Source organism: Poeciliopsis prolifica, unplaced genomic scaffold (assembly GCF_027474105.1).
Source record: "Poeciliopsis prolifica strain line A6 unplaced genomic scaffold, Auburn_PproV2 SCAFFOLD018, whole genome shotgun sequence".
Taxonomy (NCBI): Eukaryota; Metazoa; Chordata; class Actinopteri; order Cyprinodontiformes; family Poeciliidae; genus Poeciliopsis; species Poeciliopsis prolifica.
The window spans coordinates 470,291-542,379 of record NW_026562393.1 but is presented as its reverse complement, the minus strand read 5'-3'; the positions used below and the strand labels follow the sequence as shown (position 1 = coordinate 542,379).

At 40.1% G+C, this 72,089-nt stretch overlaps 1 protein-coding gene across 1 annotated transcript; it reads right to left on the bottom strand.

The window, feature by feature from the left end:
* Positions 1-67,196: 67,196 nt before the first annotated feature.
* Positions 67,197-70,456, bottom strand: LOC129368093 (uncharacterized). Its single transcript, XM_055042934.1, has 5 exons — positions 70,104-70,456; positions 68,730-68,871; positions 68,448-68,664; positions 68,073-68,360; positions 67,197-67,742 (listed from the first exon to the last, which is right to left on the bottom strand). The coding sequence occupies exons 1-4, from the start codon at positions 70,371-70,373 to the stop codon at positions 68,138-68,140; spliced, it is 852 nt and encodes a 283-aa protein (XP_054898909.1). The 5' UTR covers positions 70,374-70,456; the 3' UTR covers positions 67,197-67,742; positions 68,073-68,137.
* Between the last annotated feature and the right edge of the window lie 1,633 nt (positions 70,457-72,089).

Sequence of the window (72,089 nt, the reverse complement as noted above, 5' to 3'; positions counted from 1 at the left end):
GAGGATTCCAACCCCGACCAGCTACGATAGAGCAGGTGGGCATGGCGGCGTGGCGAAGTTACCTGTAACGCCATCGCCATAACGTTTGGCTCTCAATACCACATTTTCGGGCTCAGCTGCTGCAAACTCACAAGGATGAATATTTATCCACTCCCGACTGGAATCCATCACAATATTTGTAGGGCGTGGCCTAATTTCTCTATAGCGCCCCCTAGAAAACAGCAGCCCATAGGTTATGTTGTTATTAAATATTTAAATATACATTATTATAACTTTTATATATATATAGTTTATTTTGTGGGTTTAAAGTACAAACATTCATTCATTTTTGCTAGAAATAATACAAACAAAGTCATTCAGCAAAACTTATGACACAGCGAAGTAAAACACACTGGGGTCAGTGTTGATGGAGTACCACTGGCACCTTGTGGAGAAATACTGGTACTGCTAGTGCAATACCAGTATTGCGACAGCAGGAGGCAGTGGTACTCCATCAATGAAAAACAGATCGACGCTACGTAATAACAGTCAGCCGGCGACAGCTGGAGCTGCAAAGTTTTCCTGAACATTTTGCTTGCTTTTTGGAGCCACAGAACTGAATTACGCTCAAACATTTTGCTTGGATTTTGGAGTTGCAAATACGAACCACGCTTTGGAGCAAGAAGGCTCTGTTGGACCGGAGTTGGAGAAGTTTAATGGGCTCTTTGCACCTCAGCTTACACGTTCGGGAAACACGGCTGAAATGTTTTTCCAAGGTAACAATTAATAATTTACATCGATCCGAAACCCCAACAAGTAAGGCAAAGAAAGGTTTTTAAGATGTTCGCCTCGTTATACATTCACAGATATGAAGGTGAGTTTATTTTCTTAAACTGCTAGCACAAGCCTGCTAGCTTTCTAGTAAAAATCTGCTAATTATCTAAAGATTTCTCAGCCATTCTAACGGACACTGTTTGTGCCTTATTTTCAAGCATATATGTGTGTTTATTGTTAACTGGAGAGGGGGTGGGGGCAGATTACAGTTCAGACTTTTTGCTTGAAGTATGACGAAGAAAAACGAGCACAGAGCTTACTCTGGTATCGGAGTTCTAGTTCAGCTGACTGTTCAGATTCAGAGTTATTACTTTTAGAAAAATATGGCCGTGTTGCTTAAGATTTCTGTGTTATTTCGTTTTATTACTTTTGCATGCTTGTTGTGAATGGCTCATTAAGACAGTGTTTAGAGCGGTGTGTACGGCGTTAGCTTCAAGTGGTAGCTTTAACTTGTAGCAACGAATATTTACAAGCTGTCTTAATTGAGGATGGCTTGGAAATCCATGAAAACTTAAACAAAGTACATAGTATTGTTTTATTTGTGTCTTAAGTACGACTTTGTCTATTATAGCAGTCATAGTTTCTGAAAGTGGAAAAAAGAGCCGCATCGGGTATACAGTTGTGACGTCAGCGCGGCAGGTGCAAAGAGCCCATTGCTGTTCGTTTAAACAGTCGTAACTCGCGGTGCGGTGAGTAATTTATTCCTTCCTGCTGGTTCTGGAAGCCGTCATGTTTGGAACAGTTATTCTGAGGAGGATGCTAACCCAATGCCTGAGGCCTGCAACGTTTTTAATGCTAACGAAGCGCTTGACTAATTCAATAAACTGAATAGTGTGTTTGATACATCCAGTTTCATACATTCAGAGTTGTTTGTTATTATGTATAGAAGATGTTTAAAATGTCGTTTGAAAGAGCTCTGAGAAAATGCTAAGTATCTTTTTTACAGATCCATTGGGGTTGTAATATTTAGTTGCAGCACTTCCTGTGATTAATACCTAATTAATGGGTGGGATTGAGCCTGTGCTATTGTTCTAAAGTGCTGAAAGTTAACTGTGCTCTGTTATTGTGCATTGCCCTTGGTTTATTACTGAACAGTGCGGTTTATTAAACTGATACATCTTAACCTTCACCATTTTCCTGACTCATTTCACGATAACGTTAAAGTTGCACTGCATTTACATCTCAGTTGTAGTTAACATCAAGCATGTGGGTGTGGCTTAGTGTAAAACTTTCACTATTACCATGAAACATCAACATTAAATGACTTCCAAATGCAAGATCACAGCTGCATCATCACACTTCCTCTGTCTTTCTAGAGAACAGCCCTGAACACATTTCCATGGTCACTTGATGACCTCACTGTAGCCCCGCCCACTTTTAAGAGGCAGTCACATGTTTTTTTTCTGCTGTATGTTTTACTGTTATTCTATAATTTATATGGGTTTCATCATGTGAATACTGACTAAAAACGATAACATGATGAACTCTATGAATGCTGGCTGCTGACCGAACCGCATTGGGGTGTAGAAATGACGAAATGCATTACTTCGCCACGTGCATATGATCGGCTCTAAATGACACGTGGATCATCGGACTGGCGCCAAATTGAAAACGTATGACCTTTGTTGACCTCTAAAGAGCAAAACAGCATTGAAATGTATTTTGACTCCACTGTGCCCCTACATTAATCCGCCAGCTGTATTCCTCGCTAAACCAATGAATCTATACCACATTTTTTTGCATCTTGAAGGATAGCCGCCGAACGCATAGATGCGTACCGCCTGGTGGACGGGCGCGGAAACTGAGCAACAACTTCTGTCTTAGCACGTGCGCAGCGTTGATGGAAACTGAGCAACAGCTTCCGCGGTGCGGGCGGAGGCGCTGAAAACTGCGTGAGAGCTTCTGTGGTGGCTGGCGTGAGGCGGCGGTTGCTCGTACCCCGCGGTGGCAATAGGCCGGAGCGGCGCTTGGCTGCGAGGGCCGTTCGAGGCTGCTTGCAGCTTTAATTATTATTATTATTATTCTTCCACCCAAATGAATTGGCTTTTTGGGGGCTTTATCATATTCAAAAACTCACCAAACTTGGCGGAGGCCTTAAGCCTGTTTAAAATTTACGTATTTTAAAGTCGTAGCAAAAATTGCAACAGAAATGTCTCTACGGCGCCACCTAGAAATTGGAAAAACACCCTTTTTTACCCTCTGCTATTCACTTACTTTATCGTAGACACATGAAATTTGGTACACTTGTAGAACTCCCCAAGACGCTCAAAATTTACAATTAATGTCATAGTGCAAGTATCACAGGAAGTCAGCCATTTTTGATTGAAGTTCCCATTTTGACCCCATTTTTGCCGATTTTTGCCGTTTACAGCCTTTGTATTTGATCTATCTCCTCCTAGGGATTTTGATTGATCGACTTCAAACTCGGTCAGTCTGTTCATAAGGCATGTCCCATCTAAAGTTATCTAAACGGTGAGTTTTTGAGTATGCTGAAGGGGGGTTAGCAGGGTCAAAGTTCACCTACTCGCCATAAAAAAATAACTGCTATATCTCTTACACAGAAACTCACAGAAGCATCAAAGTTTCTGTGATTGATCATCATCGGGTGTTCTACAATACCCTATGGTCGAATGATGACATCACTTAGGCCACGCCCCATGAGAACAGGAAGTGTAATGTTTTACTGTGAACGTTCGCTATCTGACCCCTTTGACCTCATCAACATGAAACTGTGCCCAGACACAGAGAACATGTTGGTGTATTGAGGATTCTAACCCCGACCAGCTTCGATGGAGCAGGTGGGCGTGGTGGCGTGGCGAAGTGACCTGTAACGCCATCGCCATACGTTTGGCTCTCAATTCCACATTTTCGGGCCCAGCTGCTGCAAACTCATAAGGATGGACCCTCATCCACTCCCCAACAGGAATCCATCACAATATTTTGGTGGGCGTAGCCTAATTTCTCTATAGCGCCCCCTAGAAATCTTTAAATGATCAGCCCCAAGCCATGCTTAACCTACAAATACAAACTTTGTACACATGTGTACCTTGTCAGGACGTACAAAAAGTCTCTTGGAGCCATGGTCTAAACCCACAGGAAGTCAGCCATTTTGGATTCAAGTTCGGTTTTTGACCCCATTTTTGCCGTTTACAGCCTTCATATTTGATCTATCTCCTCCTAGGGATTTCGATTGATCGGCTTCAAACTCGGTCAGTCTGTTCATAAGGCATGTCCCATCTAAAGTTATCTAAACGGTGAGTTTTTGAGTATGCTGAAGGGGGGTTAGCAGGGGTCAAGTTCACCTACTCGCCATAAAAACATAAACTGCTATATCTCCTACACAGAAACTCACAGAGGCACCAAAGTTTTCTGTGATTGATCATTATCGGGTCTCCTACATTACCCTATGGTCGAATAATGACATCACTTAGGCCACGCCCCTGAGAACAGGAAGTGTAATGTTTTACTGTGAACGTTCGCTATCTGACCCCTTTGACCTCATCAACATGAAACTGTGCCCAGACACAGAAAATATGTTGGTGTATTGAGGATTCCAACCCGACCAGCTACGATAGAGCAGGTGGGCATGGCGGCGTGGCGAAGTTACCTGTAACGCCATCGCCATACGTTTGGCTCTCAATACCACATTTTCGGGCTCAGCTGCTGCAAACTCACAAGGATGAATATTTATCCACTCCCCGACTGGAATCCATCACAATATTTGTAGGGCGTGGCCTAATTTCTCTATAGCGCCCCCTAGAAAACAGCAGCCCATAGGTTATGTTGTTATTAATTATTTAAATATACTTTATTATAACTTTTTATATAACTATAAGTTTATTTTGTGGGTTAAAGTACAAACATTCATTCATTTTGCTAGAAATAATACAAACAAAGTCATTCAGCAAAACTTATGACAGCGAAGTAAGAACACACTGGGGTCAGTGTTGATGGAGTACCACTGGCACCTTGTGGAGAAATACTGGTACTGCTAGTGCAATACCAGTATTGTCCAGCAGGAGGCAGTGGTACTCCATCAATGAGAAAACAGATCGACGCTACGTAATAACAGTCAGCCGGCGACAGCTGGAGCTGCGAAGTTTTCCTGAACATTTTGCTTGCTTTTTGGAGCCACAGAACTGGACTACGCTCAACATTTTGCTTGGATTTTGGAGTTGCAAATCCGAACCACGCTTTGGAGCAAGAAGGCTCTGTTGGACCGGAGTTGGAGAAGTTTAATGGGCTCTTTGCACCTCAGCTTACACGTTCGGGAAACACGGCTGAAATGTTTTTCCAAGGTAACAATTAATAATGTACATCGATCCGAAACCCCAACAAGTAAGGCAAAGAAAGGTTTTAAGATGTTCGCCTCGTTATACATTCACAGATATGAAGGTGAGTTTTATTTTCTTTAAACTGCTAGCACAAGCCTGCTAGCTTTCTAGTAAAAATCTGCTATTTAATTATCTAAAGATTTCTCAGCCATTCTAACGGACACTGTTTGTGCCTTATTTTCAAGCATATTACGTGTGTTTATTGTTAACGACAATAAAGCAGCGGGGAGGGGGGGGGGGGCAGATTACAGTTCAGAGTTTTTGCTTGAAGTATGACGAAGAAAAACGAGCACAGAGCTTACTCTGGTATCGGAGTTCTAGTTCAGCTGACTGTTCAGATTCAGAGTTATTACTTTTAGAAAAATATGGCCGTGTTGCTTAAGATTTCTGTGTGTTATTTCGTTTTATTACTTTTGCATGCTTGTTGTGAATGGCTCATTAAGACAGTGTTTAGAGCGGTGTGTACGGCGTTAGCTTCAAGTGGTAGCTAACTTGTAGCAACGAATATTTACAAGCTGTCTTAATTAAGGATGGCTTGGAAATCCATGAAAACCTAAACAAAGTACATAGTATTGTTTTATTTGTGTCTTAAGTAGGACTTTGTCTTTTATAGCAGTCATAGTTTCTGAAAGTGGAAAAAAGAGCCGCATTCGGGTATACAGTTGTGACGTCAGCGCGGCAGGTGCAAAGAGCCCATTGCTGTTCGTTTACTTTAAACAGTCGTAACTCGCGGTGCGGTGAGTAATTTATTCCTTCCTGCTGGTTCTGGAAGCCGTCATGTTTGGAACAGTTATTCTGAGGAGGATGCTAACCCAATGCCTGAGGCCTGCAACGTTTTTAATGCTAACGAAGCGCTTTACTAATTCAATAAACTGAATAGTGTGTTTTGATACATCCAGTTTCATACATTCACACTTGTTTGTTATTATGTATAGAAGATGTTTAAAATGTCGTTTGAAAGAGCTCTGAGAAAATGCTAAGTATCTTTTTACAGATCCATTGGGGTTGTAATATTTAGTTGCAGCACTTCCTGTGATTAATACCTAATTAATGGATGGGATTGAGCCTGTGCTATTGTTTCTAAAGTGCTGAAAGTTAACTGTGCTCTGTTATTGTGCATTGCCCTTGGTTTATTACTGAACAGTACGGTTTATTAAACTGATACATCTTAACCTTCACCATTTTCCTGACTCATTTCACGATAACGTTAAAGTTGCACTGCATTTAGATCTCAGTTGTAGTTAACATCAAGCATGTGGGTGTGGCTTAGTGTAAAACTTTCACTATTTACCATGAAACATCAACATTAAATGACTTCCAAATGCAAGATCACAGCTGCATCATCACACTTCCTCTGTCTTTCTAGAGAACAGCCCTGAACACATTTCCATGGTCACTTGATGACCTCACTGTAGCCCCGCCCACTTTTAAGAGGCTGTCACATGTTTTTTCTGCTGTATGTTTTACTGTTATTCTATAATTTATATGGGTTTCATCATGTGAATACTGACTAAAAACGATAACATGATGAACTCTATGAATGTTGGCTGCTGACCGAACAGCATTGGGGTGTAGAAATGACGAAATGCATTACTTCGCCATGTGCATATGATCGGCTCTAAATGACACGTGGATCATCGGACTGGCGCCAAATTGAAAACGTATGACCTTTGTTTTACCTCTAAACAGCAAAACAGCATTGAAATGTATTTTGACTCCACTGCGCCTCTACATTAATCCGCCAGCTATATTTCCTCGCTAAACCAATGAATCTATACCACATTTTTTTGCATCTTGAAGGAGCCCCCGAACGCATAGATGCGTACCGCCTGGTGGACGGGCGCGGAAACTGCGCAACAACTTCTGTCTTAGCACGTGCGCAGCGTTGATGGAAACTGAGCAACAGCTTCCGCGGTGCGGCGGAGGCGCTGAAAACTGCGTGAGAGCTTCTGTGGTGGCTGGCGTGAGGCGGCGGTTGCTCGTACCCCGCGGTGGCAATAGGCCGGAGCGGCGCTTGGCTGCGAGGGCCGTTCGAGGCTGCTTGCAGCTTTAATTACTGGTTCTGTTCTTGGAGGAAAAAAGTGCCACTTGCTGAGTGTGAGTGCCCTGATTCAATGGTGTCAGTCATTTGCAAGTGAAAAGGTGATGCATCAAGGAGGATAATGACCGGCCTTAAAGGAGAGGAAAGAGCAGAGGGGGAGCAATGAGAGGGAGCATGATGAACCATATAATTAGCTCGTGTGCGTGTGTGTGCGTGTGTGTGTGCGTGTGTTTTCCTTGCATGTGCTCAGGTGTTTGAAATACGGACAATATATCACAGAAATTACAGCAGCAGCAAGAGAAGCTCGGGCTGCTGCACAACATCCAAATCAATACAATAAAATCAGAAATATAATACCTGGCCGGAAAGATTGATTCTAAGTTTTAGCGGTGATCAAACCTCCTGATCATTGCCTAGTTAATCAGGCGATCGATCGATACTTTCTTTTACAGATACAATGCAGAAATGCACAAATGAACAGAATTTAGCTTAGTGTAAGTTATTAAAACCTTTGACATGCTTTCCACTTCACAGAGCGACGCAACTATTCTCGTAGAGACCTGAGGAGCCCAACAGGTAGAGCTTTTGACATCACATCTGAATACACATTTATTAGCAGTGCAAGTTTCACACAGTCACACCAGCGGGCTTCCGTTCAGAGGAAATTATTTCCAGCAGCTCAGTTGGGATCAGCCCTGAAAACAATTCGAGACCTTTTACTGCTTTTGCTGGGAGGATACAGCTGATGCAACCCTGTTCTAACCATCCACTGTCTTTAAATGTGCAAGAGGAGTGGAAGTTTTGGCCCAAACTTTGCAAACTTGGTATTCCTTGAATCTGCAAGGCAACCCTGACCGAAGATATTGTTTGCCTAAATATGGCACACACACAAAAAAAATATTAAGGGTTTATTCATATTAGTATTAGTTTTCAACTCCTTGTTAGTAATGATGATGGGACAAATGACTTTGCAAATGTAAAATCTTCAAGCAGTACATTCAGAAAAGTGTACATTCTCTGATTTTTGTTTTGTTTTCACAATCTAGCATGAACTATTATAAAGATGTATCAAATGTATTTTGTTATATTCCTGCAAATCTATGTAACATCCCACACACATTCCCTGGTACTGTGATCTTGCTTGTATTTAATCCTGTTTAACCCCCAAATCTTTCCTGCAAAATATTTTCATGAATTTTAATCCTTAGATCCCCCCCCAAATATTTGTGAATTATTCTATTTCATGTTATTCCTGACCTACTTACATACGTAAAAAAAAAACAATAGCCTATATAATCTTAAATAGGCATGACTTACAAGTGTGTTCAGAACTGTTCAAGATGCATAAAGATGTAATGCCACATCTTGCAGATGGCATTGTCTCAGTCAGCTGTCACTAATCAATGAGGCAAAGGAGGATCTTCTCTGTTCCACCATACTAACCAAAACCTTTGGACTGTGTCAGGTATCAGTGTGTGGAGTCATTGGAACAGCTACCCCAGGAGTGAAGCAAGGCTCCCTAACTTGTACCCAAACTGAATATGTTGGCCCCTAATAAAGCATCTGCAGTCTTGGTTGACCGTAATAGGGTACTATGCTTCTATCGACTCATTGTTTCATGAATGACATCACATCTTCATATCTTATAGAAGTCATTCGGTGCACTGAATATGCGCCACACTTTATTGAAAGGGTCATCTGTCGCCTTTAAGACATCCACCAGATGGATTGAGGCCGTTATCTCATCAAAGCGGTTCCTTCTCATTGCTTTTGAGATGGCTTCATTGTATCAGGGTTATATGACCAATACGTGTGGCACAGGATGGTAGACAGAGGTGAGCGAAACCCTAAAAGTGGGTAAGGCTGAGCTTATCGTGTTAATATCCTCCTTATTCCTGGGACAGAATAAGGTCAATAAACAGTATAGCTGGACATAGCTCCTCTTCTTCTCGTCATGTTCTGAAATTTGTTGATAGATGTTTTGAAATGTTTTCTAAATGGTATTAGTCCTTCTCACTCCAGAATGATGCAGCTAAAAAAGCTGCACTCTTCACAGATTGTTGGACTGTGACATTTGCTGCTCTCAGTTCATTCATGTCTTTGCATCGTGTTAAAACACTCCTCTACGCTCAACAAAGTAGCATCTAGATGCTTACAATCCTCAAAAATCCATTGAAAGCAGCAAGAAAGAACTTAATACTTACTTCTCAGATCATTTGTGTTTTGATTCAAACTGTCGGTAAATAAATATCTCTGCATGGATTCTGATTGAGGGACCAAAGCAAAGTTTACAACACCGCCCAATCTCCACAGTTGCTACTTGCTTGCTTCAAGAAAATGTCCAACTTAAGATCATTTGTTGTGAATCGGTGTTACATTGTTGAACTGAACTGAATTGCTGTGTCATGTGATGTTGGCTGGATTCATGAGCCGCTGGGATCCAGAAGAGTTTTTAACGTCCCGATCAGCTCCATGAAACTTCAACTGTAAACGAATGAAACCTTTAGCCATCTGTGGTTATTTTCTCTACATTTTGTGATGTGCAATCAATTATTATGTGTAAGTATTTAAGAGCAGCACGGCTTCTGCAGCATCTTAATGGGCATATTGGACAAATAACGCAGTTAAACTCACATAGCTTCGTTAGAGTTCTATAAAACGAAACGAGCCTTGCATGTTGGTGGTGTGATGGCGGCTTTTCTTGTTGTTTTCTCTTTTTTTTGGTAAAGTTGACATTATCATTAACATAAAATAAAGCAAAATAAATGGATTGTTGTTTTTTTTTTATTCTTATGCCTATTCATGGATGAATCCAGATCTAGTACCACAACATGCCCCCGTGTGGCGGACGTCGCCCTCCTGCTCGTAGCGTGATCTTCCGTCACCTGACATTTGTATCGACAGGATGGGTTTGACCGTTTACCCCCGGAGCCTTCAGCCAGTGACAGCGGCTGAAACCTTCACGACGGGCTAATCGTGACAAGGAACCGGTCGCCATGGAGATGCCGCCAACCTTGAGAAGTAATTCGTCGGATCAATATTTGCAGAGCGAAGAGGAAGGAAGGTGGGGGGGAAGGGGGAGGTGAACGCGAAAGGGAAGGATGGAGAGGAAAGGCGCTGGAATGTTGTTTGACAAATAGACGAAGGCAGAAATGTTCTTTAGCAAGAGGAACAGAGACGGGTCGGTGATGGGAGGAGGAGGCGAGGGCGCAGCGTTCCTCGGAGAAATCCCGCTTCACTTTGTTGCCCGGAGCCAATCCTATCAGGCGCTCGGAAACAGAATCGCCTGAACTACATCTGAGGGAGGAGTGATGGGTTTAACAAGGCCAGCTAATCAGATAAATGTGTTTGGATCCCATGTGGTTTACATCCTGTTGCATTTGGGGGGTAACTGCACACATTATCTGTGCTTCCTCCATCTCGAAGGCATAACTGCATTTTGTTGTTTTGTTTTGTTGTCGAGGAATGAGTCAACTCATTCATATCTATGGTGTTTCTCAAGCTGCATCCAAAAGAAAAGGCACCCGTGACACAGGGTGTTAGAGTTGCTGCCCTCTGGTCGCAAACGCAAAGCTCTGCGGTCACACTAATCCACTCAGGGACAGCTTTTACAGTAGTGCCATAACTCTAATCAATACCTTACTTTCTTACAATACACAAGATTTTTTTTTTCTTATTCTGATTTATGGTGGCACTATTTATGTGCTGTTTTGATTCCTGTACATGGTTTTTGTTACATTTCTCTTTGCACTTTCAACGTGTTACTCGACCAATTTTGTGCTCCCACACATTGCGTGTTGGCACAGGAACATAGATTTATCTTTTACCTACATATCTTCCCATTAGTGCAGACCAGCCAACCTGTCCCCGCTGAAAAAAAACAACTCACACAACTCCATCATTCACAGGGTGATATCCAATGTTTTTTGGGGGGGTTTTTTGGATGTAGCGCAGGGTTTCCCCCACAAAACTCACTAAACCTGATGCTTGGGCGCCAGGACAGTCATTCGTCCACCGGCTCGTCGTGTTTTTGAGTTATAAAATGTTGAAAGTTGACAGGAAATTTGACAAACGTCAGAGGCCTTCACAGAACGTCTGGACGTATTTTGAGGTTAAATTTCACACCAGCAATGAGGTGTCATTCTGAAAGCAACTGGTTACGCTGGATTTTATACGACAATATCAGATGAACACTTCATAGCAAACATTCGATTTCTACAGCTACTCATGCACCACTGTGTGTAGGTCTGTCACATAAAAGTATCAGCTGTAGCGTGATAAAATGTTGACAGCTTTAGGTATTAGGTGAATAGTTGTAGCATCACAGCAATAAAACAGAGTTTGAGCGATTATATAAGGGAGCGTTTCCTCAGGGTAAGTAGCGGTTTCTCCTCTTTCTACCAACTGTGCTCAGTAAAACTTCAGTTGCAGGTAAACTGCAGACTGCTGGTAACATCTTAACCACCATTTTGGCCCCGTTGTCTCGTTTCTGCTTTCACCGAAGACCTCCAAAGCCCCTTCCTGTGTTTGTTTTCTAGACCCGAGGCAGGATCATTTTTAAATCTAACACTCGCTGAAGAGGAGGAAGACTGATGAAGGAACCGGAGGAGACAGAAGCTGTTAAACTGTCGTGAGCAGGAGGAGCATTTCTTTCTGACTGATGTGCTGCTCAAAGGCAACTGGAAGAGAAGCAGATATATAATAACTGCTGAAGTGCCGTTCGCATTCTCAAAGGAAACCGTTTCTCCTTCTTTGATCAGATTTTCAGGCAATGTCTTCTCCAGGAAAAAAAAAAAAGTCATCCACCTACAGTGTCCTCCCCAGGTATTCATTAAGAATGCAAATATTTCAGTTTTTTTTTTTTTTGTTTTTTTTTTTTTTTTGGGATCTGGATGCCTCTTATTTACCTCTCTTTACCTGATCTCTAGATAAGCAGAATGCAATAGATGAATTTTATTAAATGGATATCAACCATCAAAGTATTCATTTGGAATTTTTCGTAATGTGTTTTTGTTCTTTTTATAGATCTTTATTCATTATAAAGTGGCAATCTTCACACCAGCAAAGCTCACAGTGACTTCTGTCTCACTATTATCTTACGCCTGCTTTCCATTTCAATGATGCAGGGAAACATTATGCAATGGAAAACCAACTGTTTTACCAATTTATCAATATTCTAACTCTCAAAGAAAGTCTCTTTTATGATTTTATAAGCTATATTAAATACAATTGAATCTGTAAAATATATATTTTAATTATGTTACTTGATTAGACAATAGCTAAATAATGATAATACTAACAATAATTTAAAAAAAAAACCCTGCTCTCGGCTTTTGAAATTTCAAACCTCTGTGAATGTGACGGCTCTGAGTTTGGACGTTTGGTGGAGTCAGAGCTTCCGCTTCTTGCTGATCTCGTTACTTTCTTGCCGCCACGTCACATGGCATTTGCACAGCGAGTGCCTCGTCTGCCAGGTCCAGCGTCACGTCTCCCACCTCCCCCTCTAGAGTCTGTTCCTGCTCCTCCCTGTCACTTCTCCTCACCTCACCACAAGTCTGATCACCTCTTCCCTCCGTCTTGCTCTCACCTCCTCCTTCTCCTCCGTGCCTGAGCGGCGAACAGCCGTGACAACGTCGCCTCCTCTCCGTGTCCCTCCGCGTCGATCTCCTTTTCTTCACCTCCTCGTCCGGCTCCATCCATCACTCCTGTCCCCCTGCCCTCCTCTGAAGGCAGTGACCTTCTTGCTGTGAGTCATCTCCACCCTGACGGCTCCTCCGTGCTCCTCCTGCTTTCTGCTGCTCCTCCGCTGGCCCTGTTTACCTCGCTCCCCTGTCACTCCTCATCCCGCCTCGGTGGCCTAACCTCATACTGTCACCTCCTCGCCGTGCTCCATTTGTCTCATCCTCTGACTGTTCTCTCCTCTCCTCTACCAGTGACCTTCGGATGGGGAAATCTCTTCCCTCCTCCACACTCCTGTGCACCTCATTGTGTGTGTGTGTGTGTGTTTTTTTTTTCTGTCAGACTTTCATGTCCCGTGTCTGAGGGCTTCATATCGGTTTTTTATCTTTTGCTCAGTTAAAACACGGGAAAATCTTTACGGACGATCCCTCGAATCCAAGATGTCTTGCTTGTGAAATATTCTAGGTTCAGAATGATGTGTCGCCGTTTTTCTCATAAAGGTCATTAGCAGAGGTCTGACCACGAGTCAGCTCGAAGAGTTTTTCTTTAATAGGTCCAGGCAGAAGAACAACATTTAAATCTAACATGTCTTAATGCCAATCAGTTCACAAGACAGGGAGGGAAACCAGGGGATAGAGAACTAAAGTCTTCCTGGAATTAGAAAGTAGAAAGTGGACAAAGCCACTTTCCTGCCTGCCTTATGCCAGCTAGTACTTGTAAGACATTATTCTTGATCTGACCTGCCTTGGAATAAACAAAAATTGTCATTATTGGAATGTTTTCTGAATTTTAAATCTAATTTAGTGTTTTCTATTATGCTTCTTTGAACACGTTTCACGTATGAGCTACACAAGACGTGTTCATTTGTTCATTTATTGTTTTGCACAAAATCATTTTATAGCTAATGAGATTTTAGTCTGGTCCACTGCGCCTGCTTTGAGCTCCTTTCAGAATATGCTATTTCAGGGCCTCTTGTCATTTTAAATCCAAAAAGGCTGATTCTGGCCATGCCCCCGCCTCAAAGTTTACACTCACACCTGAAAACGACTGCAAACAGATGCACAGTCATACCACCGTACATCTCTGAAAATCAAAAGTCGAGCCTACTTCACAACTAACTGGAATGCAGCAAGTGGTTTCTGAATGGTAAGTCACCAACAAAACACGTGTGTTTTCCAGCAGCCATTGTATAACGCATACAGCAGTAAAACCAGCTGAGCAAAGTGCTGCAGCTCTATTTGGGGTTGCTAGGTGAGGGGAAAGTGCCTGCTGATATGTGACATTACATTATGGAAGTTTTTGAAGTGACTCATTTTCTAGCTACCATAAAGCAGAGTGTTTTTTTTTTAAGCGCATGGGCTGTTTTTTTAGAAGCAGTAGAAACCTAAACGGAAGTACAAAGATGTGCAAAATGTGAATTCTTTATAACAAGTCCCATTAAGAGCAAGAACTCAATCCCTTTCTGATTTTGCTTTTTGAACTTTTGTGCAAAGCCTTTGAGTTGATGGTTGATCAAAGTACTTCTCTTTAGACATCAATTTTCCTTGATGTACCTTCATCTTGTTGACTTTACCAAACCTAAACTCCTCAGCTTCATCACCGCTTGTCTTACTTTGTCATCACAGTCAAAAATAGTAAACAAGTTCTCCAATTAACTTTTAAATTGTTCTGCAATTTACTTTTAATTTACTTTTTTTTTTGTATACAGGTATAGACATTATCCACGAGCGGCTTTGTTATAATGATATGAATAAAAAACAACTGGAGAGCATCTCAACATGAGCTGTAAATCCAAATGTTTTTTTTTTTTTTAAATTTTTTATTTTGCTGTGAAAAGTCATTATTAAGGTGTTTTTCCAGTTCTGCCACAGACAGCTTTGTGTTCTGAGAGCGTTTTTAGTTTAACTTTTTCACCTCCTCTAAGAACTGAAAGCTAAACTGCTGTGGAATACCAGGAGTCAGAGGTCGCAGAGTGGAGTGGAACCTCCTCTGCGCCGCGTCACCTCCAAACCTTTCTCTCTCCTCCTGACATCAACCTGCTGCTGCTTCTCACACCTGCTTCCCCGTGACCTCCGCCCACTTAAATCGACCGCTGCAGTCTGAATCAACCCCAGATCAGAAAAAAAAAAGATCTTTCTCTTTACTTTTATAAGCCCATTTCTTTCTCTTTACTTTTATAAGCCCATTGTTGGTTTTCCCTCCTTATTGTTTTCTGCTGAAAACTCTGTGTGCATCCAACCAGTGCTGGCCAGTATGAGTTTACTGGGTTCTGTAAGATAGATTTTAGAATTCTACTTATGATTTTTAAACTTCTTATTTGTCCATTTTGTCCGATCTGAAAGAACCTCTATTTTAATCCAGAATATCAGGTTTGGTCCAGATTCTTAGGAATTCAAAGATGCCTACAAAAACCATCCTGGTCTGAGAGATAGTCGACTAGAAGTAGCTGTTTGGTATTTTCTCTTTAAAAAAAAAACTCATTATTTTACTCACCTTTATGTTTAGTGGGACCTAATTAAAGCAGTTTTGTGAAATAATTCTGAATTTCAGAGAACCGATGTTTGGATTGATAAAAATACATTGTTCTCCCTCAAGCTTTTTGCTGAAAGGACTTTGCAGTTCTGCCTTTCTCATTGTGCAGTTTGGTTCATTTCCACTTCCACATTATATGCTGAATATTTGCTGAATAATAAAACTCTGAACTTTAATTCTAAGCTCTTGTTGGTTATGAGTAAGTTTTATGTTTATGTTTTCCTCCTTTGCTTCACTAAACTAAAATAACTAGAACATTTTTATGCAACTGGTTGCAACATCATCAGCCGGTTGTAAGTGAAGTGTCAGCAATCAATACGTTTCGTGCTATATAAATGTTACTCCCATCTCGCCATACCTTGTATTTCAACTTAAGACGGCTTCATGACAATAAACAAATTGAGATTAATAGATTTATTGATTTGAAGCTAAAGATTAAATATAATTTCTGAATAAAACTGGCAAAGTTTGTTGAAATAGTTTAGGATTCCGTGGCGTCTCAAAACTTTTCCTTTCTTAATCACCAGTGTCTCCGACTGGTGATTAACGCCATGAGCGCCACACAGGCACCAAATGTCGCCTAATCTCCATGCGAACGAGCTTAAAAAGTTCATTCATCACAACAAAGTCTACACAAGCGCCAAGGACCAGATGTTGTTTGTTTGACTCCGATACAAGCAGCCGTAAATAATCATTAGTTTGTTCGTCACGGCGACGTTCGTCGGCCACTGAGTCTCAGCAGGGCTTTTCGCCTCAACGTCAGCCAGGAAGGGGGAAACATCTCCATCCACATTTACCCACACCATTACCCACACAAACATCTCCAAATGAAACCCAGCACGCACCCATCCTCTCGTAGCAAAACTTCTCACGATCCCCTCGTCTTCCTCGCTGATTAAACTCCCATTTGATGCGGATAATTAGGCCTCCGTCCTCGTCAGATTTAAACACCGAATTATCAAGATGCATCGGCGGGGATCCGCGGAGGCCGACGAGAGCCAAGGGAGTCGCGATGCTTGTCAGGCAGAAGTATAATGGAGGAGTTGACGTGAATCAAAATTGAAGCCTTTAATGGCTTGTTAGAAACGCGCGCGATACTTTCACTTAAGACGAAGAGGAGGAGCTGCTTCCCGTAAATCCCTGAGCACAACCAGGGAGCTGTTGGCAACGAATCCATCTGAAAGTTGGATCCGAACCAGGATATCGTTCAGTTCGGATCGTCACCGTGAGACCAAGATACAGACACATTTAGTTGACTTTAAGAAGATTGAAACCATAAGATAATCTAAGAACATTGTTTAAAACTGACTTCCTGTTAAACAAAACAAAAACCGACCAGAATTTAGGCCCAAAATATGCATTAGCACTGACCTTTAAAACCTGTTTTAAATTTAAAACTCAACTTCCTGTTTTGAAAAGTATGTGAATTTTATTTTGAAAGGTCAACAAAATAATTTTTTCATTCCTCTATTACTAGCCACTGTTGAGAATTAAAAAGAGGATCAACTTGATTTAGCTTGTTAATTCATTCCTCTTTTTTCCGAATTCTTGTGTCTGTATACATGTGCAGGGAGAAAGAGCAATCATACGACATCAGACTTCAGATATCCAGAGTTTTATCCAGAGAAAATCAATGCAAGAAGAATGTTACAATAAGCATCTCACCTAGATCATCAAAAGTCCAAGACATGACAAAACAGAAACAATTAACCGAGTAAAAAGGGAAATAAAAACACAAACAAAAGATGCATCTTTTGGGAAAACTCTCACTCAGCACAAAGAGATTCGAACTTCTGCTGTAAAACAAACCATTTTATAAGAATGTGTATTCTCCTTATTTAAATATATGCATTAGGATGTGTGTTTTTTCCTTTGTGTGGGCTGTCTTAAATGTTAATTTTATTACCTCTGAGACCCACTGAAACACCCAGCTCTTCTCGTACCAGGCTCTGTCCAAACTGTGATATATGACGTGCTGCTGGAACGTTATCTCTGCCTCAAAATGCTTCAACAAGAAACCAGTTGGTGTTTTTTAACCAAGCTTGCACAAAATGTAATGCTAAATAATGACTATAAGTTTGGATCTAAAACTAACTAATTAAAAACATACTTTTTAATGCTTAAAGAAATATACCAATATGTTTGATTATATGTTGTAACAGACTTCTATAGTTTTTAGTGTTTGCCTGAACTATTCAACCCTGAGTAAAGAATTTATTGCCCTGATAGCCAATATACTCCCTGTCTGAAATGTTCCCTAAGGAGTATAAGACTGCTTTCTGATTAGAAATTTATGTAAGTTCAGAGAGTCACCAGTTGTCTTAGTTTGGATTTGTATCTAAGTTTATCTTAACGTAAACGTTAACTTGTGTACTATTGTGCTACTTTAAAATTCTATTTCAACACCACCTGGAATATACCTCTGCAGTCATGAAATTTTAAAATGTTGCTTCCTTTTTCTTACGATTTATCAGAAAAGTCACCCTTCAGCTTTATTTTGAAAGTCCAAATGATCGACCCCTACCATTGCAGATTTGAATCTTCTTATTGCAGGGTCCACATTATCTACTTGTGGCAGAGAGCTGGTGGGAAAAAAAAGTTTTGCTGAAAATCAGAAATACAATCTGCTGAGTGAGAAAACCAAAAGATGTTAATTGACTCCGCAGTGCGTTGCGTGACTTTCCATGCAGACTATGGGTAACCCGCTGTGACACCAACAAGTGAGGAGCATCAACTTGAAAATCTGCTTTGAACAAGAAAAGCTAGAAACGAACCAAGACAGCTGTGCAGTAAAGAGGAAAGTCCAGAAAGGTTCTGCCAGAGCAGGGAAACGGCTCAAAAGGAATTTTTTATGTTTTCTGCTTAAATTATTAGTCACATATGAACCACCTGAATAATTTTAGAGCCTAAATTTGATGCCTTTATGGCTCTCTCTGTGCATAAAAGATTATTATAATGTTTGACGTGAGACTTAAATATAGCTCTGACCATTTCATGATTTATGGAAACTAATCTGCCTTGCAAACATGCTGTGCCATCGCTTTTTAATATGTTGGTCTTTTACCGTTAATTCCTATTCTAGCTGATTCATTTCTGTGTTAGAGTTGCTAATGTGACAGCAGAGGCAGTTTTTGCATCCTGTGAACTCAGTTCACTTTCTCCCATTTATCAACAAAACACACCTCTTTTGAAAGGTTGCGTTTAATGTTAAAAAATGACATTTCCTCCTCACCTAAAACTCTGTTGCATGGATGATTTTTCATGTTGATTCATCAGACTGCATTGTCTTAAAACTGAGTTGCGTCGCATTCAGTGGAATTAAAACATACTGACTCAAAGCGTGTCGAAGTTGAAAGGTGACAGGAGTTTGGATTTTGTGCGTCTTTCATGTCATTCAGAGCGCAGAAAAATGTGTATGTGTGTTTGTGCTTATAATTTTGCGGATAGTGAAAATAAAAGCATTTTAAAGTTGCTTCGATAGTTGTTGCATTCAGATTCACGATGAAGATGTCTCGTGCTTGAAACGAGTGCATGACTGATTTTATTTTATGTCCCCCTCGAGATCTTCTATCGATGTTCTCCAGTTATTAAAAGCAGTAATGCGAGTTTGAAATGAAACCGCTGCTGACACATGGCTCTCGAGTGTTAAAGGTGGCTTAACTTGGCTATAAATATGCAAAGGCCAGTTCAAGCACGTTTAACGCTCGGTCCTCTGCTGAACCTCGTAACACTTTCCTAATGAATTTTGTGCGAAGAAGGTTTCTGATCAACCGCTGAGTGGCCCCATCAGCAGTGTTTTATTCACTAAATCCACTGAAAACCTCTGCGGTGGGCCACTAAGAGGGATGGAAATGGTTTTCAAAGCTGCTCTATATGAAGACCCGCAGCACACACCTCCATATAGGGGACAAAAATTAACTTAGGTATCCAGGTGTCCAGACTGCCTTTATGGTGCCTTTTCAGCACTTTGAGGTGATGCAACTATGCCGGATCACCGTTGGACAATAAGAAGAACTTATGCTTTGTTTCATCCTCATCTAAAACAAGGAAAGAAATGTGTTGCTGCTGGTTTGGCAGAAACAGACGTAAACATTGATACAAGTTCTTCCCACACTGGTTTGTCTTTTCACCCTGTTCTGTTTTTCTGAGGCATCCAATATTTTCTGGAGACACACATTAAGCAAATGGTGAGCTTTGTTGAAGAGAGCAACATCTGCAGTGATTTCTAGGGAAATTAAGCCGTGGTCAAGATGTTTTCTTGGCGTTTCATCTTGACACTGCCACCTACTGGCAGGGCTCTATTGTTACAGCGTCTCTAAGCCAAGACAGCTTTGCACTGCATGTAAACAGGTTCTCATCTTTAAATAAGCTTCAAATTGAGCATAAAAGTAATACAATAAAAATAATTTTGTCATTATTTTTGTGGACATTTTGTTTCCTACGAGTAATACTTGTGTTTGATAAATTGTGTTGGTGAGATTTGAGTAGACTTATCTTACCAACACCACATGACATCTATATTAGTCAACATTGTTCCTCTTGACAGCAAATCAGCTCCTATTTTCAGTAGGAACACTGATTAACTGCATGACCTCTGAAAGTGTAGCGAAAACAGTCCAGTCGTCTCTGATTTCCATCTATTGACCCGTCCAGCCATGTTGGGACATTTATCCATGTCTCTGTGGAGACCGGAGAAAAGAAGAAAACCAGCAGCTTTCCCTTTCAGGTTACAGACCTGAAAAATTCCCAGCTTTTCCGTACATTTTCCTAACCAAACTCCCACAGCAACGTCATTCGATGGGTCAGTGAAGTCAGCGTAGAAAGACAAGCCTTAAAAGCTGCTTTATCAGCTTTAAAAATAAAGAACAAAAGCTCAATGAACAAAAAAATTATAATAATTACTATCCTTCAGTCTATAATAACATAGAGAGGCTTTTCACTGATTTTATTTTTTGATTGAACTGTTGATATCAACTCATATATAGAACAGTGAGAGATCCCGGTTTGTGCCCCCCCAAAATTGAAATGCTCCTTCTTTCCCCCCAGCTGTTCCTTCAGCTTCAGCGCCATCATGTGAGATATGACACCCTGTAAATGCTCTGCATCCACTCATGCAGCCTCCAGCGCAGCACCTTCTCAGAAAAATCAGCAAATGCACAGCAATATTTTGTTCCAAAGACAGTCGGCAGAGGAGGCAAATGAAAATAAAAGCCTGCCTTCATGCCTTCATGCAAGCATCGCCAATCATGAGACGGGTCCCGTTTGTGCAAAGAGATTTGAACACAGAGGCGTTTGGGGTAAAACGGACATGTCCGTATCTGTGGGAGGGAAAACGTGGCGAGTGTTTGATTGAAGCTTCATGTTATCAGTAATTTGATCCTTTTCTTAATAATCTACAAACTGAGAATTAGTTAGCATCTTTGTTCACACGTTGTCAAGTAATTAGTTTTGTTTTGTCTTTCAATGCTATACATTCACGTAAAAAAAAATGAATGAAAAATATTAAAATGTACTCACTTGTTCTTAGTTTTGCAGTGGTATTTGGGGCAACTGAAATGCAATAGAACCTCCATTTGTGTTTCCACAAGACTTTGGTGAAAATATATATCCTGCCCTTTTATGTCAAGGAAGAAATTTGGCCACATTTTGCTCAGTTGGTGCAGTTTTAAAACTTCCCACAGAGAACAGAAAAAATGACCCCACCATGCCACCTCTGTCTCCAGATTAGAAGGCAGACCTTTTTTCAGGAGTCAAGTAGTCTAAAAAAAATATTGTTCCAAAAATGTTCTCCATCAAAGGGAAAAGCTAGTGACAAGAAAATAAAGACTGTTTAATAATCTTCAACAAGATGGGCGTTCAAGTCTGTTCAAATGAATGTCTTGTTCTTTTCCAAAAGAGTATTGACAGGTTAACCCTGGAAATGAAAGATAAAACTCTCCAAGTAGTCATACCTACTGTTTCTCACACAGACAGAATATCCCAGTGATTGTAATGAGTCTGGCTGACATAATGTGTGCACTCTATGTTTGCTCAAATCAATTCCTTGAGATGAAAGATTCAAATCTTTAATTACATCCTGACACTCCAGACATTCAGGATGTCAATGTGACGAACTGTGATACTGTGCCTTTGCTGTGAGCTGAGATTTTATAGATCACATGATATTCTCATGAATAGTAAGCAAGAAACCTATAAAAGGAGTCATTATCAACTCCGAATGTGCTCTTTCTGTGTCAGCATGCCTGTTAGTGCACTTTGTATTCTGCAACAGGAAAATGGAGTCATTTTCAAGCAAGGCGATTCTGCTTCCAGTGTAGTCTCGGATTGATTGAAACTGAAACAGGCAAATAAAAGACAGCTTGATTTGTTTTTCAAATATATTGGAATTTCCATGTTTTAATTTTCTCCTCCCAGACAATAATTAAAACGACAGAGCATTGTCGTTGGAAGAGAGCTTCACAAACAGAAGAAGCATGCAGCATGGCGATTACCTGGCTGCCAGCAGCTTCAGAATACAAATTTTATAAACGTCAACGAATATCACAAGAAAAAAGCCAAAAACGTACAGTTTCTAGCTGCTAATTGGTCACTCCAGCACATTCCCTAACATGAGTGAAGGAGCATGAAAAGTACTTGACTGCATTGAACAGGCAGAAACTTCATTTGAGAGGTGGTGGCAGCATCCTGGGGTCATGGGTGTAATATGTGATTGTTGGCGGGTGTCTGAATTAAGTTGCAGTTTGAGTGGCTCTGAATAGCAGTTAAGCTTGATGTTAGGGACTCAATATGGAGACGAGGAGAACATCTGGAAATCGCGTTTTTGTTGCAGAAGTTTGGAGGTGTAAGTATTATAATTACCTTTGATAAAAAAGTGAGCACAAAACAAATTCTGCGTCACTGAGGTCACATTTTTGCATTCCAATGAAAAGCGCAGATTTATTTCTGAAAGCGATTTTCACGTTTTTCCGACGATAAAAGTTTCATATCCTTCCAGACCAGTCTTGTGCAATAATCCCAAATTTTCACCCGCGATGCAAATTGTGTTTATTCTGTATCCAGAACACATTGCTGTAGAACTGCAACTTGCTCTTACACAGAAAGCACCTTAAAATCCACTGGTGTTCTGTGCGGCTTCTGATTGAAGCCCTTCTGAAGTCGTCATTACGGAGTGATGCTGCCATCAGCATGTTTCTCAGGAATGATGGCGTGACAGAATAATTTTAGGCAAAAAAAACCCAAACAATATTAGCAACATTTAATGCAGATAGACTGTGTAATACTTGCTAGATAAGTGACTGGAAAGTTTGTTTTCTATGAAGCATTAGAGTAAAACTGGATTTGCTACTGATGCACACCTTTCAGAATCTTATTTGTAAATTATGTAAAAAAAAAAAAGAAAAGAAAAAGCCCAATTTTCTGTCAAAGTGTAAAAAGGATTCAAGTGAACAAATCCTTTTGCAAAGTGCTTTATCGTAACAGAGCTTTAGTAAAAACTCACTACAGTCCTCCAAGAATCTCTCCACAAACTACTTCATGCTGCTGAACACTCCTGGATTCACCAGGAAATCGTTTCAGGGGGGAAACGTCAGAACGAGATGACTGCACACTGTGAAAACGTCACCTCGCCGTGAACCAACCAAGAAAGATAAAAAAAAATAGATATCAGTGTTCCAGTTTGATCAAGAGCCTGGAGGCGGCGAATGTTAATCGCCTTCCTCAACATTACATTCCCTCACAATCCTCGGTCCTCAAAGATCGGCTGACAGGATGTACAGCTGCTCGAGGGCACCCATCCTGCCGCTTCCTAGATCCGTAATGACACAAAGCTGAAATGTTCACGTTCAGGCGCAGTCACGGCCCTCGGGCTGGGAGCCATGTTGGGAACCAGTGTGGTTACTGACAGGCTGCACAGCTACATCGAATTTCCTTCTCCACAATCTCTGTGTCTTGATTGTGAACTCACAGGAGTGGAAACACATGCACTCATACTTGGTTAAGAGTTCAAAAGACAAACAACACATAGTGTTATGTGTAAGCAAGCAATGAGAGCATTGGTAATCCAAACCGACAAATAGTTAAGAAGACTTCTCTTGAACTTGTTGACGTGTTTAATACAGAAAGGACTTCACTTCCTCTTCTTTGCCTCCCCTCTCTCCGTTGCTGTAGATGTTTTGAGAACCTAACGGAGGCAGTGCATGCAACCAGGCAGATCTGGCACACATCTGGGGAACCAAAACGGACAAAGGTATCGTCATAAATAAAATTCCTAACTCCAAAATCACACAAAAAACAAAGAAATAACAAAACAAGATACATTTCAGATTTAATAACAGCATCTGCGCATCTGGTTTACATTCAGAGTCTGTGTGGAGGCACGTCGAGGGCGCGTCAGGCACAACCAAATAGCTCTAGCCATTGTCGGCCCATTTGTCGGTGCCGTTGGACTCACTCGACCCGTCACACGCTCCAAACCCTCATCGTGCCTCCACATGGACTGTGAATGTGAACCTGATGCGAGAAACATGCATCTGCCTTATTTTTCATAGCCAAAATGGTTCTTTGTCTGTCTTTTTGTTACCACAGGAGTCTTCCAAAACTCACCAGATTATGTTGACAACAATATTGTTTACGATACCCCGTAAAAATAAAGATATCAAGAAAACAAAATTCTTTATTAATTAATCAATTGGTGATGACTGATGATGCTTTGAACGCCAGGGAGCCGACTCAATTTATCTCATTATTACGAGATAACTATGTCATCATGACGAGATAGTGTATTTTATTTAATCTTTTGTATCAGAGTTGGTGTAAACGGACGTCCATACATGGAACAATCTAAAGGTGAGTTAATTCCCTTTATCCGGGTGGTGAGTATTACAGAGTATCGAAAAGTGTAGGTTTTAAACATATATTTATTTTAGGAATCACAAAGTTCACTTGAAATGCAATTGCCATTGGAAATAGCCATTTAGAGTAATTAATTACCTATTTTTAATTACCCTAATTTATTTGAATGAGAACCCAAAACCATCCAAAAGGAAATCCTACAAATAAATAAGAATATTCAGAGCAATTAGACTGATGTGTGGAAGGTAATAAATCAAACTGCTCTTCTTCTTGGCTATCGGTGTTCTTCACTCTCACCAGCCTCTCCAGTGTCACCTCACATAAGTTGCCTCATGGTGATGTCATCAGACTTGAGCAAAGTATTTACACACAGGATAAAGCATAATGGTGGCCAGAACCCAATTACTCCTTCAAAGTGTGAGACATGCATTAAGAAGGACATATGAAAAACGTACGCACTTAAGTTAATACAATAACGATTCTACCTAATGAATGAATGATGAGTCTTTCAAATGCTCACGTTCTAAAATAGCAGAATCTAAGAAATCCATGTATATGCAGTAAAAATATCTACATATGCATGTATTATCTGTTTGAAACATTTCGGATTACAGCTTAACAGCTTTAGATCAGTATAATGTCACGATGTAGGTCTTCTGCATAAGTTTTTGTCGGTGCGTGAGATGTGTGTACCTGTGCGTAAAGAGTCTCTGAAGAAGATATCCGTCTTACCAATCCCTCACAAAGAGCTACACCTGTGTGGATAAAGGAGGTGAGGTGGACCCTACCGGTTTGTGACAGATGTTACGTTGTCTGGGAGAGGAAGTGATGCATGGACGGTGGGAGTTCTGCTCCTGGTGCTGTGGGAGGAAGAAATGTCCCCGCAGCTTCACCAAGACAACCCACATAATTCAGAGCCACTCTGGTGGCTGGCAGAGATAAAAATACAATTGGGCTTTTATCACTTTTATGCGACACATAAAACGATTTGATCAAAGCATCAAACGTCAAAACAATAATTCACTTTTTAGCCCAATGAACGGTTTAAAGCTTCAGGGGATGCAGGCGATGGTGCTTTCTCCATAGCTTTGCAAACTCGGGGAATTTGCAGTTCATTTCATGCTTTTAGAAAAAGGGAAAGAAATCTTAGACGGTTTTATATATAAACTGATCTCCAAGAAACAACAGGTCGAAATTCTGGGCTTTACCCTAGAAATGACATCCTAGATAAAAAAAAAAAAAAAAAAAAACTTTTGTTGACATTCATGAAACTGTCAGGAAATGTTATACAACAATCCAGGGATTCAGAGAATTTACTCCCCAGAGTAAAAAACATGAGAATGGTTTATTTTATTTATTGCCACTGATGGCCGAGTCATGCGTTATGGCAAAGCTTATATTTTTGTAAAAAATATAAATGCTAGAAAATGTTTGTAATTGAAGTGCTTTTATTAAATCCACACGATGAGCTCTTCACTTAAACCTCATCAGTTATTAAACAGTCACCTGTTTAATAAATTAATAAATTGGGATTTTTTTGTTACTTCGCCTATAGATCATCATCTTAGGAATTTGAACTGAGCTATTCCTCAGTTCTTGTGTGATACGCCGTTGTGTGTTTTCTAATATCAGCTTTTTTTCCCAATCTTAAAAGTAATAAAAAAGCAAGTGAACGCAAAGTTAAATACCAAATAAGGAATCTGTGAAAACAACTAAAAATAAAAAAAAAGGCTAGTCACACCATGGAGGGGGAGGACGTAAAGCGTTATTTTGTACGACATGATCTGTCTCGAATGAACCCGCAGTGATGAAGACAGGTTGCATTCGCAGCATCTTCCAGAGGAGGATTGCCACAGCTCTGTTTATGAAGCGTTTGGTCTTTTCAGTCACCCCAGAAACAAGAGAGGAGAGCCTCTGACCGACTGCGGTTTGCTGAAGGGCAAAACCAGTTTTTTTTTTTTTTTTTTTTTTTTGATTTCTCACAAGGGTGGAACAGTTTTACTGTGGGCATTCATCGATTTTTTATTGATTTCTGCATCCAGCTGGGAAATCATACAGTCACCTCGAGCGTGGCCAGTTATTATACACAAATTTTTTCTACAACTGAAGGTGCCATGAGATTTATGGAGAGCCGTGCGAAGGTATTACCCCTGTAATTTACAACATGTGACTTATTTGGGACAAAGTAATGAACATGTGGCAGAAAAATGTCTTTCTTACGTTTGTTGATTGCTTGTTTTATGAGTGAACATTTGTATTCATGTCTCCTGAGTCAATGCTTTGCAGAACGAGCTTTAGCTGCAGTTAGAGCTGCAAACCATTCATGCATGACTCCACATTTTTCTCAATTCGACACAAGGAGGGCATCTGGCGACATTGATCAGTTACATGAAAAAAAAGACAAACATTCTGCTAACAGGAACTTTACGGTCAAAAACTGAATGAAAGATAGAGATGCATCCTGCAAAGCTGAGCTTCCTGCAGTGGGATGAAAATGTTGTGAACATGGGGACTCTTGTTCAATAAAAAGTTCAGGCTCTTCGTCTTTGTCTTCAGAAAATGATATTTCTCCATCAAGTTTGCAAATTTGCATAAACTACAAAAACAATTTCTTTTGTTTCAATGATAATGCTCATAAGGGCTTTTCATATATATATATATATATATATATATATATATATATATATATATATATATTTATTTATTTACATCTATATAGCTTTGTGGCAGTAGTAGATGAACTATGAAAAGTGTGTAGATTATCATATCCAATTCCCATCAGTCCTTTTGTAAAAACACCGATTGGTAACTTAAGGTTAATCTACTTAACCTTAAGTTACCAATTACTGATACAAAAAGGGACTCCTTATTGCTCTTTTACTGTTTCAACAGAAATACGAAGAGCAGAGAACATCCTCTCAGAAAATTCTGAATCATCATATTAATTGACGCTTCGTTTAAAAAAGGAAAATGGCCTACTGAACTCAAATTAAACTCGGACTTCAAACTCAGCTGCACATTTCCTCCTCCATGAACAAATTACAACAGCCGGCTCCCAAACAGAGATCAAACTTCACGCTCTCGTTGCTCTTACTCCAAATTGATTGGCCTCCCTAAATAAAAAAAAAAAAGCCATGCCTCGATGTGTGTGTGTGTGGGGTGAGTTGCGTGCACAGATGTGAGCTTTCTACCCGAAAAAGTGGAATTTTGCTCATTGTGGAGTGCTGACTGGATGTTAAATCGGCCTGCAGGAGGTTTCCCCCTCTGCACCAGCGAACCGATGGACACCATTTGTCATGCAAGGAAGGTGACTAATTGCACCAGCACATTCGCTGATAAAAGTAATGAAGCCAAAGCCTGATTGAAAGATCAAAATGACAGGGAACTCAGAGAAGAGGATAGTAAAGGCAAAGCACAGCTAGCTGAATATGCAATAACATAGTTATTGCATATTTAGTGCTAAGTTCCTTCCCCCCCCCCCCGCCCCCCCGATTACTCAAGACTAAATGCAAAAGTCACAACTTGACTGATATCTGTTTATGACAACATGCTTGCATTTGGACAGTATTAATACAATTTGAAGTATTTGTTGTTACACGACCTTAAATTTCCTGCATTTATCCAGATCTGGAAAATACTCACATAAAATTCCAGTTATTTCAGCAAAAATAAAAAGAACTTCACCTAGATTCTCTTACGTGGCATTAATGCTGAACCCTTTCAGCTCTTGATCCGTCCCAGAAGTCCACATCTGGGTTCAGCGCTCATCTGACTTCAGTGCAACGTCACATTTTCACGCTGCATTTTTAGACCCTTCCATTTGTAAATCGCAAAACCAGATTTGCACGGAATCACAGTGCTTGCAAAGGGATTGATTCCATTCTAATGCTTCCAAAAGGCAACGCATTCACATCACAGACAGGTACAAATAATTAGAAAGCATTGTTAGCAACACTCAATCAAGCCACCGCTTGAGTCTTTATTGGCATTAAACTTCAGCGACACCTTTCAGTGTCACTCCAAACCATTCCAAGTTAGATTCTTCAAGTCAGCTGCAAAATAAATATCTGGAGAAAGTAATGCTTTGGTGCATCCTTCTTTGTTTACTTTAATAGACCTACATTTAAAGCAAACTCCCATGTCCAAGAATGGCTGGCTGTCCAATCCTATTGAAAGATTTTTCAGAGATGTATCACACAATGGTGTTTTTAATAGCTGAAGCAGTTATCTTCATACATTGATGTATATTTTTCAAAGAACTGTGTCATGTCAACCATCATTTTAATATTTAGTCTGGTGGTTTTTTTTAAGTTTGGGGTCAAAGCGTAGAAAAAGCAAATACCCCGACAGAATGGGATTTGTGCACAAAACCATATTTTCCCACATTTCTTCCATGTTGCAAAGGGGCAAAGAAACACAGTCAACAGATTAACAGCTGGATGAATGAAACAAAAACGTTGTCGCGTCTTAAAGCAGGTGGCGTTTGGATGAAATTTGATTAAACTTTCCATTTCTCGCCCGCGACACACTTCTTTCATTATCCCTGAAAGGTATTAATAAATGACAATCTGCTGCACATAATTACCTTTATTGACAAAATGATGTGTAAATCATTAGTCAACTCACTGTCTGCCAGTGAAGTGTCAACACTTTCCAGACTAATTGGAGGCAGTGAATCATTGATCGTGTTTGTAACGCTTCCTGAGGCGTTAAGATGCCCGAATTAATAAAACACGTGCAAACAGCTGCACAAATACGACTGCAGGGCATAAACGCAGTACCAAAGGGTAAGTGGAAACATGTCATAATCTAACGTTATTTGGGTTCAGAAAGTGCTTCTTTGACCCCTCCTTTCTAGCAAGCTGAAAGCACTGCAAAAGGAAACAAACAAACAAGAATAGAGCTTGTAAAAGACATGCAGAAACCATAAAGAACGAGTGGAGCAAGCAAAGAAAAACAAGGTTGCCACAGAAACAAAAGATGGTCTTCAAGAGGGACAAGTAAATTTAGATGAGAGAATCGGAAAAAAAATCTAAACAAAATCACTTAATGGTGAGAGAGAAAAGACTTTTAAAAAAAACATCCCTGAAAAGATAACCTCAAAGCAGCAATACAAACAGAAGAGACAAAAAAAAAGAGAGAGAAAAAAAAGGTTTGACACAAATCCTCAGGTGAAAAACAACCTTGGACACTAAAAACAACTACAAATACAACAAACAATAACAAGAAAGAAAAAGGAAAAAAAAAAAGAGAGAGCAGTGACTCGGCAGAGCATCAGTACATTTGACAACATAATTGAATGCTATTATTGTGCGGCATGTCGGGTGTACAATTGCACTTTGCTATTTTTATTTATTTATTTTTTTTATTTTGAAGAAGCCTATATGATACATTGTATTTTTAAAGCAGTATTTGTGAAACCACAAAGGGGACAGATTGTACCTCATCAAGATACAAAAAAAAATCAAAAGGTGTGAACAATGAAGTAAAACAGCATGTAGTCAATAATTCATTTCCTCTTTTTGTACTGTTGTTTTCAGATGGCCTTTTTGCGTTAATTTTCTGTGTGTGTGTGTGTGTGTGTGTGTGTGTGTGTGTGTGTGTGCGTGTGTGTGCGTGTGCGTGTGTGTGTGTGCGTGTGCGTGCGTGTGTTTTTCTCTTTTCTCTTAAAGGGTCGGCGATGGTACTACTTAAATTTGAGGTGTCCAGACATCTTGTCACATCAAAATCGACCAGTCAAAATGACTTCGCCACAAAAATAAGTGAAAAGAAAAGGAAAAATACAGCAAAAGTTTAATTGAATGAGTGTTTTTTGGAAAGGAATTTGTATTTTATTGCAGACCCAAAATGTAGAAAGGGTTCTACAGGTTTGCCTCATTAAAGGAGGGGTTTCTTAAATTTCACCTCCAATAAACAAAAGAAGACAAGTGTGAACAAATGCCATTAACAAAAAAAAAAAAAGCAGACACAATTTTGAAAATACCACAGACACCGTAAATTTAAAAAAAGGATAATTCATCTAATTTATGTCAAGTATGGGCTGCTGATTGCAGAAAGTGCAGTCACAGTTGCAGAAAAGCATAACTTGACTTTGAATAATTTATATCTTGATACAGGTTTAAACGACGACTGCAAATGAAAGCAACCAATGTAACAAAATTCCCAAATCTGAATTCTGAAATTTTTTATGTTTTTCTTTTTTGACGCCCCATTGGGGAACTGATCACCATCATCAGGTAGCACCTTGATAATCCTTCACCGCATTTGTCTTTGTATGTCAGATACATTTATCAGAAATAGATTAGAAAAAAGAAAAGTTAAATAAACGTGTCCACTTTAGTTGCTGCTGTTCATATAAATTACCTGCCAGCTTCATAATTAATCTGCCTCTGATTAGACAGCTGGACTGACAACCAGCGGGGGTCAGGGGCCGTGAGGTCCGGAGATTGAAAACACAATCTGTGTTAATATCTAATCACCAGCAGCTCTCACTCACTCTGGTGCATTTGGGCTTTAATGTCGGGAGAAATTACAGAATCTAAATTCAACTCAGCTGCTTTTGTCTCCCAGTTGATTTGCATCAGACCTGGATGGCTGCTCTCGTGACTGGAGGAGAGCCTCCATTATTACACTTCCAGCCAGGTTTGTTCTGCAAAGCTGCTTTCACCTTTTCTTTTTAAAAAAAAAAAAAAAAAAAACACTTCTGCACTTACAGAGAGCTCTGCCTCTGCATTCGAGGACAAGAAGGAAAAAATCGGCATCAGGAGGTCGACTTTGGGATTATCTGCAGCATCGAAATGCACTGTTCGCGTTAGTGTCAACACAAATAGATTTGCATTTTCAAGAGAAAATGCAAACATCAATTGATGACTACTACTATTGAGCAGTTTTCATTTGCATTTGTGCACAGGATGCACAACAGTTACTCAGGTACAATATGACTCAATAAGTCTGTTTAATGCGCAGGACGTAGACTTTATGTTATCCTACAGCTTTTTGATTTTTTTTTTTTCCTTATCAGTGGAGTAACTGGACAGAGTGTTCCTCCAATTTAAAAAGTGGAGTTTATAATTTAGCTTTTTGAAATAAAGCCACCTTAAATATTTCCTGCAATTTTAAAACCTGACTAAACCTTTGGTAACACTACTGTTGTTCTAGCGAGAGAATGACACAGACAACTACAACTTGCAAGCAGTTACCAGCAAATCCATGGATGCAGGAAGGTGGTGCACATCAGTAAATACAGGCGCAATAACAGCAGATCCAAAGGGTTAATCGTTGCTGAAATGAGAAATTGTGTAGTTCGCAGCAATTACCGCATTGGCGAACAAGCATCTATAGTGGGTCACCTGCACAATAGCAGCCCTGTTGCAGCCCAGCTCGCAGCAACACAGCTCCTTAGATGAGACGAGATGAAACCTGAGTGATCCCCGCAGGGAAATTAGGCCCTCGCAGAACCAGCAGAAGTAATGGGATTCATCAGCACAAAACGACAAGTGGAATAAAGGCTCACAAACACAGTATTAAAAAAGCAATAAGAGGAAGAGACAGTGCATTTAAAAACAATTTGCTCACTGGAAAAATAGAGGAAATGCTTGAACACAACAAGAAGATTTTGCTGCTGGTGCAGGCTTTGCAGAGATACAGAGCCTGCACCAGCAGTCCATAAGCCTCAGTGTAATTCCTTAGACATGCCTTTGAAAAAAAAAAACACATTATAACGATGACCAGGAAGTGAGGGCAGGGAGACGGCTACCATGGTAATAGAGTCAATTATTTAAATACCCCCGGTCATGACAACAATGTCAGAAAGTGCTGCAAAATTTTGGAGGGGCTTGAAGAGGGCTTCAGTCCTCCATCTGAAAGAATGCATGTTCCTGTTTGACTCCTAATCACCACCATCCTGAACTAGTAATCAGACTACCGCTTAACTCTGCAAATCTTTGGCTGTGTCTCTGCATGAGGGACTCATTTGTCAGCATAAGGTCTGCTTGATAGAGATGGAGTAATGAGATATCAATACCATCAGATGGAAGAAGGAAAACAGGCACACGGGCCAGTCTGCTGGTATTACAGTCCTCATTAATTAACATGTTCCAGAGTATGGGCCACACAATGGATTAGCTTTGTTTGCTCTGTGGAGGCCATAATTATACCGCTGTTGATTAAAGTCAAACCATCGATGCTTCCGAGTTGTATGTTTGAGACATATTAAAGGGGTGAAACAAAGCCGTGGACGATATATGATACAGATTGGCAATAATCAAGGAACTTCTTTGCTTGGCTTTGTTTACATTCATTCATCTTTGCTTTTAATTGTTTGAGTCAGCCACTACATTGCCAAATGTAAAATATGTCTGAATGTGATCCTCTGCTACTATGATTAGATAATCAAGCTCCAGAACTAACCCAGTGGTTGAGTTCAGTTTATTAATTTTGCTCCAATTCACAACAAACGGTTTTTCTAATCTGTTTTGCCCTTTACAGTAGGTTGGAATTTATGAACGGGGCTCATCATTTAAAAAAAAATTAAGTTACATGAAGTTTGTTTGTATGATATTGCAGAAACAAGGCAGCTGAAAGTGCTTTATATGACAGAAACATAACAGTTTGTGAAACAAGCGCTTCATTTTGTCAACTGCCATCAAAATCACTTAGAATAATCAAGTCTCAATGTTCCAGTGATTGATCAATGACAAGTCCATCATCCAACTGAAAAAAAGAAAACATCAAGTACTTAGGAAAAACACCATATGGTTTTCTCTTTCTACAGTCCTTTCACAAAGTGTCAAAGTTGTTTTATTTCATACACTGCAAGAGTTTTCCTACTTCTGACACAAGAACGTATCCTCCTCAGGTTCCAAAACTGTTGCATTGGGTTTTCTGCTCAGTGTAAAACAATGTCTTTATTTCACTGAATCTGTCTCGGATTCGCTGTCAACATTTCAGACATCTTATTTTGCCTTAAGGTAAATATATTTAGAGCTCCTTAGCCACTTTACATTCTACCGCAGAAAACACCCATCTAGCCCCATCAGTAAGAAAGTTCCCTGAAAAGGAAAAACAACAAAAAAAAGTTCTTGAAGACTTTGGACAGGAGACTCTCCGGAGACGAAGTGATCAGATAAAGTTAGATGAAAGGTTTAGATCAGCTGCGCGGAGAGCCGTCACGGGGGGTTAGATGGGAATGAAAGGCTCTGAATATTAAAGATCCCCTTTCATAGAAAAGTGCACATTCCCTTATTACTTTACTTTCATTTTACTGGATAATACAAGTCAGACGAGGAAGGGTTATCTGCTCGGATTTCCAACTAAGTCTAAGGCTAAAAAGTATAAAGAATCGGGATGAAACCATTATATTACATGGTGTGGCAGTGTTGTTCCTAATGGTGCACAAACCGACAGGATCAGTTCACATTTTATTTTGTTTGACAGTATTTCTCTCCTCAATCTCCTCTGGAATCAACTTATGTGTTCATTTGTTCTGCAGGCTTTATGGCGTCTTGGTAATATTAGATTTCTCATTCCTATGAAAAGCCTGAAAAACAAATAATGCTGCACTTCTGTGTGCATACCTGGACTGTGTTAAATGTGGAAAGAGCAGGAGGAATGTAAGGGCGGACGTGCATGCTCCATCTGTGCTAATTTGCCACAGATGGAGAATGACCTGCCTGATGGCTCCCTTGTGACTTCAGAAGCTGGATGTTGAGTGCAATGACACAAAATTTTGGCCCCACTAATCAGACAGAAGCTCTTCAATTTTGGTCTTTTGGTTCCTGCTTGAAAACCTTCAGCTCCCTCTATAGACTGGGGGGCTCCATTACAGCATTACGTGGTGTTCTGGTGCCTGAGGTCCCAATTGCTTTAGGATCATTAACAAGCTCCTGTTGCGTAGTTGCAAGCTTCATCCTCATGCTATGAACTAACATACTGCTTGACAGAGATGACTGATGGGTATTGATGGTGATTATTAAATTTCTTTTATTTCCTCAGAAAGCCCACAAACAGCTGTCATCATCAGCAAGCTTCTTGTCGATGGTGTTTGAGTGCCCTGAGGTTATGTGTGGATCCAATGCTTGTCCCTAGTGTTGTACATAGAAAACTGACTAATTTGTGTGCCAAATGAAGCATCAATGGGGGTCAAATTTTAAGTTAGATTGTAAGAGACTATATTTATTTCACTCACTGACATCCAAATAATTGCTTTGCTACTTTCTTGATCTTTTGCCCCCTCTCTACTGACTGGGCAGTCTCCCCATTGACCAGGAACGCAGCTGTTTTCCAGAAATACTGATGCTCAGCATCCACTCTTTTCTAAATCTTCTGATTCAGTGACTGGGATAGTCCTAGACTCTAAGATTTGCAAATAGTCTTGCTGGTATTCTGATAGTTGAATTCTCTGGCTTTAGATCCAATTATGTCAATAACCCAAAGCTTCATCTGCTGACACTAAAAATGTCTATACAGCTTGAATTTAAAGTTTGAACCTACCTCCATAATGCCACGATAGTGCCATCCAAAACTCTGAACTAAAATTAGAGTCTGCTTTTGAGTTTGACAAAAATGGCTGTTTGTTGTTGTTTTTCATTTAATATGTCAAGCAGAATGGAAAGTTATGTCTCCATGGACTCATTTTGTCTTAGATAAAAATAAGAAATAAATGAATCATGAATCTTTTTGGCTCAAGAATCAGGGCAATCCTTCAAGTAGCTGATGCTCACAGTGGTCAGATTGCACCCACAACCAAGTCATGTTTGTGTCAGTTGTACATTTTTGCTGGCAAACACTTTGGGAGGTAACACATTATGTTTCCTAATGACCCAGAAACTCACTCTGGAGAAGCAGGTCTAATCTGGTGATGAAGTGACTTTGCAGGCTTGCATTTTGCCTTCTCCTTTGCTCCCCCATCCTTCATCTGAGCCCCAGCAGACCGACAGATCGTGTCATGCCGGCACCTCATCATTAACATTTACCAACTCCGAGAGTAGAATGGATAGCCTTGCTTACAGAGTCGGCTCACCAGGAATGAGCTTTAATGAAGCGTTGAAAACGGGAAACGGGTTGGGTGGGAGTATCCGTGTCGCTTTGCTCTGTGGGATCTGGTCTTCATATTGACAATTAGATGGAGGATGTTTTTTTTCCAAGTTTCTGCTTCATTTTCAGCTTGTTCATCAGTCTAAATGTAAAAGCCTAAGTAACACAGTTGTGATTCCTATTCAAATAATGAGAATTCAGACTGAATTATAACTGGGTTAATAATCGTTCATTGCAAAAACAGTGAACGATTATGCATATCAAGTATATTTGGTCTAGTTTCTAGTGCAAATATCTTAGTATCTTTGAAATGAGGCAAAACTAACTTTCAAGTAACTTTTCAGCAGCATGTTTTAAGTAAATAATACTTTAATGCGGATTAAAACTTAGTTTCATTGGTAGATTATTTCACATATAACATGAAAAATCCATCCATCTATCCATCCATCCATCCATCCATCCATCCATCCATCCATCCATCCATCCATCCATCCATCCATCCATCCATCCATCCATCCATCCATCCATCCATCCATCCATCCATCCTTCCATCCATCCATCCATTCATCCAGGATAACAGTTAAAATATTTCACATTTAGTGTAATTGTTTCTTGATATTTCAATTAAAATATACACATTTCAGCAAAATATGGTTTAAGCCCAGTCTAGGGATAAAGAAAGGCTTTTCACTGGGTTCACACTTTGCAATTTTCCAGCTACGGCTAAATGCTTTGAAACCACCTCATCTTATGTTCAGAGACCGGATGGGACAAAACCGCAAACTGGATTGCTACCATTACAAAGACAGTAAGGCTGTTGGTTACTGCTGTGTGTGTGTGTGTGTGTGAGTTCACAGTCACTCATCTTTATTTGAGGGTGTCTCCTTCATTACTCGCTCTCATCAGGCAGGTAAGGAGCCACGGCGAGGCTCGGTGTGTACGCGCATGTGTGTGTGTGTTGATAAGATTGATGAGGACTCATCAGGGTCTGGCAATCACTAAACTTTCTTTTCATTTCTCGCCGTCGTTGACGCCCGTCATCTATCACGCTGTCGGCCTATTTTTACACATGCAGATTATCAGTCAGGCAAAACGACCTCACATGCCCACGACGAACTCATGCAAGCAGCAACTTTCTGCCAGTGATGTTAAGAAAAAGTCGGCTTCGCAGCATTCCTCGCAAACATTCCTAAACTAGCCCTGCCAAATCTGTGATGTTGATGGCAAAAAATATCACAACAACAATCGCAAAATCCTGGAGAGACTGATCGATGTCAAATGATCTTCAGCATTTGATTTTAAGAAGAACGTCTTGAATGCAGACACAGTAATTTGTTAATATTGTAATGGTTTTAATTGGTTTTATAGACATAAGATGGCACAACTCTCCCTTGAGAACATCAAGATCTTGGTGAGAACCAAATTGAGTTTGACAGCCTTGGTCTAAACCATCCTATGAATTCATCCAGTGGCACTCTCCTTAAAGCTAAACATGGCTTTGGTAAAACTACTGAAGGTCTGGAATCAGCCAACATTTTGATGTCAGAGTGATGAAATTGACCAAGCTGTCCTCAAAGCCCCCGGAGCAGAGGGCGGGGCTCGGCAGAGTTCTGTCCGAGGCCGCGCGGCCCTTTCCAGTCACTTTGTTTCAAGGGCGAAATAAAATCGAGCCGTTAAAAGTGAACAATGTCATTAAGTCTTAGCCAAAAGTTTATTAGAGATTTATCAGCTGCTGAGTTCAGCGTTATTATACATCAGGGAAGTTTCCCACTGAGTTAAATCGCGACAGTCGATAAAACACAAAACAGGTAGTCGCTAGCTAAAGTAAAGTATTGAAACGCTGCAAATAAAGCCACAATGAATCAACTTCAGATTGATCCCGATGTGCTTCGGCGCTTTGCAGCATTTTGCAACACAGGCAGCAGATTCCGTTTCCAGTGAATGCCGAGGAAGTGACACGGTGGGGTTCGGGGTGAGAGAGGTGGGTTTGGGCGTGATTAAACAGGAATGCATTAATCGGATTGACCCCGCAACCTTAAAGCAGCGGGTCGGCGTTTCAGCCTAACCAGCTAATATGAAGCTCTCAGGGTGATTTGTTAGTTTTCATCGGCTGACAATATGATAAAGCCGAGCAGGAGAGGGAGCAGAGGGCAGTGGCTGAGTCAATTTATTTCACCTGGAACATGCTGGAAAGCCAGAGGCTGTTTTGAACAGAGCGAGGAGGGAGCAAAGGAGGACAGACTCAGAGTCTGGGCTCGTAAATTAGATGCTGGAGGAGACTGAGGAGAGCAAGGAAGACTGGGCAGGTAATGAAGTGAGGAGGTGAGAGGGAGGAGAGAGGAGGGCGATGTTTGCATGGTTGTTTCTTATTAACCTCCAGCGGGCCATAACTCAGGCCTCCAGGGGGAAACCGGAAACCCCTCTTGTCGACGGGAACAACGCTGTTTTACATCAACTGGCTAGTCGCGGCTACTGATTAGATTCCGACCTCGGGGCAGAGCGGAGGACGGCGGCCGCTGAACCGGGCGTTTGGCGTGTTTGCTAATTAGCTGGCAATGTTCTCTCCTTCACAGGCCCAGAGAGGAGCCGGTCGCTGCTGGCAGGCGGAGGAAGCGAGCAATGTGACGTCTGCTTTGCGCGCTCGAGGGCCTTGGATTGAGCCACTGCAGATGTGACTCACTGGTAGCTGCGCACAGTGGCTGCTGGACGGAGGCCGGGGCTGTCAAAGCTGCAGCAGCAGGCTGTGACAAGCGGGCTCTGTTCTCACCGTGCGTTGGGCAAAACGATTTCTAACACTTACCACGACATCAGATTGTTTCGATTTGAACAAAAAGTCTTTTCGACATAAGAAATCTCAGTGGTCTCAGCTTAACCTGAATTCAGATGCGCGGTCGGACATCCAGTTTGTGCCGAGAAGTTTTGATGGCGTCGTAAACACCAGATTGTTGTATGGTGAAAATCTAATCTGTCACATTAATTAAACATCATTTCGCATCCCTCTATAAATCTAGCAATAATCCGAGGGATAATTTGCTTTCAATGGCTCTTAATTGCATTCTTCATAAAGAGGAATGAGAGGCATGCGTTGTAAAAAAAAAAAAAGTAAAATTATATGGCGTCAATCACAATATCGGCACTTCATTTGGAATTTGAATGATTATATTAGACCTAATCACACCATCATGTCATTAGCAATCACACTAATTTATCTCAATGATAAATAAAAGGAAAGAAACATAACAGCATAAACAAAGGAAACTCAGAATGAATGTTCATAGCGTGCCATTATAGATTTGACTTAATGAAAGAAAAGAGAGAAATCTCTCTCTCTCTCTTTTGCTCTTTCTGAAAGGTAAACTTTTGAACGCAATCTGGTGGATTTTAAGTGTGGCATAACTATTTTTTTTTTATTTTTTACAAATTTGAGTGGATGTTATGCAGATAACAAGACTGAGGACCGGGGAAGCACAGCAAAGCGCTGCTTCCTCCTCAAGGGTAGATCCTTCAGGCTATTTTGAAGAGTCTGCCCTTGTTGGTGCCTTCTTGTACACCTAATACAGAAATCTGACATTTCATTCATTAGCTTGTGCAGGAAAAGAAAAAAATGAAAGTAATTTTTAACTGTGGGACGTTTCCCAGAAACGTGCCATAGATCTCACTGTAATGTCTGGAGCTCAGCAGAATATAATAACGGAGTACGTCCAGAGGATTTACAGGTCAAAGATCTGCAAATTGTAGCGTTGGAACCGCATGTCACTTTTTAGTCATCAGCTACGGTTCTCAGTAACTCTGGCTAAAAAATACTGACAATCGAGCTATGTATTAAATTGTAAAATATGCTGCAAATGTTAGATTTTTTTATAACATTTTCACAAATGACGACATTAATAGCAAGAGGAATATCACTTTCTGTCAGTAGGTTGTAACAAATCTTGCCTTAACATTTTCTGCAAAAAAATTAAATGTTCCTTTCATTTTACCAGGATTTTGTGGCTCAAATTGTACATCTCGTTAATCAGAAATAATTAACAAGGATGTGGCTAATCAAGATAAATATTGCCTCATAGTAGTTTAGAGGCGCTAATATTGTAATGCAGCTCCTTGAGTGTTACAGTGAAAACACAATCATCAGTCATATCTGTGTGTTATTCAGACTCACTGGGAATTTTAGATTGATTGTGTGTATATATATATATATATATATATATATATATATATATATATATATATATATATATATATATATATATATATATATATATATATATATATATATATATATATATATATATATATATATATATATATATATATACCATTTCAGGTGACAACGTCTTGAAGCTCATCAAGAGAATGCAGTGTGTGCAAAGCAGTAATCACAGCAAAAGGTTTCTACTTTGAAGAAACTACAATATACGGCGTATTTTCAGTTGTTTTACACTTTTGTTTTGTACATTTTTCCACATGTGTTAATTCTTACAGACTGTCAGTGAACACAACAGAGAAAAGACTGAGTATCCAAGTGCACATGTTGTTGAGAACAAGTAACATCCAGAGACGGATTGTAACCATATGTTGCTGTATGAGGAGCATTTTGTATGCCTTGACTGGTAAAGCTACATCGACTCCAGTCCAGTGTACTTATTTATTTTTAAGCGTGTAAACATCACGATGATCTTAAACAGAGCTAATTGTGTGTGTGGGTTTGTGCTGAGTCAGGGCCTGGAGTCCCAACAGACAGACGGGTCAGGCTGAGAGAAACACATGAGGGAGAGCAGAATCAAGTCTGGATGAACTTTGTTCAAGTTTGTTTGCAACATTTTTACTCACAGAAACATTTTTTTTTTTATGATTTAAGTTTAATGTTTAAGTTCCAGCTAGCTGCTGTGGAGATTTTATTGAGCAAAATAGATTTGGACAGATTTTGTGTCTCTAACTGAACAAAAATAGTGTTAATACATGACACCTTTAATAGGGGTTACGGCAGAAGTGGAAACAGATGCATGATAATTTTATTAAAAAAAAAGAAAAAAAAAGGAACAATTTAAATTCTTATATAAAATACAAATTCAGGGGAAGCTGTTATACTGAAGGAAGCTGTCATGGATGACGAGGTAGGTTAAAAGTTTCTTAAGAACGTGACATATCAAGCTTGACCTAGTGCTGAAGAGCAAAGGTTGGATCAAATTGAATTAAAAAATTTGACTTGTGGCACGAAACCCTCCAAGGACCTGTGTTCATTTCTCAAAAAGCCAGAGGAGACAAAGAAGTGAACAAACTGTGATCAATGTCTTTGAAAATGACCACAACCTTTACCAAAGGTATTCATCCATGTTTGGTTTATTCCAAACCAGCTTATCTGTACACTGTAAGGGAGCTAGCGTTCTACGGCGCCATTGTTAAAAGCAATACGTGTCAGACTGTTGCTTCCCCAGTTACAGCCATTGTCATTTTTTCTGTCTTCATGTAAATAAAAGCAAAAAAAAAAAAAAACACAAAACAAAAAAAAAACCCTTTTTTTTAGCAGTCTCCAAGCTCAAATCTTTGACCTCCAGTGTTTGTCGTCTCCCTTTCCTCCTGCACTTCTCTCAGGTCTGAGCTCATCAAATCGTCCTGGCAGTCGATTTCTGCAGGTTAACGGTCGGAGCCGCAGCGAGGCTGGAAACTTCTTCAGAGGAGAGTCATGAAGCCGAAATGAGGCCAATCTGTAAAGTGCGGAATGGCAATGGATCCAGAGTTGTATTTTGTCTCGAATGAAACAAGCGATGAACATTGCGTTCCTTCTTCCAGTCCGCCCCGGCCCTTCTATCTTTTCAGCAACACAAAGCCCTCACAAGACCGACAAAGAGAGTGAATGGATTCTTCAGAATGGCTTTTGTGGCCCAAATGATCCAAGTAGCTGTTCAGCGAGGCACTCAGGTGCATTAGAGAAAAGATGCAAAGAGCTAAAAAAAAAAAAAAAGAGAGAGAGAAACCTAACACAACTATCGACAGAGAAAAGCTGCTCGCCTCTATGATGCTGCTTTTGCTAAATCAATCTCGGCTCTATTGATGGAGGGCTGTGTGAAACGAGGCCTAACAGAACAATGCGTGAAAGCAAAAGATGAAAAATAAGAAAGTTGGTCGAAGAGTTGGAGTTCTGATGCTGGAAAGCAAAACAAAACAGCAAAAAAAATAAATAAATAAGAAAACAAAAAGAGTCTATTTTCTGAACTTATTGAAGCCAAAAATAAAGAGAAGAAAAAAGAAAAAGTTTGTTTGGAGTGTAAGAAATATATACTCCACACATACATATGTATGTGTGGAGTGAATATATAAAGTTTTATTTTTTTAATTTTGGGAGCAATGAATTTTTAAGTCTGACAGCAGCAGGACATTTTACTGCTCGCTTTAACTGAAGTCTGAGAGGTTCAACACATCCATGAAGACATGGAATCGATGTTTCATTTGGATATTTATTGTCATGGTGGACTTCTCAGAAACTCATCCTTTGTTTGCGGTAGGATGGCAACCAGTGTAACTTCTCCCTGCATGAAGACTATAACCTTTCACTTCACCTGCTGCATGTAGAGTCTTTTTCTTGCCTTCTCATTGTGTCCCATCTACTTCTGAGAATAAAATCATGAAGACGATGATGATGGCGAAAAAAAGAGAAATGAATAAAAAATCGCCCTGGGAAAGACTCGCTGAGGAAAAACCTCTGAGCAGATGTGAGTTTGTCAACTTCTGGACCAGTCATGAGGTTGGAGAAAAGAAACATTAAACCGCAAACATTTGCTACATTAAAAATGTCTTCAAAGTGGTCCTCCATTGGAAATAATGAGTGCGCAAAGATTCAAGTGATGTCATGTTGCACCAAACAGTCCAAACCCTAAATCCAGATTGGCAGGTGAAGACATTTTTCACAACAAGGTCATCCTGCAGTTGGTAAAGCAAAACCCACTGCTTTAAATGACCTGGTTAAAATGAAATGGTTGCAACTTTGACATCATGCTTCAAAACGAATACCATCTGCATTGCACACACGTCTAAAGCAGTTCATGCTGTGTAAAAGGTTCTACCTTTCGAATCCAAACATCTGGAAAGTCGGGCCAAGACGACAGTACTTTTTTTGAAATGTAACCTTCTGCTGCTCTCGGCGTGTCACATTTTTATGAAAGCAACATCTCATCACTGGCGTAGATTAAGAAAACTTTAATCTCGCAGGCCACGAAAACCAAACGCTGCACCTCTCGGTTACTTTATTGGTCATTAAAAGAGCAATTGGTATCCAATAAGAACAAACAAGGACTACTTTCCCCTTCCCCACCTCACCTGGTCAACTAGTTTGAAGTGCGAAGGAATAAAGAACACATTTTTTTTCTGGCTAATGTCGTAAACGTCGAGAGGGAAACGTCTCCGATGGCTTTTTAATGGTCCGCTGTCAATTAGAGGCAGACGGAGAGGAACTATTGGGCCCCTGTGGAGGTGACCAGGAAAAAGATGACGGGATTAGGAGGGAGCAGTTTCACTTTGGGTTTTGCTGCTAACAAGTTTCGTGTGAGGTCCACATGATGATTCCTCTCGGGCGTCAAAGAAAAAGGTCAGGCATTTTTATTAGCAGAGACAAGGGGGTAGATGTGAAAGCGGATTTGGAATAAAGCTTCATGGAGTCATTCCTAACAGAACCTCCTCTGCTTTTAGTGCTGTGCCTTGTTATCAGTGACTAACAGTGCAGTGGAGAACACAGATTGTGCAGTTTGCACAATTCCTTTGACCCACACTTTCCAAGGAACGCCCCTGGGTTACAAATATTGACACAATCAGTCCTGTTCTCCTTCACCTCTCTCAAGCTGTAGGTAAGTTGAGAACATAATAAGAAAGAACCTTCTTCCACTGCAAGGTTAAATCTGATGGTTTAGGTGCAGAAATCTGTCAAATCTTTTGATTGAAACTGACTGGTTTGTCTGTGTCTTAGTAAAACACTGCATCGTATGTTCAGATGCATATTAAAAATGTTTTATTTACATTGTTATGGCACTTGACTTAATGTACTTTTTTATTGTTGATTCTATGTTGCATGACTTTGTGTTTGTATTTACGTTGAAATGCCTTGCTGCTGAAATGTGCTATACAAATAAAATTTGATTTGATTTTGATAAGGACATTAGCAGAGAAACCCGTTAACAGCTATTCATAGATGGATGAAAACAAAAATACCTCCATCGTCAGTAATGTTATAGCGCTTCCTGCTAATGCTATCTTACAAACCAATGTTTGCACTAGGTGAGGATGAGTATGAGGGCGAGCTTACCTGGAGGTTTGCCGCTAAATAAATTCTGCTCTGGGCCTCAGTGCAATTTTGGACCAACTCTGACAAAACCTGAAAAAGCATCAGTAAAGTTCTAACATATAGAGTACTGCCTTCATAGTGAAAGCGTTGCTTGTACTCTGACTGTGTAATAGACGTGATATTATTGCTGGATGTCATTTTGTTTTCATCGCTCCCGCAGAACTTCATGGTGGATGAACTGTGCGCCGAGGCTGAGGACAATGAGCCATCCATAAAGCCAATTATCCCTCATTCTTTGTGTGTAAGCTTGTCAGATATAATTACCCACACAGCGGACTGTTGGCTGGATCACTGAGAACAAAGTTACATGATTCTAAAATTACACTGCTAATTTTCAGTCTGTTTTAATAAGCGCCTGTACTGACAGCCCCATTACTCTGCTCTGAGACTTTCTGTTCCTGGCTGCTGTTTTTCTAATAATCTAAAATCCTCACAAACTTTGAATAGTTACAGTTTCTTTTCAATTTTTCCTTTCTGTGTAATTTGTAACTCATCAACAAGAATAAAACTTGATGTGTGGGGGGAGATGGAGGAACTGCATATGATAAATCTGGATTTTTTTTTCCTGCGCCAAAGTCGTATTGCAACCCAGAAGTTAAAATTGCTGAAGATGAAATAGAAAAGTTGAGCCGTTCCAACATTTCATTGGTGATTAGCAACTGGACTGCATTCGTCGTCACACTGTTAACAGGATGAGAAACGAGACAGCAGCATCAGCTCACCCACATTTAATTGTGGAAAAATCAGTACTTGATACGATGTGCTGAAAAAAAATAATTTCAAACGTTTCCTGAATGTGAAGTGAGTAAAATGTTGCACCAGTAGTATCAGTCCGTAAAGAACTAGTGTTTAGTGCAATCTGTTCAGTCCTACAGTCTGCCCAGATTTGCAATTAAAACCTGCTCAGGGCTTTTATGTGATTAATTTGTGCTTAGGTGAACATTAGTATTCATGTCCTTTTCAATTTTTTTATATATATTTACTGATGTTTAATTAAAATTATAACAATGTTAAATTACGGTAAGTTTATTTTTGGTCAAGGGAAACAAAACAAGTAAAATGAAAGTGTTTGTGAAAACTCAAACCAGTCATAATACCTTTAAAACCTGAAAAGGTTGGCACTTTTTTGATAGTCGAGCAATATCACTGTATTAAAAATCAAATTGGACTAAATGCAGTTTTATCCAATTTGTCCAACCAAATTGGACAACCTGGACTGAGCTGAACTGAATTTGGACCCTAAAAGAATCTGATTGTGACAAAATCTCACTGATATTCTCTCTAAGAAAATTTAAAAGTATTTCACTGTTGTAGCTCAGCTCTTACATATATATGTATATATATATATATATATATATATATATATAGATATATATATATATATATATATATATATATATATATATATATATATATATATATGTTTGTGTCTGTTTGTGTCTGTAGAATTTGAATGTTGACATGATTTGGTTAAAGTCACCAGACTTCATATTTCTTCTGGTTCCGCTCAGAATTAAAAGCAGATATGAAAAGGGAGACGCTCTGAACAAGCGTGACGCGACATGAGGGCAACGGAAAAATGAAAAGAAAATTACAGGTGAACAGGAAACAAAGTCGTCAAAGAACGGCAGAGGCCAGGGGAAGAAATGTCCAGAAACTGTCAAAAGAGGAGGAGGAAAAAAGAGCCAGGAGAGGATACCATTTTACTCCACCAGGAATGTTATTAAGGTTGCTCGAAGTTGCCGTGGCAACCGAGGAAGAAAGCCCACAATGTGATTTTCTGCCTGGACATTAAAGCATAAAAACCGAAAGGAGGAGTGAAAGGAAAAAAACGCGGCACCCCCTCAGGAAGACGAGCAACGGCGGCGCAACAAAACGGCCGTCAAAACCAAGAAGACAATTTCTGAAGCCAGTGTGTGAATAAAGTAATTCTTTGACTCGTCTTGAATGCTATCTTCACAAATTAGAAGCATTTATTAGGACTTTGTGAGCTCATTAGAAAGAGTGATTAGTACCGAATTAGTCAAACTTGCACTCACAACCATCTATCTATTATCTTTTTTTAGGCAGCATTGAATAGCAACATCAATCTAGACATGAGGAACGATTCATTTTTGAAATGATTCATCTGCACCGAAGTAAAAGAAAAAAAAAACACATCTGATGGAAATAACTCCTGTTAACGCAGCATATTTACGGTCTTATATATGCGATTATGAGCCTCGTCTGTGATCAGCATCTATGTGCACATGAGCATGATGGAGGCCTCGCACAGAGATTACTCACACTTGAGTTAGGCGAGTTAGAAAATTACCATGGAGGCAATTTCCAGCAGAGCATAACACATGACAGAGCTGCTTTCCGAAAGAGAGAGCCTCTTAAAGGCCTGAAATCATAAGTCAAGATGAAGAGGGGCGCTCAGAGGAAGATGGACAGAGAAAATGGAAAAAATAAAATAAGACAGTCACCAGAGGAATATGAAAAGACAGAGGTACAAGAAAAAAAAAGCTCTGTGTTGAGGCCTCCTGCTGCTCCGTCCACAGATGAAACAACCCAACAGATGCAAGACCGACTGAAAGCACAATGAAGGAGTAAAGGATTACGTCAAAAAAAAAAAAAGTGGAAAAAAGAAATCTTTCTCTGATGGCAGAACAAAAAAAGAAAATGACCACAGTCGCTTCGGTTTGAACTGTTGTGTTTCCATGGCTTAATAAATATGCAACAGACAGTGCAATTAATGTTTTAAAACAGAAGTGGCTTAATCCACAGAAGTTATTCCACTAAATCACTTACTCTGTTTAACCTGAGGACTGAAAACTTCCAGGTAGTGGCCGCGATTGCTTTGAGTTCCTAACTTCTAGATGACTCTTATGGAGTCATTTCTAAACAGCTGCTTGGGCCAAAGTAGCAAGTTGTAGAACAGAAACCCAGATGGTCAGCGCACACTTTTCAGAACTGAACACTGACCCAAACTGTCTCCTTCAAAGGATTTGGAAATTGATATGAACGCTCAGTAGCCCAGATACCTGGCATGGACCATAAACTGAAAAGCGATGAAGCACCAGTGAAGTCAGTTTAACTCATTAAAGCTGCAGAATGTAACTTTTATTTTTTTTTTTAATATATGAAAGTTTTGTACATATTTGTTAAAGCTATCACTCTGTCATGACAGTATAATATGCATCAGGTAATCTGTGAAAAAACATTAGCTCCTCTGCCTCCTTGCTGAGTTAACACAGCTCCTTCCAAAACAACCAATGAAAGCCAGGAGGAGGGTCTTATCGCTGTCAATCACCCAAATGTACGCACCGCTCGTTGTATGCGAGCTACGCTGTAGCTACTTGGTTTCTAACATAACGCTGGAAGGTGAAGGTGCAAAATTACAAAACTTCTGCTTTTTTTTTATAGTGTTTTGCAAACAGAGGAATGGTTATGCAACTTATTTACAATCCTTCATTTGAGGTAAACAAGTAATTGAATAGAATTCATGACATCTGAGGACAGAACTGACTCACTGCAACCTTTTTTAGGCAGGAGGGGGAAAATGAGCAACATCAGATTTTTATCTGGACTTTTCTTCAGCTCCCAGGCAGAATTTAATCAAATTATTAAGTGGGCGTATGTAACACATATCATAAACAAAGCCCTCGACTGTTTTAAGCCACCAAATCTTCGCTGGCAAACATCTTTCCGATTAAAATGTCCCATCTCGTTCCTTGTTAATGAGCAACAGGTAAACTGTCAATGCTTTCAGCTCAAGACAGGCAAGCTGACTCTAAAGTCACATGTGAGCATCGGTGCAGATAATAGTATCAGATAATTGAATCGTTCGCTTTCATCTCATCTGGGTTGTGGACCCTGCAGGCTCGCCACCGCAGGTTTGCTGCGGGTTTCAATTTCCAACCCGGAACGTCTCTTGATGGTATCGGGCTGGGGGCAGCATGGAGGAAAACCAACCATTTCTATGTTACTTGGGAGAAACGTGAACATGAATCTGGAAGGTCGGAGTCGTATGACAGCCGGAAAAGTAGATTTAAAGTACAACTCTCATCCCGCTAAGCCCCCGCAGCTGCCCAAATAGCTCCAATGATTCATCGGAAAGGGTGTCTGAGTTTCAAAGTTGCCAGAGGTTTCAGCAACATGCCTCACAAACTCATTCTGACAGCACAAAACTAATCTTTGATGGGTTCTTGGGAAGTTTCAGCACCTGACAGGATGGAGGTTATCGCCCTTTAAGTTCCAGAAAGTTTCCGAGATGAATGGTGAGATGTCCAGATCCCACTCCCCATCCCTCCTCTGCGTACCTCAGCAGTTTAAACAGAAAGATCCGCAAGTTTAATCGGCTTCTTAGAGAATTACCACGACAGGATTCACGTCCGGCGCATTTAGCTTCGTCGGCGCACAATGAAACGCCAAATGAGAGGACACAGCGAGGGTCCAAATGGGAAGCAGTTCAACAAAAATTACAGCACAGAGAGGCGCATCGATCCAGCAGGCATCGGCCCTGACAGAGAAAGAAAGAAGTGCCTGGAACAGTCGATTTCCTGGTCCAGTAACTATCATTCCCAAACGGATACAGCCCTGTAATAATCACAAATAACAGTTTGGAGGGGAATCTATTGAATGAGGTGCTTTGGGGAAAATGAAATTACCTGAGCTCCAGCGGGGAAGAAGAATGCTGAACGAGACAGGTCCTCTTTGTGTGGCTTTGTTCGAGCAGGACGGCGAGCGGAAACGATTTCTGCGAAGCACTAAACTTTCCTGACTTTGTTCGGAGTCAATGGTCCGCCTTGTGCTGCTTGTTTGTCGGCAATGCAGATGTTAAAGAGACATTCAGAAGCATGTAACAGAGTCTCTTACTGACCTTTACAGGACATAAAGGGGGTAAAAACACGGGGAGGCTATTATATTAGCCTGTTATTGTGCAAGTATGCCAGCAAAGAGCCTTTTACATCAATCCCAAGGGTTAGCCATTAGATTATTCAATGAGAAAAAATGTTTTGTTTTTCTAATACATTTAAATCTTTGTTCTATTTTTACTGTTTTACCTGGAAGGGTAAAACAGTACAACAGAACAACAAAGTTATTCTGTTGTAACTTTGTGCTTTTTAACCTTTTTCCCCAAGGGATAAAATAAGATTTTTTTTTTGATATAGTAGCTTTGAATACTAACCAAGCAACTGTTCTATGCAAATCTAACCAAAAACTTGGTTGATGTTCCATTTCTCTGCGTGTAAAATTATTTTAAATGATCTCAATGCAAAATTATCTTACCTGGCCTCACACTAAAGCGGAACAAAAGGCAGGGGTGGACAAAAAAAAAAAAAAAAAAAAAAAAAAAAAAAAAAAAAAATATATATATATATATATATATATATATATATATATATATATATATATATATATATATAGGTTTTTATTCCAGTATCTCAACAAGCGAGAAGACCAAAAATTTAATTGACACCAGGTTTGGATAGGAAATGATCTGTGGAGTCGTGTTTGAATTCCTTCCTGAGTGTCTGCACCATTCCCTCCATCCGTCCCGCAGCTTCTATCCTTTGTGTGTCACATGGAGCCACCGATTTCCTTTTTAGATTCAGGGTATAACGCAAGTGTTTTACGGCAGTGGCTTAAGTAGAAATGGGCTTTTGACAGGAGCTGTTTGATGTTCCCGCCTCACCGCGCGACCATGACATTGACTATTTTTTCTGGTCTACATCAGCAGTGTATTCTTTTGCCTTCTTTTTCACTTTAATCCTCATTTCAGGTTTTGCCAAATTCTTTTCATCTTTCTTGAGACATCTCTCCGTTTATATCCAGTTCAATTTTTTAAGTCAGCATGCATCTCTTATGTTGTGTTTCATCAACTCTCACCCCTTTCTTCTGCTCTCATTTAATCAAAAGATTTATGTTCAAAGAGCCGCAGATAACCAACAGATTATACCAAATCAGCAGAAGGAATTGTAATATTACAGAGATGAAGAAGGAAATTTATAGCTTTTTAGCACCACTTCTTTCTTTACCACAGAAAACACTCTTGGACAAAAACAACTGGGAAAATGAACAGAACAGTATTCGCGCCATTGGTTTACCAAAATTAAAGAATAAAATAAAACAAGGGTTGGATCTTTGTGTGAACTCATCAAAATTTCAACAGTGTCCAACATTCCCTTAATGGACCACAATGCTTCTCACACACAAAATATTTTAAAATTCACATGTACCTACACTTCTACTAAGCTGTCGGAGGCAACAACCACAAAAAAAAAAAAAAAAAAAAACGTAAATTGGTTAAATAAATGTTTTTCAAGGCTTCAGCTCCACTGGAAGTGAGGCTACAGGCATTAAATTGATTTATTCTGGCCTCAGCGAGGTACAATACCACCTTTGTTGAAAAGATGCACAGAAACCTCTGTGAACAAGGACAGACACACATCTAGGGGCAACAGATTCAACATGAGACATCTTTCTCAGGAGGATGTTTAGGAAGGCTGAGATGATACAATGGAAATTGGATTTCTCCTAAAACGCAGCAGGTATCAGTCCAGGTTAGCTCTGTTCACCACTTTATTGGAACGATTTGTGTCGTAAAAGCAGTTTTCACTGTTACAAATAGACACGGATTAGCTACAAATCAGATTGTTTTTGCATGAGTAAAAGTGTCATACTACACAACTTCACCAATATCAGCAAACCTTTAAATGGTCATTCCATCAGAGTAAGCAAAGCTTGCATTGTTTTTTTGTTTTTTTTATCTTTGGCTGCCTGTGACACTTTTTGTCTACCACTAGGTGGTGCTGCTACTGAGTCATTTGCCAAGCAGAAGAAGATATTTGCACTGTCTGCTAAAGACCATCAACCCAAATGCTAGCAATTTATCATAGAGAGAGGTAAAGAATGTCAAAATATCTAAGCAGCATTTGAGAGGGTTCAGTTGGATCATCTTTGTAAATAAATGAAACTGTTGCCCGGTTCAGAAAATACCATGGCTTAAATTGACCCATTGGACCGCTGGGAGATTAAGACCAGGTTCCAGAACTGGCATTATCAATAAATATAAACCTGTAGACCCAAACCTGCGTGGGTTCCCACAGGGTTGTTTTCATCTGCTAGACTTAAGGTAAATGTTTTCGGTCACTAAATCTGGTTGAATGAAGCCGTGTTGGTAAACGCGTGGAAGGCTTTCTCGCACTATTTTCCTCATAAGCCAAAATCTAATGTTTGCGTTCATGTTGTGTTAGTGAGTGTGTATGCATGCAGGTTGAAATACACAGCCTCAAGCAGAAATGTAAAAAAGTCATGGAAAAAATTAATGTTTTTCCTTTCTTTTCACATCAATTTATTATCAGCGGTTAGATTATTCACTTGAGGACTAAAGGAAAAATATTTTTATCAGCTGAAAGTTTCTGCTATATAAAAGATTATATATATTTATAAAAAGAATATAAGTTGTATTTAATGAATTTTCATTTAGACGCTTCATATATGAGTTTTTAAACTACTTACGCTGACCCTGGAGAAACGCTCTTTCATTTTGCTGCACCATAGCTGCACACACAGGAGAATCGACACTAAATCTTGATTTGATTTAGTTCATCTAGTGCAAAAATGTAATGTAAATAACGCTGCAATATGCATTTCTAGAAGAAAAACCTGCACAAGTCTAAACCTTTAGCAAAGTCTGCAGTTGACGGAGGGTTTGCACTGCAAAGACCAACTAAAGGCTGATGGAGATCATTCCAAAACAGAATTAAATTAATTTAACAAAAAAAAAAAAAAAAAAACAGAGTGTGACGAAAGCTCCTGGATGTTTCCTGTAAAACTGTTCGAACATTTAAACCAAGTCCAAACAAATGGATTATGTCCTGGTAGCTCAACAAACAAAAACGTAGCACAATGTTCATGACAGAAATCTTGAAGCAATCGGAGTGAAAATAAAACCTGCTTAAAGAATAAAGAGAAGCAGCTATACACTGAGGATGATTGGATTAAAGGAGGATTAAATCGTGGAAATGATCCTGGAACATTTGTTTGGCATCATCCCAAAACAAATAATATAAAGATGAGCGGGAGAAGAAAAGCAGCCGATTTCCTCAAAAATTACCGCAGATGTGGGTTTGGACGTCAGGTAATCGAATAAATATTTCATCTCCTACATCCACACTAGATTGCTGAGATCAGGCCAAGAGAAACGGTAAACAGAGGAGAACTTCTTTCACTAGACTTCTGCTAACTTAATATACATTAAAAGGTTTCTATGTTGGATTTTAAACATGATATAAAATCAACGAGAAACTGTAACTTTGTTGCGATACCTTTGTCTTAAATATGTTTTGTTGTACAGCTCTTTGGTCAACTGCTATTTTTAAATGTGGCTTTTAGTTCCATCAGGCAGCATGGATCTAAAAAGGTTGAAGAATAATTGCTCCATTTTTATGTTTGTTGGAGATTTTTTTTTTTTTTTTTTAGAAAAAAAATGACAGGTATGGCTTTGGAGGAAAAGATATCAGACATTTTATCAAATGAGTCGTGTTTTATCTCTATGCCGAGTCAGGTTTTTTCAGTTTCAGTCACCATTATGACCCTGTTTTTACTGAAAGAAACTAAAAAGTTCCATTACGTTAAAGACAGAAACAAAAGTCACATTATGTAAAGCTCACATATTACATTGGCGGCGGGAAGTGAAAAAAAAAAAAAAAAAAATTTCTGAAGGCTAAAACCTCAAGACTTACCTGAACTCACATTAAATCTGAGTTCAGGTAAGTCTAATAGAAAGATTGAAATAACATCCAGTATTCATCATTTTCCTGCTGCATATTTAAAACGCTGTCATCGCTCACATTTCCATGTGCTGCCCAGCCTTTGTTTATTCTCCCCACAGCATCGGCGTCATGTTCCCTGAGATAAAACTATCTGATGAAAGCCGCTCAGCCCGAAGTGTCAGCTCAGACAATGAGGGGGAGCGTAATAGAGGCAGCGCGAGGAAGGCAGGGGGAAAGAAAATGCGATACGTCTCAAGTCTCCGAGTCTTTATCACTGACAAACGGGGGGCAATTTCACAGGAAACGGAGGAGGGAGGAACCGGCACTTAACACAGAATAAATCACCGTCCATGAAACAGAAATGAGTGGAATTGATCTAGTTGACACCATGAACAGACTGCAATGATATAGATCGGAGGCCAGGAAGGAGGGGGTGGGAGAAAATGAATTAATAAAATGAGTTTTGAGTGGTGAAATGTGTTTATTGTCCACAGATTTCAGAGTGGCGGATCCATTCTGGGGTAGAAACAAGTTCAGGTCAGATGACTTCAATTCGCTCTTTACAGAATTACTGATTTCATGTATTCGCTAAAAAAAAAAAAGCTTCCGACACTGAATATTTTGTGTTACAGGAGCTCTTGGCTCAGACTGATAACTGCTTTTTCTTAAAGGTTTTATTGCCTCTAGTGGCCTTTGTTTGATAGTGAATTGACAGGAAAGTGGGGACTGAGGCCTCCATATGTGGGCTGTACTTAACCCCTGCGCCACCACAGCAATCCTCCTGGTTTCCAAATGACACTGAAACTGAAAAAAAAAGTGGAGATGAGTAACCCTTGAACAAGAAAGAAAACTGTGTCTGTGTTAATCTGCTCACAGTAACTGTACAGAACCAATGCGATGTTGCTTTTACATGTTCCCCCTCATGAATCACTTCTGCTAATTGTCTATGTAATTAGTAAGTCAGAAAGTCGTTAATCAGGGGGAGGAATCTTTCTGGAGAGAGGAGTCTGGAATCTCCTGCCTGGAAACGATTGTTCTGGCCAACGTGGAACCGCGAGCAATCGCTGACAAAAACATTTTAAATAAGATTTAGAATCAACACTGGGTTTCATAACCCAGTCTAAGAATCAGTTATTAAATAAATATATACACTTCATAACCAAAATCTGAGTAGAATGTTTTAGATTCATCTTTCAGTCCCTTTGACCTTGTTTGTTGAAGCTAAAAAGAGCTCAAGGCTGCATTTTAAAACTAAATATTCTGCCGACTTTAACGTGGTTCTCCATTTGCACTTTTGTTGTTTCTTTCGAGATCTTCTTTGTGGGAAAACATAACTTTTTAATTTTTTATTTTCCTTTTTGGCCCGTGAGACAGAGAGAGAAAGAGACAGAGAGAGACAGAGAGGGAGAAAGAGACAGAGAAAGACAGAGAGGGAGAAAGAGACAGAGAGAGAAAGAGACAGAGAGAGAGAGAGCCTGTAACCATTTCTCCACAGAACAAAGCACTGAGGGTTCTGTTGGAACTGAACCAAAGCTTTACGGTCGTTTTGGGGCCTCTTCAGTCACACTGCCTCTCTTCTGAACAGCGTTGGTGGTAAAAAACAAACAAGAAAACAAAAAAAATTTTAAAAACCCTTGGGCTTACACAGAGTTAACTCTCTGTATTTGATGTCGTAATGTGCCGGGCTGGTTTTTGTCAAGTCCCCCCGACTATTGGTGGTTGGTGCCAAGGGGCCAACTGGGATGTCTTTGATGAAAATGATTGGCTTGAAAACGTGATTCCAATAGAAGCAGAAGTGGAGGATCACAGCGAACAAGGTGTTTTCATGTCTGCTGCTCGGGAATAACTCAGAGCGCACAGCACAGCAGGAGGTGACGTGTGGTCATGATTTCTTTTTTTTTTAAAGTTTTTTTTTTTTTGTGGAAATAGATGTAGCCCTTTTTGGTAGGAACAAAGAAGCTAGTTTTATTTGAACATAATCTATAAAAAGATAACCAGTTTTCATTTGATTGTTTTAGATCTGTAACTGGAAGAAAAAGCAAGAGCTGCTGCCAGTGAAGACGGGGTGATTGTGAGGCGGCGCATTCAGACCACATTCAGATAACTGTTTGTATTTTAATTGGTCGGACGCAGTCATATGTGCCCCAGCCGGTGGTTTCAGTCACTGTGTTCATGCGCTTAATGTGTGATGGCACAATGTGGACTTCCTATTCAACATCCTGTCAAAACTAATGAAAAAGTAGTTTTATTGAATATGTCCTCGCTATCATTTAAAAAAAAAATTGACGAGTAAAACTAGATCATGACGGGACGTTTGTGACTGTTAGTCAAAGTGACTAATACAAGCTCTGGTTTGAAGATTGTAAAATTGTAACTTGACAGTTTTTATGGTGAGTTCAGTTTTACTAGCTGCACCAAGAAAAGGCTGATTTATTGAGACACAGCCCGTATAATCATCAGTCATTGATTAGAACCAGTCTGGTGACAAGCAGCAGACAGAATGATCTCAAAAGCGAGATGTCCAGCCCCAAGCAGAAAAAAAAAAACACTCAACAAATGGGGAAACAAGCTCAACGTCTTATCTTTCATGCAAGATTCAAATGAACAGTAAGATTATCCACCAATGGTATCAGACACAGGCACAGCTGTACAATGTGCGAGTGAAGGTTCATTGTGTCACTATGTGGCAGTAATATTTTTAATGAAAAATAATCCAATGTCAATAATTTTGCACCTTTCTTTCTTGTACAAGTGACAAGCTCACACATTTACAGGGTTTTTGTTGGATGAAGAAGAACTGAACCACCAAGACACTAACAAGGAACTTGGAGTGTGATAAAGTTCTGTCAGAAATGGCCATAAAAATCCCAGTTTTAATCTGAAGTAGCTGGTTCCGGATCATTAAAAAGGAGTTTCCTCCTACACGACGGGGGACATGTGCACGAGTTAAAACTCACCGGAGAGCTGTTCGCACCTCAGAGGTGAAAACATCCTGATTATTTTTCTTTTGATATTTCTCCCACTGGTAGCATTGGGTAGAATGGTGTTATAAAGATGAAAACAGATAAAAAACATTGAACAGTACAAATCCTTTTGTTAAACACTGGCTCACTAAGGCTGATATTCTCTAATGAACCATTAGCTTTTTTATCTTTAGACGAATCAGAGTGAGCTAAATGCCAGCCTGCAAACGTCCTTCATTTTCCGGTTTTCCCTTTTCATTTTTTAAAAGCTGGTTTGCTTTAAATTCATTCTCTCTGTGGGTCTTTTGAATAGCAATTCTGAATTTTAGTTTTGGAGCTTGGGCCAAACTTTTGATGGAAGTTTGTGTGCATTATATGGAGACCGATGATAAACGGTTTCTGTCTAAAGGAGAGCAGAATCCCTACTGTCCCCAGACGACTCGACAAAGCAAATAGTACATGATGATATTCTGTATCAAAGAATAACTAGAAAAATATTGCATCAGTCAAGAGATATTCTGAACATTATTACTGATTACACTGGGGTCAACAGCCAAAACAATTGTCTGGGGGTTTTCAACTGTTTTGAAGTAATTTTGATGAGCATGAATTGATCATGTCAAAAAAATGTAATCAATTTAATCAGAAGGTTGTAGTTCTCTAAATCAAATCAGAATAAAAACTAAACCTGATTGAGAAATTTTTTTTTCTTGGATTCAGAGGTGAAAAATAGTCCTAATTCAGTTGAAAAACCTAGACAACAAAGAATGAAACTACACTGAGTTTATTCTTGTAACAAAACTGCACTGTAACCTGACCGATTATCCTCACAAATCAGTAAAAATGTCAGTTTAACATTTTTAAACTGACATTTAAATTTTTTTTACTTTTTTAATACGGGAAATGTTCTTCTCGTGTTAGTCCAAGAGCTGTTGTTTTTTAAGGAGCTATCATCCATGCCACTTTTAATTTACCAAACATTGAGTTTCAGTGATTGGCAGTGGTAAGACCGTACTTCTCCTTCAATATGGACCCTGGCAGGAACAAATGAAAATCAAAAGAAGGGGACCAAAAACTGAGCCCTGTGGGACTCCAGGTGAGAAACGAGTGCATGAAAATACTCAGTCTCCCAAGCTGATATTGATAGTTCCTTATGCTAAAGTGCAAATACGGTTAGGTTATCAAATTGACAAGGGGAGTTACTAAAAGACAAACTAAAGCTAAGATAAAATTGCTTCTAAAATATCTGTACAGAATGAAAGATTTTAATACGATTTCCCTCTGTAATGCTCAACAGAAAGTATGACATCAATCATCAATCTAGAGATTCTTTCACACACACAAAAAGAAGAGACTGCATCTTTTCTCTCCTGGCTGCATAAAACCCAAGTCAGAGAGGAGATTCAGGACATCGTGGAGGAACAGTTAAACACACAGACGTATATCATCCAACCTGTAACTGGCACACAAGCGAGAGAGACATCTGCCATAAATTTTGACAGACGCCATTGCTGCAAAGACGCATAAAGGACACCTGACAGGAGACATTCCAGGGCTCGTAAAAAAAATCATAAAAAAAACTGCAGGAAAGTCAGAAACATGACTCGACAAAAGAGGAGTCACTGGAAGCACATCAGCTGAAGGACTATCAGGATATTGCTGCTCATTTTCTGCCTGGTATTTTTACCATTTTCCCCATGTGGAAAACTGTGCAAGGAGAAAGAGAAGAAAAAAAAAAGAACAGTCGCACCAGCAAAATCCTTAAAAGTTCAACACATTTTTGATGCCAAGTCCAAATGTTTGCAGTCTACACAAAAACAAAATTAAGAATCGAGCCTCTATGGTACAAAACGTCTAGCGTGAGGGGAGGAGGGAGACAATTTCATTTCACACAAGTGTTGACTTTACTCTCGAGCTCCTCAGTAATTAATCCTTACCAAGACTTCAGTTTATTTTTGTTTGTTCGCTTTTTTACAAAATGGAGTTCTCAAGCAGAAGAATTAATTTTACAGTCGGAGAGCTTCATTTCCACGGTTCGGCAGAAGATCTCCGCATTTCTTCATTGCTTCTCTCGGTTTATTTTCCCCAGGGACGTGTCCCACACTCACATGGTGCCTAAAGAACTGCTGGATTCAGTCAACAGAGAGGACAAACTTCACGCAACCAAGAAACTAATGAGCATGTTTCCCTCATCGGTTCTGCTCGGAGATAGTGAACTCGTTCATTTGTTGAAAAGACCTACTGTCTGCATAAGAGAAGAAAAATAATTGTAAAGTATGTCTTCTTGGTTTAACCGTCTTACCTTGTGGGGAAATTCTGCATGAATTGACAAATTTAGCCTGATTATGGTTCACCTTACAGCTCATGAATTCCTCTGTTACGAGAAAAGATAGTCAATATTTCACCTGCCGGAGCAAATATTTCACAATTATACATAACGGTAAGTTTAAATCTGGTTTTCCATTTGTATTAAAAGAATATCTCAGCTACAAATTAAGATTTTTCATTTTTAAAACGCAAAAACAGTTTCAGCTCTCAGACTTTGTTGGCTGAAAAATTTTCAACACTGTTAAAGAGAGAGAAAAAATAGAAAAACTGGTTCTGAGTTTTGACTTGTTGCCTGCAAATACCCGTCCGATACTTGGGTTGAATACTCATGTTTGTTCTTTTCGCAGTTTGAAACACTGGTGTCTTTGAATCTACAGACCCGTTGTTGGCCAGTTTGATCTGCTCAAAAACAAGGCGTTACTCCACGGCTTTATAGCTAAAATCTAAAAAACAAAAAAAATGTCCACTGTAAATGTAAAAAGACAATAGATTGGATAAATGGTCGTTATACATTGTCGCGATTCATTGCTGCCTTGGTTATTTAACCTCAGCCAAACACACAGAAAAGGAATATTTTAACTCCACAATTAAAATAAAATAATAATAATAATAATAAAAAAAAGATTGAACAAATATTTCTCTGAATTCCCAGCAGCCCCACATTTTACCCGCACGGCCAGGATTGAAGCTAATTGAGTTGAGAGGTTGGACCTCGCTGTGAGTCTGAGGGGTCGCAGGGTCACCGTAAAAAATAAAAAAAAAAAACTGTTACTGAATGATTAACCTGGTTTCGCAGCAGAGCGCTCCGGAACGAGTACGAGCCAGGTTCTCTCGTTTCACCTGGGAGGGAAGCAGAAGATTTGAGAGCAGAATGAGGTCAAAGGTCAGCGAAGAAATGGAATTTGCTTGACCACGGAAGAGCTGCTGTGGACTGTAAATCACATTTAGTGCAAAACGGAGCAAATTTCGGGTTAGTTCAGTAAGTACGCTGCGGTTTTTAAATTAGAGGATAATGAAATGCAAAACCCGAACCAGGTCCAGAGGAAGGTTCAGCAGAGCATCAACATCTTTGAGATGAATTTTTACATCGCTGTTGTTTCATGGTACCTACATTCAGAAATGTTTTTCAGTTTTTCCAAGGTCCAGCTGCTGTTTATGTTTCTGCACTCACAAACCTTTTGCCTAAGAAATTGTTTTAATGTTCATTTCAAGAATTTATTAGCTCCTGAGCAGGGAAAAATAAGCCAGGACAAATCAGAAGCAGTCCTGCAGGTGGAAGAATAACTAGCTTTATACGCGTCAGACCTGGCTTCTCCTGGATTCTGCACGGATGAGCAGATACACACAAAAAATGAAAACACGGCAGATCAGGGAAGAAAAAAATACTGAAGCACTAAAGGTGACATATTTTGGAAGGAAGAGGTTCTGGATACAATGAAAAAAGCACCATTCAACTATTTGACGAGGCCTTCTTAGAGATTTGGGAATAAGACGAGGTTCTCCAGCCGAAAACCTTCGGAGTAATAAATAAAAAACGGAATGAATGAATGAATGAATGCACATTTCTGAGGTGCCGCATACTACACGCATCCTCTAAGTGTATGACACTTTTGCTGTTTGGAAAGGTGGCCAACATAAACAGATTGCTCTATGGAAATAACTCAAACGACTGAAAGCCGGCCCCGAAGACAAGATTTATTAATAGCCTTTTGTTGCGAAGGCTGAGAGGGTGCCTGCAAAGCGGAGCAGCAATAGACGACCTCAGTGCGTGGCGTGTTTCAGCCCTGAATGAGTACATGCCACAGCCGGAGTCCGCCCTGCAGCTCCCTTATCGAGCGGCCGCAGAGCGAGTCCACGGATTGGAGGTTTTTGTTGTTTGCTTTGTCAGCCGGGGAGGGCAAGAGCGTCCGGCAGGGGATGGAATGAGCCTGCACTTCAGGAGAGTGCTCACCGACTTAAACCTCACTCTGCGTCTGAACAAAACACGGCGTTGGAGGTCAACAAATGTTTTCAGGAGGTGGTCCTGCAAAATGTGTTGCGCTGCACAGATTTCTGAAGGCTGCTTTGCCTCTCCACAACTAAAGGAGGACCAGGAAGCCTTTATCTGCTTCAAGCAAAGGAAACTTTGGCAAAGGACTCGTGCGGCCTTGGGCTGAGTGAGACGCGGGAGGCGAGAAGGGAAATGTTTGAGAAGGGAAATGTTCGAGAAGCTCATGCGAACGACGGGACAAATTGTGCTCTGCAACGATGCAGCGAAGTCTCATGATGAACGGAAATAAGTGCAAAACAAAACAAAAATATCTATCATTATGCAGCCATGGGCAATTTTCTATACTTCTACAAGTTTCTATAGGGTTGTGAAGATTGATAAAACGTAACCCTGTTGATTTGTGTCCAGAACATTCTCCACATCAGAATGTATTTATGCATCAGAAGAGAGTCTCTGAGCCTTTTTGTATTCAGCCCTTCCACAACCCGGCGAAATAAATATTTTAAAAAATGTGCATTTAAAATCTGGATTTTATTTGATTGAGAGTATTTTCTTATTTATTGAAAGTTCGCGAGCCTGTCTTTTTTACAAATCAACCTTGCTTTTCAGTTGCAGGGAAATCTATTTTTGTTAATTCCTTATTTTGGGGGGTTTCAGTAACACAATGTGAAGGAGTGTCCATAAGACTGACCTAATGCTGTCATAAACATGATATGACACCTTTTATGAACATGAAGAACATTATTAATGCAACTTTTAGTACAACTTTACATTGAAAGTGTCCTTATTTACCGAATGACACTTCATGACAACAGTCCTAAACATTCATGACGACTCCTTCATGTTCATAACATATTATATCATGTTTACGACTGGGTCATAAATATGATGTAATATGTTCAATCTCATGAACATCCCTTCATATTAAATGTTTTTGTTTTACTTTTTACACAAATTATAATCGTAATTGTAATTCTTCTTCATGAAACAATTATTTAGACCAGACTGTAATATTTCTGCCAGACTGCAGCCTGCTGGGTTTTCCCCAAACTGATTTTGTGTTATTTGGCATAATGTGACATCAGCACAGCCAGTCACTGTGTTATTCCACATTTTAAACGTTTCGCTCTTTAGCAAACCAGGCCGCCCCGCATATCTGTAACGGGACACTTTTTTGCAACATTTCGCAAGGAGCAACAGGTTGCTCGTTACTTTCAGTGGTTGCACCACTCACAAGAAGTCTTCCTGAGAAATTGTGTTGTTGCAAAAGAAGGTTTCATTGGCCCCAAGTTTGTACCAGCACACTCTATTTCTTTTTCATTTTTATTTGAATGGCGTACCCAGGCCAGAACGGATATGTGCCAGCGAGACATGCCGAAGAATGTCGAATTATACACAACTACTCAAATACTCTGCAGGTCTAACCTCTGAAATCTGAATATAGAAATACTTCAGATCTTAGTACAAACACTAAATACCAAGATAAGCTTCCGAGCAGATTAATGGGATCAGTCTGCTACAACAAATCTGTGGATTGAATTAATATTTGATACTTCTGTTACCAGGGAACGTTCGTCGTGACGTTTGATCCAAACCAAATAAGAATTTAACTGCGACTGTCAAGTCAGCCGCGGGTTTAATGAATGAGAAGGGTTTTGGAACGTCGGAAGGCCTTATTTGAACCGTCTTCTCACCAAAGTCCAACATGAGAGGATTTCCCAATCCCGGCTCGCGTGGCTTTTATATTTCTCATTCTCTTTCCGCCGCGGCTCGCCTTGTAACAGCAGCTGAGTCTTCAGTGGAACGGAGCCGGGGCGCCTTCTGGAGCACTTGTTCCACGACGTGTACCATCGGATTAAATGGGATCTTTAAAGAGTCGTCTCCCGGGTCAGGACGGGTTTCTCCGCCTTTGACGAGCCCGAGGCAAGCCGAGCCGATGAGAAACTGAAGCCCTCTGCGGCGCATTGTTTATGAGACGTGAGGATTTTGTGAGAGGTCAGCTGCGTCAGGAAACATGCGTCCTGATTCAACATCTGAACATTATTCATGCATAAGTGGCCCCCTTTTGTCCTCCCAGAGGGCTTCCTGAAGAGCAGGATCGATTCTTCCCCACATTCGGAGTCTCATCTTTTGTTCCTCGGCTGTGACCCGTGCACACTCGAGCGTCTGTGCAATCACCAAGACTGCATAAAATACAATGAAAGCCCACAGATACTCTGATTCTCACAAATGCGTTGGAATACTTGCGGAATCCCATGACTGCTGATATCATAGTGGAGGTGGAAATGAGGAAAATTAAGTCTAAACACATTTTTCGTCCCCCTCCCTTGAAAAGCTGCACCATTCAGTAGTTTGTCAGACAATATAAAACGGTTTAAGAACGATATCTGATCTCGGAAATGCTTCTTCGCTTTCCTCTTGTACGCTTGTGGAGAAGCTATACAGATGGGAAGCTCTGAAATGTGGGGCTTCACACCATATTTCTGCTTCAGAACCTGCATGTTGAATACAAATATTTCATCTTCGATGGCTATTTTAGGACCAGAAATACAGAAGTTATGGGAGGAGAACAGGCTGACCTTCAGGAGGCTTCATCAATGGCTGGTCTATTCAAGGCCGACCCTGCAAATGGTCAGAATGTGTTTTTTCTTAAACTCCATGAAGCGCTCAAGGTCACTTTGATATCTGAAAACAATCTCAAAACAATATAAATTTTCCTTTACGATATCGTAGGCCTGCATAAGTGCGGAGGTTGTTCTTTGCGCTTTAATGTTTGCTTTGGTTTTTATAAGCTACTTGTTTGATTAACTTTTGTTGACTGATTTATATTTTTAATTTTGTCATCAAATACAAACACACTCAGTAGATCAAAAAAATTAATGCTACTAGTTTTTTGGAGTTTTTTTTTTTTGTAAATTTATGGTTCCACTTTTGTCTCTTCTGTGATTGAATAAAGAACCTCTCCAAACCAAACTCCAGAGCTGAAATTCAGCTTGGAGGTAGCGTGTATTTGCACATTTATGGAGGAGGACTATGTAAAAAAGATGCCCGCACAACACAGCAAACTTCAGCTCACAACCAGATACAGGTGAAGTTCTCGGTTTTAAAGGCCTCAGTTTGAAGCAAATGTTCAATATTATTGACTGAGGTGCCCAGAATGAGCTGTGCTCAGCATGATTTCCATTACAACGGCTTCAATGTGTTTGAAAAGCACAAAGTATTTATGATAACCGAGTCCATGTCATAAATTCTTAAAACAGACAGAGGGTCTGGTGGCTAAATGTGTTTTTAAACAGATTATAATTATACTTTGGTCGAGACTTATGAAATTTGTGTCAACGTTGCTTTTCTACTTTCCTAACAAGCAGGGAGGAGATTAAAAGTAAATCATCCGAGTCGTCTGAATCAACATTTTTGAATGGTTCATAAACTCGCCTCGCTTTATGCGATCTCTTGAAATTCCCTTTGGGATCAATAAAATATTTTGGAAGTTTGAATCGAGTCGAATTCAGAAGAAATAGGCTTTAGGTCCTGAGTCGGTACAGGAACAATAATAAAACAAAATACCTTCTGTAATAAACAGCATCGCTGCCTCACGCAAGGCACCCAGCAGTTTATGAGTCGAGAGGCTACTGCGGCTTGCTGTTAATTAGCTTCACACAATTTAAAGTTCTGAGTGCTTCGTACCTTGAGAAAGCTTTTATTGTGAAGGCTTACCCGGTCGACGTCACCGTTAGAGGCATAAGCCTCGGCCTTAATGTCCTGGCTGCCCTGCAGAGTGTAATCAGAGTCTTGCATACAATAAATGTGATCCAATAAATGTGGTGAGCCGGTGACCAATTAAACGGAAAAACCAGACCATTACAAAGTGGGTAGCCCCCGGTAATTCACCTCTGTGTGTAATGAGAACAAAACGTTTTGCAGAAGGTTTTCCTCGCACAGTCAAAGTCCAGATTATGTTTACATTCAACAGGCTCTTTAGTGGGTCATGTTTTCATTATCTTCTGCATTCAGATCTTGTTTTCCGACTGACGTCATCATCTTTTTTCCAAACATCTTTAATTCTCACTTATAGGTTTCAGTTTATAAATAAACATTAGAGATGCGATCTATACATACATTTGTTGATAAGGGACTCTGCCCTTCCTGTCTGAACCCAGTCAGGTTAAACAAAAAGAAATGCAAACAATAATAATAATAATAATAATAATAATAATAATAGAAAAGTCACTGCAGGTAACTGAAGATGTGTTTATGCGTCACATCTTTGCATCGTCTGGATGTCAGTAAAAAACTGAGCAAAGTGACATTCTGTCTGCTCTTGGCACATTAAAGCAGGATTAGTTTCCAAAAACACAGTTGTTTTTTTGTTTTTACCTCTTTATCTCCAGAAATACAGTCTGGTACAACACAAACGTCTCCCTGCATGAAAAATGCAAACCTACAGAAAGACGCAGCTGAGCAAACAGCTTCCACAGACAGAAAACAACAGCATCATTTGTATATTACATGAAAACACCGGGAGCCCGCGAGTGTTGTTTCGCTTTTGGAAAAGAAGATATTTTTTGTTTTGCCGCAGCATGTTTGAGGTTTTGATGTTGCCATGGTTTCATGGTTAGCAGCTCTTCTCAGCTGTTCTGCAGTCTCCCGTATCTCTGAGAGCCAGCAGAAAACGAAGGCTGACTTCTAACACACACAATCTCCTTGTTGAGACGAGGAGCTCGTCTGCCCTGCAGAAACACGCTTCTCCCACGAGAACGAGAACTAAAAAGAAACATCCACGGCATTGTGAGACCTGTCTTTCCACTCCTCCGCCCCCCCCCACACACACACACACACCCACACACACACCCACACACACACACACCTCTGCTATTCTGATTCAGCTAGCATCCAGATTACTTCATCACCTGTTCTTTTTTTTTCTTTCCAGCATTTAGGACGGAAACATCAAACTGTGCACCGCAATGCAATGTTTATGGCTGCATCACGGAGAGAGAAAAATCAGAATTCTACACGCTAATGGCGTGGGAACCTCTGGAGGCCGTGCTCAGCCTCTGAAGCTGCACAGAACAATCTAAAAGTGATGCAAACATATCATCCTTAACGCTCTGCTCACTGGAATATTCAGCTGCAGCAAAACACCGACTGGCACAAGCCTGACATTTCCACAAATGCAAAGTGACACCAGTTGGGCTCTGTGAGTTATCATAGCACACGAGGAATATGAACTGGTGGCCATTTTCTCACCACCAGGCGGGTTGAGCAGTTACTTACAGTGGGGAAAGTATTTCATATACTACCATTTTCTTTTCTTTCCAAGTTTTTTCCAATTAAAAAGAATGGATAGAGAGATCTGTAGCGCCACCTTAACTGTGATATATCTCAACATATTTTTAAAAACATCCAGAAACTTCACATTGTGTGATTTTTAAATAGTAATTTGAATTTCGATCCGTGAAACAAGTATGTCATGTAAAGTGTGGAACTTAATCCTGACTACAGAGGTCAGGATTTTCAATTGCCTTCTAGAGACCGTCAAAGGCTGCTGAAACGGTTCTTTTGTTGGCATTAATAACCGACAAACATCGGTGGACAAACGTGTCGATCTAGAAGTTCCCATCATCCTCGAGAATTACTATACGACACACATGTAACCTTTCTCAGGGATTCAATAAATCCCTGAGAAAGGTGCGTAGCAAGTTGCGCCGTGTTTTTCTGGAGTTTGACCAGTCGTCTTGATAGAATTGGTAGAGTTCATTTAAACTGGTTCAATTCCAGTCTAGTTTTTAATAGTGCTGAGTTCAGACTTCTGGACAAGGCATTCTGCAAATGTCGATCTTCTCTATCCATTTTCCAAACCAACTTTGGGTGTCAGAGTCCTGCAGTTGAGTCTAAGTTTGAACCGTGTAGCAGCTGCTGAACTGAAGTTTACTCAACGAATTTATCCACCGTCTAACTATCAAGCTTGCCTAAAAGTTATTAACATAGTCATTTTCATGTTGGGCAGCTTCATCAGTTTTCAGATCTAAACTCCACTCATCCAAACAATCCTCACTGTGAACCATCGGCTCGATCTTTCTCATCTGACCGTCAACGTTTTCTACAGAAATAATCCACACTGATACATATCTACAGCAATTTGAAGTGGTGACTCATATATAGCTGATCTTCCAGCTATATTTGTAACATAAACTAACCCTGGCCCTTATTAAACAACACTGCTAACCTAAACGAACACCAATTGAATAGTAACCTTGTATTTTGTTTGCAGTTGTACAATCAGGTTAGAAAGTCTTCAGATTCTAGACTTTAAAGTGTGTGAACTGGCTTTTCTTCCTTCCTGTTGTGGAGAGGGGCTTCATAGGAGGTTCATCCTTATTAATAACAAGGCGTGTGTCTGGAGTCTCCCGCTGGAAAGACGTCCCAGCTGTGAAGCACATCCAGACACATTTGCACATTCGTTTCTTCCCAGAAATGAAATCTCAGACCCGCTAAGCGCTGTATGTTTAAACAAGGCTTAGCAGTGTTGGCTTTGTTCACTTTTTCTTTTTTTTTTTCCCAAACAGCGAGGATCTGATGCAAGAGTCTCTCAGCGAGCCGTAATCCACGCCGATGATCCAAACAGGAGCGCGGGCCTTGAAGACGCTTCGGCTACAGCATTTCATTGGATAAGTATTTACAGTGATTAGAGAGGGGGCTTTGCTGGAGGAGCTCTGCGGCTGCACGATCAAAAACAACCAGCTCCAAGCTAAGATGAAGGTGATCAAAGGTTTTGATTGCGCAACGCTCAGATCGGATCCCACGGAGGTCGGGAAACAACGAGGCACGTGATCGTTGTGAAGTGGAGGGCATCGGGAAGATGGGAAAACAAGGCCGGAAGGAAGACGAGAACATTTAAAGGGGCGGTGTTGTGTGTTTCTCAGGCCGTTTTATACCAAAGTCGAGTAACTGTCAACTTCAGTGAAGACAATGCAGCCTATATGGAAAACAAATTTGACTTATCTAAAACCTTACAATTGGGTTCCTGCCTCTTTAAGAACCTCCTCCATTTCCAACAATCCCACTTTAGCACAATGCTACAAGTCATTTACAAACTCTCCTCACAAATATTCTCTCTAACAAATCCAAAAAGGAACACTTCAATATTTGACATAACATTTTCTGCTAAATTCGTAGATGTTGCCGACTACCGTGCTTTTTCAGGAAATTGTGAATTTGGAGATATGGATAATTTTATTACATATGCGAATGTTTTCGTTCACCAACGAAAGTTTGAAAACTCCGACATATATGACTCTCTTCCTGTCAGAACTAAAATTTCTGACTGAATTCCTCAAATTAATAATAAAAAGAGAAATAGGTTTTGATTTGCAAAAATATACTCCATCATGGTTGCTGCAAGGAAATGCCAAAGCTGCGTCCCTTCTTCTCTGATAGGAACATTTCAAAACATTCAAAATTGACTAACACCAGAGTTTTAGTTAGCATATTTATTTAGAAATGTGTAATTACTTTTTAGGTCATTAATTACCTAGAAAGCAAGTTAATCTGGTATTTTCTGTCAAATGTATAATCCCATTTGGTGAGACAGATTGAGAAGAAAGTCTTACCACTTCCTGACAGAAAATGTCAATGTTTCTTTTTGTCAAGAAAAACAAAAACTGACATTATTTTTCCTGTAAGGTGTAGAGGATTTATCAGCTGCCTGCAGAATGAAACCCGATTTCAAGTAAACTTCCTACAAAATATCAACAATATAGACAGAGTTGATAATGAACCTGTGGTAGAGTATGTTTTCAGAAAACAGAAAAAAATACTTTTAAAATGTACAAACTTTTATTACAATCCTTAATAGTTATGATATTCACAATTTCTTATAATTACAGACGTTTCGGATTGCTGACATATCTTAGTTTTGTGAGTTGGTGATGGCAGTTTCTTGGAGACAGATTTCAGGTCGTTGTTCTTGCAGAAGCCATGTTGGCTTTTAAGCAAAGCTGGATTACATCTCGACGTCCCATCATCCTCTGCCTCCTCAGCGTGTCACAGGGGTGCACCGTAAAGCCTACGGTGTCACAAATCTACAGAAAACAGAATTTGAAAACTATGTCAGAAATGATGTTTAGCATGTTTAGATACTCGTGCGAGGTTTCCCCCAGAAAACTTGCTGAGCAGCATTTCATCAAGCGGCCTGCCATGTTTTGGAGTTAAAAAATGTCTAAAGTTGACAGGAAATTTGAAAATATCCCTTGATAATTATGTTTTATTGGAAGATTAATACATAAACACCAACTATGAAGACTTAAAACATTTATTTTTTAAAAATTAAATAAGCTATACTTAATCTGGTGGCCCACCAAGCTTATAATAAACTGAAGGGAACCTTCTTATGCTGTAATAATGAAACCTACCCTTTTAAATGTTGTATATGATCCTCCCTGCCCTGTTGAAATACACTGCCGTCGAGACCTCCAGATTACTCTGTGGTAATTTCCTCCAACGTTGGCTGGCTCTGCCATTTCCGAGTGAAAAAACAATGTGGACAGTCCTGCTTGAAAGCAACAACTGTTCCACATCTGCGCAGATGTACTATGCAGTGTCTCTCGCAGACAGGGCAGTTCTCAAAAATCTCCCTAAGAGCGCTTTCAGATACAATGTACTCTGCATCTTCTAACTCAGGAGAAGGAGACTCCATGTCACTGTTCAAAGAAAACAGAATCATGTAAAATGCATTAAATAATCACATTAAATAGAGAAAAAAAAAAAGAAAAAGAAAATAATCTTACATCAGGTCTGAGAAGTTTGTGATTCCTGGGTAATAGTTTGAATCCTGAGACACAGGACTGGAGATCCTGAAGTCATCCTCCTCTTCCTTCCCGACTTCCATGCGAGGTCGTTTTGATTGTGCGCCAAGTGCAGATTTCACGGGTGTTGACAGGAAGTGCGGTAAAGGCTGCTCAGCGTCTGTGCCTCTGCTTGCAGTGTGAACAGTAGCTTGTACACCTGTGCAGAAATACAATTGAAATGTGTGATACATACAATAACTTGGACGTAAACACCATATTTACCTTTACTCCGGTAGTGTTGTAACCTCAACGTTCCAGCTGACAACTGTGTAGACACCGTTCTTGTACAAAGGAAACATTCAGTGTGTTCCAACGCCGAGTTTGTGGCACCAGCTGGACGAGTTTGTTTAATTTGAGGTAGTCCCTTGGAATTAAAATGTCAAAACAAATAGTAAAATTTGGGTAGAATGAAATCAAAACAACAAGATCGAGCAGTTAAATTTTAATTGACATTATTATTACTTAATAAAATATACAGCTTGGATGTTACTAGCATTTGAGTCCAATAAGTTCAGTATTATCGTGGAAATCTTTCATATTTTGCAAAAAACATAGAAAGTGGAAAAAAGATACAAGGAAAAATGATTAGTCATTACTGGTAAATATTTTTCACACTGTTTCATCCAATGACTTAATTAACATTTTACATGATAAAATCTTTGTTAATAATGGAAATAGTGAAATACTATTTTCAAAATGTAATTGTATTTCTGTGCAACTCATTACAAGAGATTGAAAGATATGCCAATAATTAATTGCTGATTTACTTTTTCACCTTTGATGTTTATAAACATTTAATCGACTAAACTCAAACAAAGCTGGAGTTCTAATTTGTTTAATCTGCTTGTTTAATTTGTTTCCTCTAAATTAGGGGTGCACCGATTTGCAGCTGAATTCTTTACTTCTGGGAGATCTGTGATCGGCCAAATGTGAATCTCATCTTATCTGCCTCAGCAAAGGTCTAAAAGTCAACAACTGTCTTCTTCTGCTCTCCAGCGAGAGGTTTGACTGGTATGCCGGCCCACCAGATCACATCTGGATATTTGACAACGGTCACCTCACCGTTACTAACTCAGCAACTTTCTTGCTACATTTGGCGACATTTCAGGCAAAAAAAAAAAATGGTATCGGCCAAAATCAGAATCGGCCAGAAAACTGCAATCGGTGCAACTCTAAGCTCAGCCTTGCTCTTGATTGGTCAGCTCTGTGACGTCTGCGCAAAGACAAGGAAGTATGTGACAACAGACTGGGGAAGCTAGAAGAAGAAGGCTGAGGCTTTTTAAAGTCTGCGAGCCAAGCAAGCGTCATGTATATTCTCCAAACATGAGCCCTCACCTCACAGAGGAATGATATGAACGCGGTATTTACTGGGGGAGACTCGGCTGCTAGCTAGCTGCTTTTCTCCAGCTGTGAACAAAACTTCTGACTGGCTTTTTATATCATGTTTAGCTTCAGTAAATGACAAACACACCACATAATACGGCATTCTTAAGATATGGTGTAAGCCAGCTAAAGAACACTGGTGGTAATAATAATAATAATAACAACCAAACAACAATGAAGCTAACAAAAACAGTGAGTTGCTTTTCAACTAACCTGAGCAGACGCCAGCGGTGTGTGGGCACTTCTGAGCGTCGGGATTGCGTCGTCTTTGAGTGATAACCTTGTTATTAGTCCACTGTCAAACTCCCTTTTGTTCAGAAAGCTGTCGTCGGTAAAGTGCCTCGCACAGATGTGCCAATTTTTTTTTGTCGGAGTGTTATTTTGAATGATGAAGTCCAGCCATTGCTTAAGAACCGTCTCGTCCTTGGGGAGCTTGAAGAGAGGGTAGTCTCCTGGGCATCCGAAGATACATTTTCTTCTCATTTTTATTTTTATTTTTAAATCCAAAAATGACTAGACTGAGTAGTCAGCTCAGTAGACGTGCAGAGTTCTTCTGCTTGGTTTTTTTTCTCCCTTCTTCGTTTTCTTGCGCCATTTCCGGTAGATTGTACACTGACTTGCGCATTACTGCCTCTCGCTGGTGGAGTTGGCGTACTACACGACTTGATCACAGATTTGTAACAAAAACAAAGAATGCCTTAAAACGCACCTTGCAACTGTAATGTTAAACCAAGTCAGGTTTTAGTTCGTACTGAACATCTTTTATGCTACTTTTATGTATTTGTCATTATTGACTTTGTTTAAAGTATTGCTGTCCTTGTGCATCCTTGTCCCCTCTTACATGGGAGAAAAATACAGGGTCTGCATCCCTCTGCCACTAAATGAAAATTTGCTTCTTAATAAGACTTCAGATTTTTGAAAAATGAAACGGCATCCGAATCTCTATGGAGACTTCAAATATAAAAATATGTGCTCCATCTGTTATGTGACTTTTCTTAAAAAAATATATAAATATATGTTTTTTTACATATTTGATAGAACTATGTCGTGACAGTATGATATGACATACATAATGTGTCGGGAAAAAAACCTCCCTTCTCTCAGTGGTATTTGGAGAAATACAACATGTGGTCAGAAACAACCAATCAGAGCGAGGAGGATGGTTTCAGCGCTGCAAATCATCCTGACGTACATGCTGCTCGGACACCCCCCCTTGCTCTCTGCTAGGCTACAAATGATTCACCACAACGGAGACTACCACAAATGCTCAGGCTAATTAGCATGGCCACCAATGATGGCAAATAAACTGTCTTTCAGTCACCGTAAGTTGTTTATCTGCCATTAGCACATTTGGCACCACTTACACAAGGCGATTGAAAGTGTGAAGACCTCTCTCCTGGCTCTGATTGGTTGCGTTTGACCGGGAGTGGTACATTTCCTCTGATGGGAATAGAAGCAAAGTTACCATCTGCTCTGACTCGAGAACAACTCCGACCTCCGACTGACTCCATCAGAATAAATCCGTAAGTTGTGCTCCCAATTGGAGCGCACACTCACACGGAGCTCTTCTTCTTCTTGATTATTTTGGGTTGGTTGGCCAGAGCCACAGCTTCAACAGATGTCTGTTATTACTAATTGTTGCTGCTGCTAGCCTGCAGGAGCTGCGGGGCTTAGGAGGGTGTTGAGAGATGCGGAAGCTCGGCTTGGAGACTGCAGTCCAGAGGAAAAAGCGGCGCTCGGTCACGCCGGGTGTTTTTGTTCTCCTGAATGGTTGCTGCAGGAGCTTCAAGGATTTCTCAAACATACGTGAATGAGTCAAGCAATACTCTGGGTATGTTTGTGGTAAAGGAGAGGGGGAGTCCAGACCCCTTTGAGGCTACTTGCTTTGTAATGAAACAAAAGCTGCGTTTGTGTTCAGTCACTTGCTGAGTCACCGTGTGCCTTCCCGATTTCCATAAAACCCATTAAAACACTTTACATCATGAAATCACTCCCACACTGGGATTTCTCTTCCCTCCACCTGTATGGCATGTTTGTCTGAGGTTCTCATTTTGAAGCCAATTTGTGTCCCAGCGTCAGCGTGTAAAAGCTCACATCTGTCTACCTCAGGCACGATGCAGATATCAAACCCCAATTTCAGATTTTCCCTGACCACAGATTATTGCACATTCCCTTCTCTGCAGGTTGACAGTAAATACC

Excerpts from the sequence above, each read along its gene's own strand:
- LOC129368093 (XM_055042934.1), bottom strand. The coding sequence starts at position 70,373 with ATGAGAAGAAAATGTATCTTCGGATGCCCAGGAGACTACCCTCTCTTC. Across the intron at positions 68,872-70,103 it reads CACCGCTGGCGTCTGCTCAG|GGACTACCTCAAATTAAACA; the intron begins GTTAGTTGAAAA and ends TTTAATTCCAAG. Across the intron at positions 68,665-68,729 it reads ACAACACTACCGGAGTAAAG|GTGTACAAGCTACTGTTCAC; the intron begins GTAAATATGGTG and ends ATTTCTGCACAG.